The following is a 72089-nucleotide window of genomic DNA, read 5'->3' as shown; positions in this document are numbered from 1 at the left end:
TTAATGAAAATTTGTTGTGAATTATGATAATAAATGTGTAAAAATATGATGCATTCATAAAATGATCGATATGTATGTTACACTCGAATGTAATATGTCTAAATAGTTAGATAATTTCCAATTATTTTTCCAAACAAAACAATACGAACAGTAAAAAGATACTATACGATCAGGATCTGTATACAACTTAACGATCAGTTTCCTATAGAAATTTTATGAACAGTTTTATATAGCAAAACTTACGATCAGTTTTCTATAGGAACACATAACGATCTATCAGTTTCCAATAGAAAAACTTAATGATTGCTCAGTTTTCTATACAACACGTTATGATCGATCAGTTTTCTATGGGAAATATAACGATCGATCAGTGTTTTTTTGGAAAAACTAACGAACATTTAACGAACATTCAGTTTTCTATAGGAACTTTGCTATCGATCAGTTTTTTATAGGAATATTTAACGATTGATCAGTTTTTTAGGCAAATCTATATTTCCTATAGAAAACTTTACGATCGATCAACATTCTATAGAAATACTTAAAGATCGATCACTTTTTTATAGGCAAACCTCAGTTTTCTTAAGAAACCTTAACGATCGATCATTTTTTTATAGAAAAACTTAACAAACGATCAGTTTGCTATAGGAAAACTAATCGATCGGTCAATTTTCTATAGGAAAACATAACGATCTATCAGTTTTCTATAGAAAAACTTTATGATTGCTCAGTTTTCTATACAACACGTTATGATCGATCAGTTTTCTATGGAAAATATATCGATCGATCAGAGTTTTATAGGAAAACCTAACGACCACTCAACGAACGATCAGTTTCCTATAGGAAAACTTTACTATCGATCAGTTTTCTATAAGAATACTCAAAGATCGATCAGTTTTTTATAGGAATAATTAACGATCGATCAGTTGTTTAGGCAAATCTATGTTTTCTATAGAAAATTTTACGATCGATCAACATTCTATAGGAATACTTAAGGATCGATCACTTTTTTTATATGAAAACGAACAGTTTGCTACAGGAAAACGAATCCATCGGTCAATTTTCTGTAGGAACACATAACGATCTATCAGTTCTCTATAGAAAAACTTTATGATTGCTCAGTTTTCTATACAACACGTTATGATCGATCAGTTTTCTATGGGAAATATAACGATCGATCAGTGTTTTTTAGGAAAACCTAACGAACATTCAGTTTTCTATATGAACTTTGCTATCGATCAGTTTTCTATAAGAATACTCAAAGATCGATCAGTTTTTTATAGGAATATTTAACGATTTATCAGTTTTTTAGGCAAATCTATATTTCCTATAGAAAACTTTACGATCCATCAACATTCTATAGGAATACTTAAAGATCGATAACTTTTTTATAGGCAAACCTCAGTTTTCTTAAGAACCCTTAACGATCGATCAGTTGTTTATAGAAAACCTTACCAAGCGATCAGTTTGCTATAGGAAAACGAATCGATCAGTTTTATATAGAAAAACTTAATGATTGTTCAGTTTTCAATGCAACACGTAACGATCGATCAGTTTTCTATGGGAAATATATCGATCGATCAGAGTTTTATAGTAAAACCTAACGACCACTCAACGAACGATGAGTTTCCTATAGAAAAACTTTACTATCGATCAGTTTTCTATAAGAATACTCAAAGATCGATCAGTTTTTTATAGGAATATTTAACGATTTATCAGTTTTTTAGGCAAACCTATGTTTTCTATAGAAAACTTTACGATCGATCAACATTCTATAGGAATACTTAAGGATCGATCACTTTTTTTATATGAAAACGTACAGTTTGCTACAGGAAAACGAATCCATCGGTCAATTTTCTGTAGGAACACATAACGATCTATCAGTTCTCTATAGAAAAACTTTATGATTGCTCAGTTTTCTATACAACACGTTATGATCGATCAGTTTTCTATGGGAAATATAACGATCGATCAGTGTTTTTTAGGAAAACCTAACGAACATTCAGTTTTCTATATGAACTTTACTATCGATCAGTTTTCTATAAGAATACTCAAAGATCAATCAGTTTTTTATAGGAATATTTAACGATTGATAAATTTTTTAGGCAAATCAATATTTCCTATAGAAAACTTTACGATCGATCAACATTCTATAGGAACACTTAAAGATCGATCACTTTTTTATAGGCAAACCTCAGTTTTCTTAAGAAACCTTAATGATCGATCAGTTTTTTATATAAAAACTTAAAAAGCGATCAGTTTGCTATGGGAAAACGAATCGATCGGTCAATTTTCCATAGGAAAACATAACGTTCTATCAGTTTTATATAGAAAAACTTAATGATTGCCCTGTTTTCAATGCAACACGTAACGATCGATCAGTTTTCTATGGGAAATATGATGATCGATCAGTGCTTTATGGAAAACCTGTGATCGCTCAGTTTTCTATGAAACAAGTAACGATCGATCATTTTCTTTATAGGAAAACCTAATGACTAATCAATGTTCTATAGGAATACTTAACGATCGAGTCGTTTTTTATAGGAAAACTTAAAAATCGTTCAGTTTTCTATATGAAAACTTAACGCTCGATCGAAGCTTCTATATCAAAGCTTAAATAAAGATGGATCAGTTTTCAATAGGAAATCTTAAGGATAGATAAATTGTCTATAGGAAAACATAACGATCGATCAAAATTTAATGATAAATCAGTTTTCTATAGGAAGATATAACGATTTTCCGATTTCTATAACAAAAACTGTTCTTTAAAAATATTAATGATCAGTTTACTTTGGAAAACTTTTCGATCAGTTTTCTCTAGAAAACTTCACGATCAGTTTTCTTTATAAAATTTCAAGAGCTGTTTTTTTTCTTAAAATACTTCATGATCATTTTTCTATCCATCGATCATGTTTCTATAGGAAAAACTAATGTACTGTTTTCTACAGGTAAAACTGATCTTTAAAAATATTAACGATCAGTTTACTTTGGAAAACTTCATGAACAGTTTTCTTTAGAAAATCTCATGATAATTTTTTTTCTTAAAATACTTCATGATCAGTTTTCTATCGATCGATCAGGTTTCCATATTAAAAACTAAGGAACCGTTTTCTACAGGAAAAACTGATCTTTAAAAATATTAACGATCAGTTGAGTTTGGAAAACCTTGCGATCAGTTTTCTCTATATAACTTCATAATCAGTTTACCAACATTTTATTATATAGGACCTTCCGAACAATATTCTTTAGAAAACTTGAAAAAATCGGTTTTCTATGAAACACTTCCTTGCTAGTTTTATTAAATTACAAAAATTTACTAACATTTCTCCACCAGTGTTTAAAGTTTCACAAAACACCATTCATAAATAACAGTTATTTTCGCATCAAATACTTTTGATATAAACAAATTTATTAAAATGTTCATGAAAAAAAAACAACAACCCAAACAGACTACTGTATAAAAAGGATTTATTCAAACTAAAATACCGTGGACATAAAATTCATTTATATTCTACATAAATTTCAATATTTAAAATTCTTTATGATTTACAAGGTATTTTAGCATTTCAACTGACAAATACCGGTTACTTTTAAGGTTTTTTTTTGTTTTCGTTTTCGATTTATTTTTTTTTAAACAAAAGTTAAGTGTTGTTAAATGATAAGAGAGCCAGTATTTGTGGAGCCATCAACATCATCATCACCATCGACATCGTCATCATTATTATTATGCTTTATTTTATATTTTTCATATTTTTATGAATAGTTGCTGGCTTCATCATCTTCCTGGGCCTTTAGTTATGAAAGGTCTGTCTGTCTGTTTGTACAATTATTTTATTGGGTGTTTTATATTCATTCGTACATAAGTTTGTATATTTTTGTTCATTCTTCTGTTGCATTTTGTTGGTTTTATTAGTCAGTCTTATTCGTAGAGGCTGTTTGATTAGGTCTGGTTGTTTGTTTGCTTACTTGCTTGTATCTCATCATTTTGTGGTACTAATTAACTTTAACTTGTCATAATTGTCAAAAAATTATCGGCAGACTCAATCGCTTCAGTTGGTGCTCTTATCAGTAAAATATTTTGTTGCATATTTTTTTTAGTTTTTTTATAATTTTCATTCATTTCATCTGCATTTAGTTACAACAACAACATAGTACGCCATTCTCATTAATAATTCATTTTTCACACCTTATTTCATTTGGTTAACATAAACTAGTTTAAGGGAACAAATATTTCGTAATAATTGTCTAATGGATCGTTTATTCTTATAAGTAAAAGTTTGTTTTTTAAAGTTTGTTAATTGCTTTATGTTAGAAATTTCTAATGACTTCCTTAAAGGTATTTTTATCATAAATCATTATTTTTGTAATTGATAACAAATGTTGATTTGCAACTGCTAGAAAAATGTATTGAAATTCCTTTCATTTAAGGCTATATATAGATTAATCTAGCTAAAAACGGTTCAATAAAATTCCAGTGAATGATTCAAACACCATGTTCATAAACCATTTTTAAGTTTATCTAACAAACTAATTTTGTATAGAAAATTTATTTTATAAACCTTTGATAAATTTAAAAATTCGTCCAAAAATGGAAGAACGAATGTAGTGTATATACGAAGTAAATAGGAAGGGGGTAGTATGCCCGACAACGTTTCAAGAAACCCAAGGATCTTCGCAACATCAAATACATGATGATTCCAACACATATCACACTGTATTCTCGTACTTAGAATTAAAAGTTTATATTATTCAGAGATGTTCGCTCAGGAATTATAACCTACACCACCATAGTGGGGAGGGTATAATGCGTTTGTACAGATGTTTCTAACGCCCAAAAATATTAGTCTAACACCCACCTTAAAGTATACCGATCGACTTAGAATCACTTTCTGAGTCGATTAAACGATGTCCGCCTGTCCGTCCGTCTGGCTGGCTGTTCATGTAAACCTTGTGCGCAGAGTACAGGTCGCAATTTTGAAGATATTTCGATCAAATTTGGTGCATATTATTTGTTCGGCTCAAGGACCAAGCCTGTTGAAACTGGCTGAAATCGTTCCATTATTTCACATAGCCCCCATACAAATGTCCTTCCGAAATTAGACTTTATCTGTCATAAATGTTTTATTTATAAATGTATATCCACAAATTTGGCTCCAAATAAGTTTTATATATACAAAATTCATGTCACCAAATTTTGTTACGATCGGTCCATAATTAGTCATAGCTCCCATATAGACCCGCTTCCGAAAATCACTTTAACGTGCATAAATCGCTTAAAAATTTTGGTATACACACAAAATTCAACATAGTTCACTTTAATATTAAATCGCACGACCTAATTTCATGGTGATCGGTCCATAATTGGTCATAGCTCCCATATAAGGCCCACTTCCGAAAATCACTCAAAAATATAAATTATTGAAATTTTAAAAGATGTTTTTGCTTTTTACTTAGTGTAGGGTATTATATGGTCGGGCTTGACCGACCATACTTTCTTACTTGTTTTTTGTCCGACTTTAACGAGTTTGGAAAGAAAACTGATAACGCTTTAAAATGACGTGCAGTTTTTGATACAGTTGTAAGTTCTAAGTATTGTTTTTGTTAAGAATATCTAAAGGAAAAACAATATTTATCAACTTTTTTAATATGAAAGTTTATAAAAATTTATACCAATGTATAAAGGAAATTTAGTTCTCAAAAAAACAAAACATTTAAATAATTAAATCGGATGAAAAATGTAAAAGTTTTTCAACTTTTCATTAAAACCTTTTTTAGTATTTTCACGCCCAGCGCATACGATTAAAAAAGAAACAGAAAACTGTACAAAAAAAAACAATATTTGTACAATTTTTAATTTACAAGGTAAATTTTTTTGAATTTTTTTTTCGAAAATATAAACCGTTTTTAACAAACTAATGTTTCGTTTTTTTATGCAAAAAAATAGAGTTTGATAGAAAAAAATTTAAATTACTAATGTTGAATTTGAAAAATTACGAAAAAAAATTATTAAAAATTCTAAACTTTTTATGAAAACTTACATAATTTCTTGGAGTACATGAACGCTCTTCGTAATTGTTTACAGTTTTTAAATCAGTCTAAAAATGTGTGGGTGAGAGGTACTAAAGTACTACTACCTACCCTAACTGTGTTTTCAAAATAACTAAAAATTTTGAGGGTGGTTCAGAATCTTTGAAAACTGTTTTAGTTTGTCCTCACTTAGACCTATCCCCATTAGGTCGCTTTTCCAGTTCTGACGAAAATTAATAGTATTAAAAAAAATACCATTTTGAACTTCCATCAAGTTTGAATTTTAAAAATACTCCATTTTACAGAAATATTTGTGAACAGATATGTCTTAAACGATTCAAATCTGTATTTATATTTTAAAAAAAGTACCAAACTATTTACCCGGATTTGTCTTCAAGATATTTGAGTTTTTATACTAAAAATCAATTTTTGATTAATTTCCCTGAAATCACAATACGAAGAAATCACAATATAAGATACACAGAAAAAAGTTTCAACATAAATATTATGATTCGAATTCATTGATTTCAATTCATAACATTTATAAATAATTTCTTAAATAGAATGATTTTTTTAATATTTTATGTTTTGAAATAAAATCTAGAAGGCTTGAAAAATATAATTTCAATTACATTTTTATTTTTATGTTGTTCAAAAATGTTTGAAATTTTTCATGGAAAATTTTTAGTTTTTTGTATGATTTTCAGCTACAAAATTATATAAAAAGCGCGAAAATGATTAAATTGATTTAAGAGGATGAAATGCTTTTATATTTATGAACGTTTTATTATGTTTAATGATAATTTTTAAGTTTCAGATATTCTCCTTTTTATCTTAAAATATTGGCCAATATATGGCTATTATGCAAATATTCTTGCACTAATTCATTATATAATACAATTATAATGCAATTTATTAAAAAAATTAAGTAAAAAAAGCAAAAATTTCCGTCATGTAAAATTTTATAATATTTATGAACATGTTCTTATTTTGAATGAAATAAGTTTGGGAAAAAAAAGTCAAGTTCGATTAATAATATTTATTACAAAATTCATTCCAATTATGAATTTCTTTTTTCAGTGTATCTATATTAGAGTGTCCCTTAGAATTAAATTTTTTGAAATGTTGAGACGGTACCCCCTGAAAACTTTCGTAATGACATAAAATACCACCAAAAATATTTTTAGCCTGTTCTAAGAAGGGCAACCCGTGCCGACTTAGCGATTTAGTTTTGAGGGAAAAAATGCATTTTTTTTCGGTTAGTGTAAAAATTTTGCCATTAAATAATTACTTTTGCAATTTAGTTTAAAAGAATCGAAATTTGTACGTAATTGTCGTTCCAATAAGATATAAAAGACAAAAATTGGTTAAAAAATGTTGAAGTTATTAAAAAATCGCCAGGCCATTAACGTGTCTCAGGCCACTAGAACATGAAATGTAGGAACAAAATTAACATATTTTGAGAAATATTAAAATAAAAGCTTATTTTTACTTAGAATATATCCATATTTACTTGTATATGAGTTTTTGTCTTCTTAGGATACCGTTAACCTATTCGCAGATATAACTGAACAAAAATATTTTTTTTAACGGCAGTTTCAAAACTCCATTTAAAATTTTTAAAAATTTTGTTAAACAAATTTCAGAATTTTTTGATCATCACATGGGGATTTATTGACAACATAATAGGGAATAAATTATGAAAAAAAGTGACAATACCTCCTATAGTTTTTCCGTACCAACGAGTTAAATTTCGAAATTTTCGAGAAAAACTAATATTTTGGCCATATTTTGGCGAATGAGCCGAATTTCCTTACTGTTATGATTTTTAAGTAAACGCTATTCAGAATAATATAGTCCAGGTAATTTAAAATATAGTCTGAAAGTTTTACTAAAATTGGAAATGTCAAAATCCTGAATGTCAAAGGTCAAATTTTTCAATATTTCAAATTTCACATGGAAAGATAGCGAAATGTTATATATTTTTGGGCCTAGAAATATTGAAAAATTTGACCTTTGACTCGTTCGCTATAAAAAAAACAGCACATAAGATATTTAAGATTTTTTGTACAAAAAATCGATTTTTGGTATAAAATATGAGTGATCACAGATTGAACTTATTTTCTCTAAAACCGCAATATTAACGAAATTATTAACGATTTAATTAAAACTAGATTTTTGGTATAGAATATGAATGATCACAGATTGTGCTTAGTTTCCTTAAATCGCAGTATTTACGAAGTTTTTACGATTTAAGATATTTGAGTTTTTATACCCTTCACGGACTTTGTCATTCCGTTTGTAATTTCCACAATATGATTTTTCGACCCCTATAAGGTATATATATTCTGGATCCTTATAGATAGCGGAGTCGATTAAGCCATGTCCGTCTGTCTGTCCGTCTGTCTGTCCGTCTTTCTGTTGAAATTAATTTTCTGAAGACCCCAGATATCTTCGGAATCCAAATCTTCAATAATTCTGTTAGACATGCTTTTGAGAAGTTTCAGCAAAATCGGTCCACAAATGGCTTAGATATGAGGAAAAAAACACGACAACCTCGATTTTTGACCTATATCTGGATTACTAAGTCACTAATATAGACGATATGGATATCTAATGATATATATTTCAAAGACCTTTGCAACGACGTATATAAGACCATAGTAAGTTGGACCTACAATGAATTTTTAGCCAGAATTTTTTTTTCCACCAAAAAAAAAACAAAAAAAAATTTTAAAATTTAAAATAACAATTCGAAAAAAATTTTTTTAAAAAAATTTAAAAAACAACTTTGGAAAAAAATAAATTTTGTTAACCTAAAAATATTTAAAATTTGTATTTTTAAGTATAATAGATTTAAGTATATAAGATTCGGCACAGCCGAATATAGCTCTCTTACTTGTTTTATACTAAAAATCGATTCATGGCATTGGTGTATGACGTTGAAGCATCATTTCAATTCATATGGTACCCAATTGCACTGCTTTTGGATGAATCCTGTTGCTTGTAAACGTTTTGAAATTGCTTATTGATTAGATCCTAATGATTTTGTAAGCTCTTGCTGAGTTTGACAATAATCTTCATGGTGTAATGTCTCCAATTCTTGGTCTTCAAACTTTTTTTGCTGACCTTGGCGATCTTTGTCTTCCGTGGCAAAGTCGCCACTTCTGAACCGCACAATCCATCTCTCGCTCTTTTTTTCAAATTAAAGAAGTTAGGTTTTGTTGGTACAAAATTCTACATTTTCAAAGCAAAAAAAAAAGTTGTTGTTTACACTATAATGTTCAATTACTAAGTGAGAATATAATACAGTTTATGAATTCAAAATGACACGCCATCTATTTCAAATCCCGCATTTTCAAGTCATACACCCAATATTATTTAAATTTGCAGCACATGTAAAGTATCTTTATTTAAAAAAAAATCGTGAATAAATTCGAGAATTTTTCGAAATTTAAAAGAATAAAATTGGAAATGTCCAGAGTACGAATCTGGTCAAAATTCATGAATCATGATTAGGGTTTGGGGTTTCCCGGATATTTTTATTTCCCGGGAAACGGGAATGAAAAATTTCATTTCCCGGGATTCCCGGGAACATCTTTTCAACTAGAAAAGTAAGTGAAAGAGAATATTATTTTACAAAATTGTTTCATTTTATTAAAAGAAAATGAAAAACAGTACTTTACAATTCAATTCTACTAACATAAAACAAAAAAAAAAAGTTGGATAAAATATTTGGAGATCATTTGTTACTATAATGATGTAGAGCTCTAGTTCTTGTAATAGAGCAAAAGAGCAATTAAGTGTCAATTTTATAAATTGTGAATGATTGTGAACACCGCTATTATTTCATATAAATTATGTTATATGTTCGTCATAGAACTATTTTTTTTTTTTAAAAAATTGAGTTTTCAAAATGCATTCAGCATTTCTTGACGATTTCTTATTTTAGTGGCAAAGTTTCCAGACACCGAGAAAACTCTTTCGCTTTAAACAGGTGGTGGCTTTATCATTATTAAAGCATTATAAAGACAATCTAAATTTTTTCTCCGATTGCTACTTGCTTCAAATAATTCCAGCTTAAAACGACTTTCAGCATTTGATTTTAAATGTTTAAGATTTTCTTTTTCAATATTGATTGAATTATCTAATTCGTTTTTAAAATTTTGCTCTGATGAGGGAACATTGCGGTCAAATAGGCGTATGTATGAACAATGTCTTTTTGTATTATAATTTAGCTTATTATGTTGTGAAGTTATTAGGAAATTTACATAAGTCTGCTGTTATATTTTTAGATAACAGCTGTTCATAAAGAGTGTTCATCATAGCAAAATGTCGGCTTAATGCTTTTACTGTATTTTTAATGGGGTTTAAAACCTCCACTAATATTTGGAACAAGCCATTCATCAAAGAGATGTTATATTTAAATGTATTAAAGTATTTTTAATTAATTTTAAATTTCCCGTTTTTTTAATAAAATTGTTTCCCATGATTTCCTACAAATAGTGCCGAATTTGTACTTGCCGATTAATAACTAAAACAGTTTTTTTCAAATAAAACCACACTTTAATTTCTTTGTCAATTTGATATTTTTGTTTGAATACATTTATTTTTTATCTTTATATGATATTATTTTAGGTTTTTTTTTTGTAATTTTATTTTATTATTTTTTTCTCATTTTTGCATACAAATATTTTATATTGTTAAATACTAATTTGCTATCAGTCTACTTTAAAAAATGTGATTATTAATTTTTGTTTGTTGTTCTCTATTACAATTATATGTTGGTTTAAACGGTTGTTTTTGTCTTAATAACACATAGAAACTTTATTAATTTGGTTTGTTTTTAGGTTTTTTTTTTTAAATAATTTATGTGGTTTCTAACTGATTTGAAAGCAAAATTAATTATTTTTTAAATGAAAAATTGTTATATGAAAAACTCTATAATTAAAACTTATAATAAGAAACTAAACTAAAAGAATTAAATTCTTTAGTTACAACCCCTTTAAAAGATTGTTTTTATATTTTGTTTTTGGTTTGTGGTATTTTATGTAAAAAAAAACATTTTTGTTTAACTTATGTATAAAATGAAATAAAAATTTATACATAAAAATATTAATAAGGAAAATTAAACTTTTTACAATTTTATTTTTAGTACATTTGAGAAACATAATTAAGACTTATAAAATAAATTAGTTTGAATAGAATTAAATAAAAGAAAGTGATAGAGTGTAAGTTATAGTTATTTGAAAAATATTTGCAGAGTTAGAGTGTTTGGTATCTAAATTGTTGTAGTTAAAACATCACAAATTTCACTTAAAATATAAAAAGTGTTAAAATTTTTGGGTTTTTTTTATTTTTTTGATTCAAAACGGAGTTCTTTTTTTAATAATTTTTTAAAGTTTTAGTATAAGTATAGATTTTGGTGGGTTATTGATATAATTTAATAAAATTGTTTTTATAAATCTATTTTAATTTTGGAATATTGTTTAATATTTGTTTGTTTTTTGGTTAAAATAACAGTCTGGCTTTAAGAATTTGTTTATTTTTTTTACAATTTTTTTGTTAGAAAAGGATATGGGAATAAAAATTGTTCAAGTCTTTTTTCCAACAAGCCAATAATCTCTTAATATTGTATAATAATGCATTTTATTGTTTTCGAATTAAATGGCGGAATTTTTTATGTTTGTGGGTGTGTGTTGTGTTTGATTATTTAGAAATTGACAGTTTAAATATTGTATTTGAATTATTTTTCATTGGAACACTACCATCTTTACTAAATCTTAATACTTATAATGTGTAATTAGTTATTATCTTTTCTTTTCTTTTCATGTTAAAATATTAATTATTAGTTTTGCCTTAATACAAAATATTGTTAATTTTCTTTTTTTCTGCTTCTAATATTTCTGCCATCTTCTTAAAATTGTATCGCTTTTAAATTTTATTATTTGCATGACCATTGTGATGATGTTGCTGCTGTTGCTGTTGCTGATGCACTTTGTTAATAACCACATTCATATCAACGATAACAGCATCCGGTATAGTACAATTACTATCCAATTCAGTTTGTCCTTCTAAACTGACATGACCATTTGGTGTACTAATGGGAATTTCCTGTTCCTCACCCAAACGAAAAATGTCAAATGCGAAAAAAAAAATACAAACAAAAATCGTTATTAGTTAATTAAACATTTCCCAGGGGATTACAGATTATTAATAATAATAATTAGAAATACTGTTGATTCTAAGGCGCCTCTAGCTTTAATCGTTTATCTGTAAGCGGTATACGAGTTTAGTGAATAACAGAATGTTATTTCTGTTCAATATTTATTTTCAATTTCTTTTTATTTCATAAAATATACTTCACCTTCTTTTGCTCTTTGTTTTAACTCAGAGTTTTTTTTTTTTGGTTTTTGTAAAACTTTAAAAATCACTTCATTTATTACCTGATAGAGTACAGCAGCATCGAGAGCCATTAATTCTTTGCGTGATAACTCCTCAACTACGGCAGCTGTGTAGCAATCCCCCAACATGTTATTCGTAGTGCGTATGCGATCGCTAAAAGGAGAGAAATATATTATAAATTAGGAAATAAATTTTAAAAAAGGATTAAAGTGTCCTCGAATGGTCTATAACCACTATTATAATATAGATATTGACCATAAACTTAGACGTCCCTAAAAAGTCGTTTAAAATAATACTCGGCTGTATGTTGAGTTCTATAACATTTAACGTGCTCATCAAATATGCTCGATCAAGGATAAAAAGTCTATACGATCTTACTAGAGTGTCCAAAAAACCGGTAAATTTAAAAAACCGGTTAACAGGTTTCGGTGTTTGTCTTCAAAAAATCCGGTTAACCGGTTTATATTAAATTTGTATTCAATATGAAAATTTTTTAAATTTTTATGGCTCTATTTTTATGCAATTACTTTATACCTTTTATGAAATATTGTCATATGCTAAATTTTCTATAAAATAAAACAATATTTTTAAAAATGGTATCAATGTTTTTCAAAAATATGTTTAAATGAGCTTTTGAAAATATATTTCATTAAAATCGGTTAACCGTCTTACAAAAACCGGTTTCTCAAAAAACCGAAAAGTTAAAGAAAACCGAAACCGGTCGAGTTTACAAAGATGATAAAACCGGTTGGCCGGTTAAATTTAATATTTCTATAGACAAGTCAAATTAAACTAATATGAAAATAATTAAAGGCTAAATTTTGAAATGTAAAAATTACTATTTGAATATTATTTTGTTATCCAACAAAACTTAAATTTTCCAACATTGTGCTCGATATATGAAGGTCATGCCGAACGCAAATAAAACAAGTTAGAACGGTATATTCGGCTTTGCCGAATCTTACCTCCACCTGCTTACATATTTTTTAGGTTGATATATATGGGAGCTATAACCAATTATAGGCCGATCATCATAGAATTAGGTATAGCGATTTTGGTATATATGGGGATTATTTATGACAAATTTCAACATAATAGCGATATTTATGCTAGTTTAAGTGATTTTCGGAAGTGAACTTTATATGGGGGCTACGGTCAAATATGGGCCGATCCACAAAAAATTTTGTGTTGTTATTTCTTTTAGCACGAAACTTATTTTTGCTGAATTTTGTATGGATACTGCAATTCTGAAGGCATTTATAGACCATAGAACCATATTTCGGGAAGAAATTTGTATGGGGGCTAGGAGAAATCATGAACCGATTCTTATAATTTTCACCAGAGTTAGTCCTTTTATTACAAAAATAACGCGTGTAAAGTTTTATGGTATTATCTGCAATATATTTACACAAATAAACAAAAAATGTGAAAATTGTCAATTTTTTTTTAGATTGTCTCACATTTTGTTTCATAGCTCTGGTTCTACTGAACCGATTTTGCTGATTTTCAATACCAAACTGCTTAGGACAACAATAAACACATTTTTTGCAAGTCTACCAATTTTGTTTGTGTATTTTGGACGTGAGCGTGTTTTACACAGACGGACAGACAGACGGACATGGCTCATTCGACTTAGAATTTCATAAGGATCAAGAAAATATATACTTTGTTGGGTCTCAGATGAATATTTCTTTTACATTTCTATTACACACGGAATGACAAACTTATATATACCCTAGGGTATAACAAGTAAGAGAGCTATATTCGGCTGTGCCAAATTTTATATACTTCACTAAATTATGCTTAAAAATAAACATTTTAAATGTTTTTAAGTAAACCATATTAAAAGTTGTGTTTTAATTTTTTCAAATTTTTTTTTTAATTTTTTTCAAAATTTTTTTTTTAACTTTTTAAAAAATTTTTGTAATATTTAGTGGAACAAATTTTGGATTTATTAGTGAAACAAATTTTGGTACAAACATTTTTTTTGTGAATAAAAATTCGGCCTAAAATTTGACCCATTGTAGGTCTGACTTAATATCTTTGAAATGTCTATCATTAGATATCCATATTATCTATATTTATGACTAAGTAATCTAAATATAGATACAAAATAACTTAAAAATCGGTTTTCCTTATATGTCAGCCATTTATAAGCAGATTTTCTTGATTTCAAATAGCAACCAAACTGGGTGAATTAGTCAGTATATGTTATAGTTCTTTGGGGTCTACTGAAAGTTGATTTCTAAATACAGACGGACATCACTATATCGACTCCGCTATCTACAACGATTCCAAATATATACACTATTATTTTTATATTGCATAACTGATTCTATATATGGTCAAAATTTGGTGAAATTCTACTTCCACAAAGTGGGTCAAAAGATCAATTGAAATATTACTTTTGTTCTAGATGTCTACTAACACAAAAATTTTAAACTCAATTATTTTGAAATGGTAAAAAAATTATACACTATTGTTTTATTAAGGAGACGATATATGAGGGTTTCGATTTGATTTCCAAAATCAAACACTTTTTTGATTTTTTTTCAAAATGAGCCTTTTTTCTCAAAAGAAAGCTTATGTCTTTTCCTTGAAGAGCCTTTTGGTCGTTTAGTGGGATGCTATGATAGATTCGATGTCTAGTTACTCAAACGTAGATCAAGCAAAATCCTATATAATGTACGGTCTTATTTCGGATTTGCAAAACTGTTTACCCCTAGAACTAGATATTAATCGGTTTACTTTTCCTCCTATTCGAAATGTACCGATTAAACTTTCTTTCCGTTATAGATTATGAAATTCAAAATCAAGCCCTTAAATCGTGCAACCGTCATATTTACACATGAAAATATCGATGCATACGCGAAAGTAGAATCCAGAACATGACAATCAAATAAAAGCAAATTCGAATATTGCAGAATATTGAAAACAATTTTTGTGAAAAAAAAAATTTTGGGGAAAAAATTGTATGAAGAGAAATGCTGATGGAAAAAATTTTTAAAAAAATAAAACAAAAGCTAAAACGGTCAGGAGTCTAATAAAGTTATATGTTTTCCGCTTGATTTAAAAATAATTGCATTTATTTTATTCTAAATGAATCGATAAATTTCCATGATATTTTGAATGGACCGCTTCATTTTTCATTTTATTCTAAATGAACTACTTCAGTTTTCATGCTATTCTAGTGGAACTAGTTCAGTTATTAGGTTATTCTTAATGAACAGTTTCTGTTCTCATACTTTTCGGAAAAGACAGGTTAATTTTTCTGAGAAACCGGTTCACTTTCCTAAATTTTTCATGCTATTCGGAATGAACTGATTAGTTTTTTATAATATTTTAAATGTTCTAGTCCAGCGTTCATGGTATTCTAAATGAAATACTTCAGTATTCATGTTATTCTAAACGAATTAGTTCAATTGTTGAACAGTTTTTGTTTTCACACGCTTCGGAAAGGACAGGCTCATTTTCATTCCATTCTAAATAAACCGGTTCACTTCTTTACTAGTACTTTCCTAAAAAATTTTAAACTCTAAAACATATTCCCATAAATTTAGAATGCTTCTTTCTCTGTAACAAATTTTGTGTGTAACAGTTTTTTCTTTAGAGAATTTGTTGTGTAAAAGTTGAATCTATAGAAAATTGTATTTTTAACCATTTTTTTATATTATTTTCTGTATAACAGTTTCTTCTATAGAAAATTTTGTGTATAACAGTTTTTTCCATAGAAAATTTTATGTATAACAGTTTTTTCTATAAAAAATTGTTTGTATAACAGTTTTTCTCTAGCAAATTGATTGCATGACAGTTTGTTATTTGAAAATTGTTTGTATAACAGGTTTTCTATAGAAAAAAGTTATATAACAGTTTCATCTATAACGAAAAATTTGAGTATAACAGTTTTTTCTATAGAAAATTGTTTGTTTTCTGCAGCAAATTCCTTGCATAGCAGTTTTTCATTAGAACATTTTTTGTATAAAAATTTTGTTCATTGAAAATTATTTATATAACAGTTTTCCTATAAAGAAAAAATATTGCATATCATGCATTAAACACATTCAAGACAGCAGGCTACCAACTTCAATCAGTCAAAAATAAAATGCACACGTTTATATGGAGACGATTATTTTAACGAGATCACAGCCACACGGCCACACGACTACTCATGCCGATGTAGCCGAATTAGGCTAATTTCTATTTTTGTCAACTACAAAACAGAAATAGTGTTGCTAATATAATAAAAAAATTTAAATCAAATTAGTACTTAAAGAAATATATTTTTTTACTTAATTAAGAGAAGTTTCTGATAATCATATTGAAATAAATTAATAACAGGTACATAATTAATTATAACCATATATATATTTTTACTCAAAATAATTATTTCAATCTTAATTACTTTGGAATTTTGTACGGTTATTTTTTTATTAAAGTGGCACCACTGAATTATAAATCAGCTGTTTACTTTGTAGCTGTCGTCTTTAAAAAAATTCAGTAGCTGCCGCACGACTACAACTGTAACCAGCAGAATTTGTGTTCGTGTATTCGTGTAGCCTGTTGTCTTGAATGTGTTTAATGCATCAGGTTTTTTTCTATAAAAAATTTGTAACCAAATTTTATAAAAAAAAAAATATTTTTTTATTGAAAAATTTTTAGCATACGGTTTTTTCTATAGAAAGTTTTTTTATTGTACACAATTTTGTGTATAACAGTTTTATCTGTCGAAAATTTAGTGTGTAGCAGTTTATTCTATAGAAAATATTATGTATAACAGTTTCTTCTGGAGAACAATTTGTGTATTACAGATTAATCTATAGAAAATGGTTTGTATAACAGTTTTTTCTGTTCTAAAAATGTTGCTTTAATACCAGTTTATTCTACGAAATGCTTCGTATAACAGAGATATGACAATCGGAAGGTAACTATTTATATTGTGAGCCTTGTCAATTCCAAAAGTACATTTATATTGCTCAAATATTTGACCTTTGTCCTGATGTAATGTTGTTGATCTCACATAATTGGTGGGACGAGCTAAGTGTCTCTGGATGATCTTAGATCAAAAGCATCTAAAGCAATAAAATTAGCAATTGCAAACAAAAAAAATAATTTTTTAACACCCCCTCATGCTTTAAAATCAAACTCAAATCATAATAAAATGTATAGATAGACAAAAATACAAAATCAACAGCAAATTAATACTTACACAAACCAATCAACGGCAAATAGTAGTGTAACATCCTGAACCGGTGCATCGATAGCTGTCAAAACCACCAACAATAAAACCAAAGCAGCACTGGGAACGCTGGCCGAACTCATGGAAGCAGCTGTCGATGTCAAGAGTACCGTGACAAGTTCACCAAAACCCAAAGTCATGCCACTCATTTGAGCAATAAATATCGAAGCAATTGAGATGAATAGAGCAGTACCATCCATATTGACATTACAGCCAATGGGTAAAACGAAACGTGTTATACGTTGATCCACACGTAACTTATCATTCATGCAACGGAATGTTACAGGAAGTGCAGCAGCACTGTACGTTCATACATCCAAACATACATACGAGTATATGAGTGGATTTTATTGGATGGGATGGATGGTTGTTGGTTGATCATTTAATAAATTGTATTATCACCCGATATTGAAGTATCACAGATTGTTGTTGTTGTTTGTTGTATATTAAGATGTCAATCAGTCATTTTGAATCACAGTCAAGTCATTAGTTTTTAATGTTAAAATTTTTTTATAGTTTTTTGTTACAATTAGTTGATTTGTGTTTTGTTTTTTTTAGTAATATTTTTTTGGATTTTTTAAGTTTTAGGTTGGGAATATTGTTAAACAATTTTCACAGGTTTAATTTGGTAGTTTGTTTTAGGTTGTTTTGTGAAAATTTTTAGAAAAAAAAATCGGAATCAAATCAAAATGTTGCATAAATACATATAAAAGTAAAAACCAAAAAGAAGGAAAGAAATATTTGTAGCAAATGAACAGTGTTTTTTTGTTTTTGTTTTTAGATTTAAGATAAAATGATATTTTTTTTTTTGTCAAAATGAAATAAACGAATTAGTAGGAGGCATCGCTAGGATTGAAATTAACGATGCAACCTTGTAACTATTTCTTTTCAAATATTTATAGTATAAGAGATTGAGAGATCATATATAGAGAGAGATAAAATATAATATGGCTTACGTTGAAGCTGTCGCAAATGCAGTTAGCATGGCTTGTATTAATCCTGCATAGAATTTGAAGGGATTGCGACGCACGATAACATAGTAAATGGCCTGCATGATGACCAACTGATACAAGACGACACCGACCGCCACCGTTAGTATGAACCACATCAATTGGGCCATCACCAAATGTAGATCGTTAACACTCAATATTTTGCCCGCTATCACCGAACTGATGCCCACCGGTGTCAGCCACATGACGCAGGTCACCATTTTCATGACAACTTCAAAGATGGCTGCAAAAAAATCGACCACTACTTGTCCTTTTTGACCAATAGTGCCAAGGAATGTGCCAAAAACTAAACAAAAGAATACAATGCCCAGGGTATTGGTGCCGCTGCGATACTGGATAACACGTATCAGTTGTGGTTCTTCGCCATCCACATCGTCTGTAGTGTCATCGATACCATCACCACTACCGCCACCACCACCGGCACTGCTGCCAATTAGAGCGGTATCATTGACAGTTTCATTAAATGTATGGACTATTGAAGGTTTAGGCAGATAAACAGTGTGCGCTTGTTGAAATGAGGCTTGGAATAAGTTATCCGGAAAGACGTTTCTGGAAAGGGAGAAAATATTAAAATATTTGAATGGTTTTAAAATAAATTTTAGTAAAGGAATTAAAGTATTTTTTTAAATTTAGTTTAATGCGCCATAAAATTAGTATAATATGAAATAGTTCACTATAGCAACCAATTTAGTTTAATTTTCAATGGTCTGCATTAAGCATTTCTTGCATAGTAACACAGATATTTTAAATACTGTAACGTGTAGTTACAAAAGTCGATCTATCAACTTAACATAATTAATAATAATTCCCAAATAGTTTATGTTCATTTTAATATAAGATATCTATGAAAAACATGAACAAGAATCGAAGTCCAGATCTACTTATACTTAGATTTTTATTTTTTAGACGAGGCCATAATTCTTACTTCGTACTAATACCCTAGTTAGCAGACCGAGAGCCGAAGTATTTATCTCGTCGGATTATACTCATTAGCTAGCTAGTTTATCTTGACGAATCCTCGATCAGAAGCTTGACCCATTAACAAACATATCCCAAAGATACAAGACAGATCTGTGGTAAATAAGATTTCAAAGGAAGCAAACCTTTGAAGAACCTGGACAGACTAAGCATATCCCAGATAGAAACAAAAACTGCATCACAATACACATTGGTCATTCTGTATCAATTTTCTAAATGTAAATTGAAATGATATGAGTTCTTCCTAGAACAAAAACTTTTGGAAATAAAATACTAATCCGAATTGCTTAGAACTTTGATCCGTTTGAGCTTCAAGAAAATATGAGATTATTGCCAATTCAGAAACTCTTAATGATAGCAAACACATGATCCTGTGATCTTATTTGATAAAGGCAACAAGGCAGTCCTGTCCAGTATAGGTCGTTTCATCTTTTACTTATCAGCTTTTTTATGTGCCCACAGGTGAGAGAAAATCCTTTAATATCCGACAATTTCAAATGTCAGACTAATCCTTGATAATAGTCTATTTGGTTCTTCTTGTTGACTAAGCAATAACTGATGCAGTTTTCGATTAAAGTTTTAAGATATGTAGATAAGACTATGACAATGGCTTCCACCTTCCGGAAAATGTCATGCTAATTTTTACTGACGCATCAAGATCATATGTAAAATTCTTTATCACGAACTATCGGGTGGATATTCCTCCACATTTAAGATCGCCATATAATATCGAAAAACTTCAAACTGTCGGCTACCCTTTTATGGTTTCCACAACATGACAATGTTAATGGAAATTGCAGATGGAAAGATGGAAGAAAGTGCCCATTTAAAAAGAGACCATAAAACTCTGGCCTAAAATGAATATGTAGAGGGTGCAATTGTGTTAAATCTGCTTAGATTGCAACTGGAACTCCATAGTTTTTATTATTAGTTGTGCATACGCTGAAATGCAGCGACTTCTTTATAAAAACTTCCTTAGAAGTTTTCAGATGAGACGAATGAGAAAAGCAGACAATTGATTATCTGTCATTGACCGACATTTAGGGAATAGAGATAAGGAGATTTAGGCCAACATATACTAATTGATAAAGTTTGTCTCTCTAGGGCGGAATTGGGTAGAATCCACAATTTAAATCAAACAATAGGATGGTTTGAGGACACGAATCAAAGGACGAATGATATGATAAGTACAAATATCACAATGGTACATATTTTTGGATCCAACTATGCTATACATCGGGCAGCTGCGAAATAAACCTAACACAACCTACTAGGAAGAAAGAGCCAACTAACATGGAGATAAAAAATGTAGTTGCAACGACAAAGAAAAAGAACAGACAACTCAGTCAACTTCTCTGGCATTTGTGAGCTTAACCCCCATTAACACGAAGTCTGGTTAAGCCTTAACCAATAGTTATACAGTCGGTTAAAATTATTTTTGTATGAAAACTGTCAGTATAACTATTAGTTAAAACATAACCAGACTTCGTGTTACTGGGGGTAAGAGGAATAATGTTTGGTCAACAATACTTTATTTAGGTAGAATCCAAATGATGGACCTGTGGGACCTATGTTTAAACCCAACTACGCTACTTCTAACGGCTGGTAATTAAATCTAACCTATCAGCCTTTTTAATTTCACTTGTAAATTCGAATTATTCTGCTGGTGTCGAAAAACTTTTTTTTACATAGCTGCAGTATAAGGAGGAAAAATCTTCAAAATTCTATAATTCTTAAATTCTCTCAAAATTTTATTCAAATAAATTTAAGAAAACACCTAAAATAAAAGCTCCCTGAGTTCTTTTTACAACAACCACGAAAACTTACAAATTCCTTAGCTCTTAATACAACTTAAACCATAGAATAAATATATAGAACGGAAGGAGAAATGTCAATGAAAAAAAATTAAACAAAATTACTCCCTTATTATATATGAATTAGGTTTTTGACAACAGACTTAGGTTTTTGTTACCTATATAGTTGTCATCTATGACATAAATTTTCCATAGGGGCCTTGCCAATTATTGGTATAATTCTTAAACCCTGAAAATATATTGAAATTTTGTTTTGGAAAAGACAACTTTTAAATTTAATTGTCTGCTGGACACTCTTCTCCTCATATCCCATAGAAAAACTAACCGCATTCATGCATGAAACAAACAAAAAATCAAAGTCACTAAAGTATCAACCGATTTCCATATTACAAATCTTGATGAAACTATGGAATATTGCCAAATATAACAAAATGGACTTTTGTTAGGTTATGGAAATTGAAAGCTGATTTATTAAAGTTGGCAATGCCTTTTGGTAATTAAGATGTATGTCTCTACTAACTATAGATAAGATTAACATATTAGAATCACCCTGTCATTGTGTTTACACATTTTTAGTAAAGACCTAAACTTTTAACATAATTTATAGCACAAAATTGTTAATGATACCATAATTTACCTTATATCATTACAACACTTTCTCACACTCACCTTCCCAAATCCAATAAACTATCCAATAAATTCACAGCCCTTTTATCCGTGGAACGATCTGTAGTATTATGTAAATCCGGGTCACCAGGATGTATAAGCATGACCAATGCTATGCCCAATGCAGCATTCAACAATGATGTGCTGGCAAAATACACCAACGTTCTCAAAGCAATTTTGCCATTCATGCGGGCATTCAGACTGGCCGAGCCGGCAATAAGACTTGAGATGACCAGCGGTAAAATCATTAATTTGAGGACACGCATAAACAATTCACCCGGATACGAGATCAACATTATCGAGTCTTCATGCAGGTGAAGCGGGCGTAGAGAGAAGCCTGTGGTAAGAGAATAGAGGAAAAAAAAGTGATTAGATAAATATTTATTTATAAATATTACAAATTATGTAGGTACTTATAATTTTTCAACTACATTAATTTAAGTGCTAATGATGCTAGATGAGTAGATTAGTTAAACCAACTGTTTATAATTTGTTACAATAAATGAACAGTGATTAAAAGGAATGAATTTAATAATAATGAAAGAAATTAATTACAAAAATACATAAATGTAGTGAAATTGATTTAATTTGAAAAGTGTAACTCCCAGTTCCGCGATGTCGTAAGAAAATTGAGTCGAAATATTTTGTATGAAAACCATTTATAAAGCTGTTATGACTCGATATAAGTAAAAATATTTTTCTTTTAAAATATCAATAATTTATATTCGTGAGTGATTTTCGGAAGTGGGCCTTATATGGGAGCGATGACCAATTATGGACCGATCACCATAAAATTAGGTCGTTTGATTTATGTCTATATGAAAGTTATTTATGTTGAATTTTGTGTATATACCAACATTTTTAAGTGATTTAAGCACGTTAAAGTGATTTTCGGAAGCGGGTCTATATGGGAGCTATGACTAATTATGGACGGATCGTAACAAAATTTGGTGACATGAATTTTGTATATATAAAACTTATTTGGAGCGAAATTTGTGTAGATACATATGTATATAAATTAAACATTTATGACCGATAATATCCAATTTCGAGAGGACATTTATATGGGGTCTATGTGAAATAATATACCGATTTCAGCCAGTTTCAAAAGGCTTCGTCCTTGTGCCGAAAAAATTATATGTACCAAATTTTATAGAAATATCTTCAAAATTGCGACCTGTACTCTGCGCACAAGGTTTACATGGACAGCCAGCCAGACGGACATCGTTTAATCGACTCAGAAAGTGATTCTAAGTCGATCGGTTTTCTTTAAGGTGGGTGTTAGACTAATATTTTTGGGCGTTACACACATCTGCACAAACGCATTATACCCTCCCCACTATGGTGGTGTAGGGTATAAAAATCAAATGAATTAAAACCAATACAAATATACGAATATATTCTCTAACTGTTCTACTAAGCTACACCATCATTTAAAAGATTCGAAATAATTAATTCTTAATTCCATTTTCGAAATCAAAAGAAATTTTATTTCTTAACCATTCCGTTAATGAATTCATTATGAATTAATTCATAGGCTTAATTCCTACTTCAAATGCAATGAATACATTCCTTTAGGAATTCATCCTTTATAAGACTAATTCTTTATTAAATCATTTAAATTTTCTTGAATTCAAATACATTACAAAATAGCTTTAAAATTGTATTGAATGATTAAATGTTTCTTCAATTCAAATCTATTACAAAAAGACTTTAAACAATTAATTCAATGATGAGTGAATTCTATTTAAATAAAAACCTTTGAATGAAGCTAAAGATTTAGATGTTGGGAATGGATTTATGGAATGAATAGCTGACATTTTTAATTCCGAATTAAGATTTAAGTGAACTAAGCTCATTAATTAATTAATTCAAAGCTCTGCATCATTTCAGTATTGCTTTTTTTGTTTTCATTTTACGAGCACTTGGTAAACATGAGATACATACTTGAAAATGTATTTGTATGTACAGCAGAGTATTTGAAAGCATTATTAAAAAGGCAAACAGCCCAGCAGTTAAGCAAGTACTCAATGCATCCCATATAGTAATTGTCACTAATGTCTGATCACTTGGCTGACTTTAATTTATATATTTTAGGTCATTTGACATGTATGTGCTCTTTGTAGTGCCGAGATAAATCAATTGGTTACTTTATACATCCCATGGAATCTAGCTTGGAGTCAATTGTCAATTAAGTGTCTCTAAGTAATCTAGAATGTAATGACTTTAAGTGTTTATTTTGTAATATGAAGGGAAACGGATCCCATGCAGTTAGGCAAGTAGTCAATGTATCCCTTTTAGTCAGTAATTGTCTGTACTCTTTGTAGTGCCGAGAGAAGTCAAATGGTTACTTTATATATCCCAAGTAATCTAGCATGAAGCCAATTGTCACTTAAGTGTCTCTAAGTAATCTAGAGTGTAGCCACTTTAAATGTTTATTTTGTAATAACAAAGGAAACAGATCCCAGCAGTTAGGCAAGTAGTCAATGTGTCCCTTATAGTCAGTAATTGTCTGTACTCTTCGTAGTGACGAGAGAAATCAAATGGTTACTTTATAGATCCCAGGTAATCTCAATTGATCCCAGGTAAGTCAATTGTCACTTAAGTGTCTCTAAGTAATCTAGAGTATAATCACTTTTAACGTTTCTTTTTTGTAATAAGAAGGTAAACGAAACCCAGCAGTTAGGCAAGTAGCCAATGTATCGCCTATATACAGTTGGCTGACTTAAATTGATATATTTTGGGTCATTTGACAAGTATGTGCTCTTTTTAGTGCAGAGAGATGTCAAATGGTTACTTTATAGATCCCTGGTAATCTTGCATGAAGTCAATTGTCACTTAAGTGTCTCTAAATAACCAGTTAAATAGGGTCAATGGACTCCCCGATTAGGACATGTACGTGTTAAAATAACTAGTATAAATAGCTATTTACAGTATAATAAATAACTAGTTATTTAACTAGTTGTCACCCAAAATGATAGGTAAATTCACTAGTTCGCGACAGTCTCCTAGAACTGCAGGGATGATAGATATGAATACTTAGTATATATTTTCTAGTGTTTGATACATACTGATACCATGACTATGTGAGCTTTAAACGTGCTGGATAAGTTCATAAGTTTTCCTCTAGTTTTATTTAACATGACCCATTTCGTTTGTCGCTTTTATCCCTCTAGCTTATGTATGTTTAAGAAAATCACATGTGTAGAACGAAAGTAAGGATGGCTGTCTGCTGCTGGTATGAGCAAAACTACTATATTGTAATTGTATTAAGAAGGATACTCGTGTCATATGTTATTATTTACATTGAACTTGAATAGTCTTCCCAGTTTTATTGCAATTTCTTGTAGTTATTTTTTAGTATATTTTCTTTACTTGTATTTGAAATAGCTGCAAGTGCACTCCACATGTGCAATCGAGTGTCATTTAATAAAAACACATTGGCTGAAGGAAAGTGGGTGTGCTTCTAGGCGATGCCGTGTTAACACTATTGCAACGTTAGACAACATACAATTATATAAATATACAGATGTATGTAGGTATGTATGGATGTTTATATGTTAGCATATGTAAGATATATAAGTTAGAAAGTACATGTATTTAAGTGTCAATAAATCATGCGTTTAATAATGATTACACTTTAATCTCCTATGGCGGGTTTCCCCTTTACTCTTATTACTCTATATATAAACTAGAAACAATTTATTTTTAATAACTATTGCAATTAATGACACTTAGGATAATAATAACTTTTAAATACCCTTTAGCATACCTATATACTACAATATAAGTACTTCATTTCCCTAAAGATTCCGTAATGAATATAATTATACTTTTATGTTCTATAAACTTTAAAAAAATGGTTTTACTTTTACAATTTAGAGCATTATTGGATTTGACGGAGCTGGAATTAATATAGAGAATTTTCCAGAAAAACTATTATGAAAGTATAATTGGTGAAACCCGAACATACGATACCCTACACCGAGAACAGGATTATAAACAGTTTTCTTTTTAATTTATATGGCAGCTATGAATAATTATGGACAGATCGCCATATACGAAACTTGTTTGTGTTGAATTTAGTTTGGTTACCAACATTTTTAAGAGATTTAGTTAAAGTGATTTTCGGAAATTGGCATTATATGGGAGATATGACTAATTATGAACCGATCGCCACAAAATTAGATAGTGCGAGTTCGGTTAATATAAAAACAATTTGTGCTGAATTTGGTTTGGATAACTGAGATATTTATGGAAGCATAAATATTTTTAGCGAGGGCAGTTGTTTTGGGTCCAGAAGTAATAATCGAACGATTCTAACCAAATTTAATAGGCTTCGTCCTTAGGGTAATAAAAAAGATTGTGCCAAATTTTACATGGACGGATGGACATCTCTTAATCGACAAAAAAAGTGATCCTGGGCAGATTGGTATACTTTAAGTTGGATGACTAAATGTCTGTACTAACCCAATATTCCCTCCCCACTATGGTGGTGTAGACTATTTTTAGAAGTTTGTTTATTTTTGTACAGATTGCATATGACTCATAGTACAGTTTAAGCGTATTTGGCTATTACACTCGAATTGATAACATATTGTATGAACACATTTGGCAATCAACAAGTAAGAGAGTTCTATATACTAGTGTGTCCCAAAAAAAGTTTTTTTTTATTTTCATGGGTGCTCAAACATAATTTAAAATGTTGAAAACTCAAAAAAAGGCCGAGAAACCCGATTTTTGGCAAAAACTTGACTTGAGCGACCTCTAAACCTCTTCCGAAAAATCTGAAAAAAATCTCAAAACTACTTTACCCTAAGCTTTCAAATTATGCTTGAGCCCCAACAACATTTTTTTTTGGGCTATCCCCTTACCTAATTATCTATATATATAAACATGAAATGGTCCATGTATGTAATGTCGTGAGAATGGCTGGAGCGATTTGGCTGATTTTATAAAATTACTGCTAAAACCGGCTTTTTTGAGTCCAGTCAACTCTAATAGAAAAGCCCCTAAGGTATGCAGTACAAATTTAGATATTTTATTTGCAAATAAATAAGAACAGGCAGGGTTGGAGAAACTTGACGAACTAACTAGTAAATGCTACCGGGCGAAGCTGGGGTAGTACTAGTACTTTAATAAAATACAAATTTAAAATATTTTTAAGTAAACAAAATTAATTTTTTTTTTCAAAATTATTAAATTTTTTTTTTTAATTTTGTTCCAATTTTTATACCCTTCATCTTTGTGAGAAGGGTATATATAAGTTTGTCATTCCGTTTGTAATTTCCACAATATAATTTTCCGACCCTATAAAGTATATATATTGTGGAGCGGAGTCAATTAAGCCATGTCCGTCTGTCTGTCCGTCTATCTGTTGAAATCAATTTTTTGAAGACCCCAGATATATTCGGGATCCATATCTTCAATAATTCTGTCAGACATGCTTTCGAGAAGTTTCCTATTTAAAATCAGCAAATCGTTCCAGATCACAGTAATTTGGACCTACAATGGGTAAAATCGGCAAAAATATTTTTTAACCGGAATTTTTTTTTCACCAAAAAAAAAATTAAATAAACAAAAAAAAATTTTTTAAATTTAAAAAAAAAATTTAATTTAAATTTAAAAAAAAATAAAAATTCAAAAAATAAAATTTCCCAAAATATTAAAAAAACTACTTTGTGAAAAAAAAATTTGTTTACCTAAAAATATTTAAAATTTGCATTTTGAAGTATAATTAGGTGAAGGGTATATAAGATTCACAGCCGAATATAGCACTCTTACTTGTTTTTTTTTAAATTAAATTTTTTTTTAATCTATTAGTGAAGCAAAATTTGACAAAAAAAAATTTTTGATTTTGACCCTTCAATGTGTCCAACTAACTATAGCCTTATGTTCATCGTTGCAATGGACTTTCAATATCTATCATTAGATATCCATATTGTCTATATTTATGACCAGATATAAATCAAAAATCTAGGTTTTCCCGGTTTTTTTTTCTTTACATCTCAGCCATTTGTGAGTCGATTTTCTCGATTTTAAACAACAACCGAGCCGGGAGAATTCCCGATATATTGGTGCATCAATCATGTTTGTAAGTTATTTAGGGGCTACGGAAAGTTAATTCCAACACACCGACGGACTATTAAAATTTCAATTGTTACAAATGCTTTAACAAACATATAACTATTTACATTTACTACACACCAGGATATAAAACTTATTTTTTATTATAACAGCTTAATCTATATTTTAATAGTTGCCATACCTTTGAAATTACAGTTATTGTTATATTAAATTATTTGCTAATTTTTTTCGCAAAAAAAAAGAAATAGAACTCAGGCATTGTGTGCGTGCAAGTGCATGTTTGTCATTTAAATTGGTACTGGTATTTATAAATAGTAATTTAAATTACAAATGTTTAAGTTTTGTATATTTTATTATCCGATTGCGTGTTGTTATTTATTGTTACAAAACAAAAATCCAAATAACAAAATACCTTAAACTTTTACACACGAGTATGAAGTAAAAATGTCTATGTAGCACCAATTAATTATGAGAAGAATATTTTTTAAAAAGAAAAAAAAAATGTCATTATTGAAATTGATTGGATTCTGAGATAAAAAGGATGAATTTCCAAATATATTTAAATTAGCTATAGTAGGAAAAAATATTATTTGTTTTTTAATTATTTTAAGCAGAATATTAAATATTAAGGTTTAAAGAAAGCGGCAAATTTTAATGTTAATTACGTTTTTCTTTTAATGATTATATAACCCTGAATATTATATTGAATATAAGAGGTCATTCGTGATCTCTTTTCCATGACAACAAATTATAACAATAATATGGTTGAAAATGGCGAATTAAAATTTGGTTTTGTTTTCAAACTTTTGGATAATTATTATTTCAAAACTTTTGTTGTCTCGAAAACCATTTATATTATTTATTTATTTAATTTGCTTCAATATGTTTATCTCAGGTTTGGGTTTTTATGCAAAAAATACTTAATTGTTTGTAACCAAAAAACGATAAAATTATCTCTATCTCCATTGTTATCATTCAAATGACACATTTTAATTAATGACAATTTAGTGATTTATTTGTATAATATATTGATTGGCCTTTTTGTCTGGTTATTATCTAACATATTTATCACTGCAATGACAGAATTACTAAAACGAGTGAACAATAATAGTAAAATTATTAATGATTGAAAAGGTCGCCTCTGTTCAATAGATTGTTTTGCAGTGAAAAGTATAAAAAGGGGGATTTAAATACAAGAAAAAACTAAGTTATGAATGTTGTAATGGCGTATTATATTATAGAAATGGAAAAGTTCATAAGAAATGTGCATTCATGCCACCAGGAAATCTGTATTCATTTAACTCTTTGTGGTTTAGTGGTCACTTTACTAACCATGGTCTTATGAACATAGTTTATTGGCATCTATTCATTCTACATATTTTTAAGTCATCGTTTATGTTTTTTTGCAAAACTTTACCATCAGGGTGCTCTGCTTAGATAAATAAATTAATTTGAAAATATTGTAAACTGCAGTTTTTCTAAGAGACTTTCAAGCATTTAATAAAAATGCACTGAGTGTTTATTATTCATCGAATTCAGTGCTACTTTGATAATTCGTTTGTTTGGTCAGAAAATTTAGCACAAATTATTAGGTTTCAAACAAATTTATTACTATTAATGCCACGGTGGTTAATAAACTAACCACCTCATTCCACAAAAACCTTGGAATGGGGTGGTTTTTTATGTTTTGCTTTATTTTTTCTTATTTTTTAATAATAAACTAACCTTAAAGTAAAAATTTAATTGTTTAGATCTTAAACTTATACATATAAAATTGTGGCTGGAAGGGTTAAAGCCTGCTGACACCTCCAGAACTACTCCAGCAAACTTTGCATTTGTTGCAAATCTAGGATAAGTGCTTTATTATGCAATACCACAACAACAAAATTTAGCACCTATCCTAGGTTTGCAGGGTAGTTTGCAACGAAGAGTGATTTCCGCTACTATTTCCAATTATATTTTAGAAGTCTCTACTTTTACTCATATTAGCCATAAATGTATACCTAAACTTAATATAAATTCCTTTATAAGCACGTTTCACTTATAAATGTTTGAAGCTAAATTTTTTAAGTTAAGTTTTTGTGACAAATAATAGTTATTCATTTAAATAGGGTGAATAAGTATTTGTTTCACTAAGGCACGTTTTCGCAATAACTAAAACTAATAAATAATAATCCGTGATTTCAGTAGTTATCGATCATCTCTTGTAATAAATATTTTGACTTGACAGATATTTCAGATATAAATACACTGTGCTACAAAATAAAAAAAATAGTGATTCACAGAAAATCAGATCATTAGCACGAATCTTTTGGACTGCAAAATATTATATTTGTATTAAAAATTGTGAAAAAAATGCTTATTAATATGCACTTTGAAGACAAATATAACAAAATATGCATTATCAATCAAATATGCAAAAATATGCCCTAACAAGCAAAATGTGAGATTCTGATAAATAATTAGTCTACATGGTATAAAGACATTCGAGAAAAAATCCGCCACCTAATATATTCAGTTGAGAACGGCCTGACCGATTTAGACCACTTTTTTCGATTTATCTAAAATCGGAAAACGGCTATTTGGCTAATTTGTTTTTAAATGTTCGTAACTCGATCTGTAATCATATTTCTGAACAAAAATCGATTTTTTATATAAAAACTCAAAATATCTACATTCGCTAATAACTTGGCCAATAAGCGTTTAATCAAAAAAAGAAACTCAAAATATGTACATTGATTCACATGTCTTCTGTTGTTTCAAGACTTAGGTTTTTGACAACAAACTTGGGTTCTTTGTCTATATTTTATTCTATGTTCTATGCCATTAGGTTTTTTTTCTTTTTAACTATTTTTATCATTTTCAAACCGCTTCTCACAAATCGAAAACAAGCTTTTTTATTAACTTGGACAGGACAACGTCTGTTGGGTCAGCTAGTAATAACATAAATGAAATAAAAAAATCCATCCAAATTATATTGTCTGCTTATATTGGTAATTGACAAGTAATTTACATAATTCTTAACTATAATTAATAATACCAATGAATCAATGACTTTTTTAATGAAACACTAGTTTTTGGGCAAAAAATCGTTTTATTTTTCAACGTATGTAGTCTTCTTTGAGCTCATTACACTTTGCCTAACGTTTTTTTTGGAAAAAAACGGACTAAGAAGTTTGCCATGGAAAGTGCACCCTTGCGTTTGTAGTTGATTGTGAGCAAACGCGGCGAAAAGCTTTCCCATACTTCAGTGCTCATTCAAAATTAAAACCACAGAGCCATGCACAGTGAGGCAGAATCATTTTTTTTGGAAATAAATCTGACGTGCCAGGAAGTATTCGAGCTTAAGTTATTAAAATGTTCCCTATAAAGTAGAATACTTTCGAAAAATTTGTGCTATTTTTTTATTTTCCATCCAATTTCAACGATTTTTATATTTTTGGAAAGCGCAGGACCGCATTGACTACAATTTTGTTTGTTAGTTAGACAACTAAATTACCAATAATATATGAACGATTTCAGAGCAATAACAAATTATGGATAAAAAAATAAACGATTTTCAATTTTTCAAATTCAAAAAATAGTATATTTTAACTCTTTTGTATTAAAAAAAAACTTTCTTTAAGAACATATAACAATTTTATGTTTTTCTGTAAGTTATCTTTACGAAAACATGTCCTATAAACAAATTTCAAGACAATAACTCAATTAGATTCAAAAATATGCCTATTTAATACTCCGTATTTCAAAAATATTGAACAAATGGGCCCCTGGGACATTTGTAGGGTAATAACTTGAATTCGAATACTACCTGGCTACTCCCACGTCAAATTTTATGCAGATCGGACCAGCCTATGACTTTCACAATCTCTTGCATTTTCAATCTCCGATCGGAAATAAAAAAAAGTCACGGATTTTACTTAATAATGACTTATTTATTAGCTGATATTTATTAGACAATTGCGACATGTCATACAAAGAATCAATATATTTCTATTTTGAAAAGGTAACTCAGAGTAATAATGAGCTAAAAGAAAGTAAAAGAAAGAACTTCTGAGTCGTAGACGTCCCGGGGTTAATTGAATTGTCCATCCCATCCTTAAAATTCTAGTGTGTAAGTGGTGAAAAGTGGTCTTTATATAAGCAATAAATATTGTAAAATTGTGTCTTTTTTGAATTCTACTATGTTATCTTCATTTTCTATTCTTCTAAAATGTACTATTTTTAAAAATTCTACTGCCGTTATAAATGCTACTAATTGACCGCACCGGCTTCGCCCGGTAGCATTTACTAATGTTAGATCTTCAAGTTTCTCTAACCCACATACACCTGCCTGTTCTTATTTATTTGCAATTAAAAAATCTAAATTTGTACTGCATACTTTAGGGAGCTTTTTTATTACAGTTGACTGGACTCAAAAAAAAAAATTTCAGAGTTTTACCCGGAATTTCTGAATTTTTTTTCTTTACAAACCATCTCCTGAAAATTTCGAATCGAATAAAAATAAATCATCCAAATCGCTCCAGCCGTTCTCACATGATGCCATTACATGGACCATTTAATTTGTATATATATTGATGACATAAGGTAGGTACAAAGGCTCATCGCGATTCTTGTTCTACGGTTCATTTCAAGAATCTTTGTCGAAGAAACCATAGCTCAGAAATGAATTACGAGCCCCCGGATTTCATTATGAGAAAATCAAATATACTAAGACCCCGGTTATCGTCGCTTCGGTCTGCATCGTTTCGAAGTTGGGTATTTTGAAAATTTTTGTGATTTCGAAGTTGCGTCCATTTTATTTCAGTTTACGTCACATGGCTTCGAAGTTGCGTTGTTAATATGAAAATTTTTATATCGAAAAATTATAATTATGAATTTCGATACCAATTAAATGAAAATCAGTACAAATATATGGAAAATCGTGCCTCGATTTGCGTCTCGTTTCTCCGGTACCAATTAGCAACGCAGGTATTTGTAAATTTTTCCAAAAAAAATACACATCTAGAGGAAATAAAATGTTCTTTTGCCTCGATTCTTGAATATTTTGAAAAAATTTTTTTTTTGAAAATTCGGGGCTAGAAATTTATTTGTGGTTTCTTCGCAAAAAGTGTTTTGGAATGACCCATAGAACAAGAATCTATTAGACGGGCGTTTACTTATTCTAAAGTTTAAAATTTCGTTGTTAAAATTAAATAAGGAATTATTTTAGTTAAATATTACACTAATAGATGGCGCTCTGTTTATATCGTAGTATATTTTCAGTAAAAATCCTACATTTAAAAAAATAATTCAGTATTTGATTTCAGAACATCATCTAAAAAACGATTTCAGTTTTCTTTTTATAAAACACATTTCCTAACTCATGTCATTTAATCTATTTTTAGACTTTTGTTATTATTTTTCGGTGAAGAGGAAATCAATAAAAAGACTTAAAGTGTTTGTCAAACAAAACAAAAACCCAACATCCAACTTTATGGTTCACTAAGCCACTCAATGTTCAGATTTGAATTCCCATTAAGACAAACAACAAAAGAATACAAAAAAATCAATACTGAAATATTCATTTCAATACACAAAATAAAAGGGAACTGAAAAAAAGAAAGAAAAAAAAAATCATGTTTCCACAGGCCTTATGAAGAGCAAACATGAAGAGAATACATAAATCAATTAAAGCTAAATAATAAAAGAAAATAATAAATAAATAAATATAAAAATGAGACTTACCTAGAATGACACCCAACATGACACCAGACAATGTGACCAGCAGCATAAGGTTTTCACTCAACCACTTGCGGTAGCCTTTGAGCTCACGAGGAGCCTCACAGTGTTCGGTAGTTTTGGGTGGCAGCTCCGAACCATTGACTGCGGTAGAGTGTGGGGGACCCATTTTAGCAAAAAGATAATCTGAAAATTGTTCAGATTTTTCCATTTCCAACAATTAGAATCGTTCAAAGAATGTATGAGAATCACACACACACACAAAAGGTGTAACACAATTAAGCAACAAATACGCACGCAGCAAATAAAAGAGTGTAAAAAGTATTCAAAACAAACGATTTAAAACGAAGGAGAGGAAACGTGGAGAGTAAAATGAAATCTCAGTGTTTCCGTATATAAATTTTAGGGGTTGCAGGTGGTCAGTAAAGTAATATAACAACACGTGAAGAGAACGAGAACGAGATATTGGTGATGTTGAAGTTGTGCCTGGGGTGGTGGTGGCTGTGTATTTTTTTGCTTTTTCCTTTGGAGTGTTTGAGTAAAGGATTTTTTTATCCTGCTTTTTGCTTTTCTTCTTTTATACTCCTTTACAATTTAAGAGGATTATTTTGGTTTTATTTTTATTTTTTGTTATATTTAAACGATTTTATTTTATAAATTTCTTTGTTTTGTTTTTTGAATTGTTAATTACTACAACGTTTGGTTTTTAAAAGGACTTCATTTTTTTGCTTTACGTTTTGTTAAGGGGATTTATTTAGTACGTTTTCTTTTTATTTGTTTTAATTACTTTGGTTTATGTTATGTTTGTTTTTTTTAATTAAAAGTTTTTTCCTTCCTTTTACGATTTTATATAATAATAAAGGAATTATACTAATTGATTTTTATGGTATTATTGATTTTTTAAATATTTTATATTAAATTTCAATATATTTATTAAGTACTCCATTGATGTGGGCTGTTTTTTGTTTAACATTGATGATTTTCCTTAACAAAAACCGCTTTGAGAGATGTTTGTAACGAATCGAATTTCAGATTTCGAGACTCCTTTGTCTGCTACCGATGAGGCGTGGTCTTCTTTTTGTTTTCTAAAATTTTGTCATGAATGCGGGGATTATTTTTATCCTTTAGAAACTTGTATAGAATTAAAGGCTCCGTTGTTGGGATTTTTGTTGAAACTTGTTCCGTAAAGAGAATTGTTTGTTTAAAACTGAACGATGTTCGCAAAATAAAAGTTTTCAAAAGTTCACTTTGAGTCGGTGTTTGTTTAGTTTATAAAAATATTTAAATTCGTTTAAACAGTCTTTTTGCTTGAAATTTTCTTTAATATATACAAAAAAATGCTGTTGCTATTATTAAGTTTTCTTTATAATTTGTGTATAATTATTATTTTACTGTTGTTTTACTAATGTCTGTGGTTGCACTTATAAAATCTGTGTCAAGTCCTTGCAGCTAGATGAGTGTTTGTTGGCTTATTGTCTATATATGCACTTTGGTCTTTGACTTTTTTTTTTTCTTTCTATGGCTGTTGTATATTTTTTTTCTTTTAGAGGAAAAAAGGGCGTTGTACCCTAATTTCTATGATTAAACACCAACTTTTCTAATTTCTGTTTTTAAATTTAGCTTAATTAGTTGAAATATCCTTTTTTTAAATCCTTAGATGTTAAGAAATTCTTTTATTTCCTTGAACATAGTTGTGTTAATCCTTTTTTTCCAACTTTTTTCACTTTTTTCTAGTTTTCTATTTTCCGGTTTAATTATTTCCGCTTAACTACTCGTTTCAAATTCACGTAACTTTATGTCTCTGTGAGTTTCTTGTCAGCTGTATTTATACTACAATTTGTGTTAGCAGGATTTGGTTCTCTGTTTGCTTTACGTGTTATTCAAGAGTAAAGCTTGCGCTCTCTTCTCCCTGCTCTTTTTTATAAATTATAGTTGTGTCTATAATTTATTTACTTTTGCTATACTTTTTTGTTTATTTATAGTAAATAAAATATACAACTACAAATGAAAACTGTTAGAACTCTGTTAAATTATATTAAACAAATCAAAATCTATTTTTGGCAAACTGTATAATTAGTTTGAATAAATCAAATAAAGAAACTATCAATAATTGTCATTAGGTTTAACTTATGCTAGAGCTGTAATCATCAAAATTACATGAAATCGAAAGTACGTAAATGTATATTTATAGTAGGGAACAATTCCAAAAATTCCACCCAATTCCCTTAACAAAATGCTTAATGTATATGAGAAAGTTTTATATAGAAAGTCAAACAGTCGATTTCAACATGTTCATCATAATTAAAACCTAATCGCTTCTTCCCCAACTACACTTGTAAGGTTTCTTTCAACTCTACTTTATCAAAAGTCAACTCATTTAGCCGATATATTGTTAGCTTAGCGAGCAAACGTGTCAAGTCCACTTTTTAAGAGTATTTAAATATGAATAGAAAACGTTAGAATAAGTAACAAGTAACATATCCTTCACCAAAGTATATTTTAAAATAGAGATTGAAAACTATTTTTGTTATAAAAATTTTAATGAAAAAATTTTAAGGTGAAAAAAATTCGGGTCGTCTCCGAGTTTCTATGGTTACTATATGTCGTTGGAAATGTCAACAATTAGATATCCATATTGTCTATGTTACAAAACTTAGTAATCCAGATACAGATAAAAAATATGTAAAAAATCTCAACCATTTGTGTGCCGATTTTCTCTAACTTAAATAGCATGTATGTTAGTTATTTGGGGGCCTCGGAAAGTTGATTTCAACACATGGCTATATTAGAACGAAAATGAAAAATTTAGAAATTACAAACGGAATGATAAACTTATTTGAATACCCTTACAAATTATGCTTAAAATTTTTTTTTTTTTTTAAATTGTTTAAATTTTCTTTTTAAATTGTTTTTAAAATTTTTTTTTTTCCAAATTGCTTTTTATTTTTAAAAGTTTTTTGGAATTTTTTTTTAATTCTTAAAAAAAAGAATTGTAAAAAGAATTTAAGACAAAAAAAAATTTTTTCGATGAAATAAAAATTAGGGTTAAAAATATATTTTCCCCGATTTTGACCAAACTTACTATAACTTATATACATCGTTGCCGATTTTGTCGATTTAAATAGCAACCGAGCCGGAAGAATTCCCGATATATTGATTTATGATTCATGTATGTAAGTTATATTGGGCCTACGGAATGTTGATTTCAACATACAGACGGACATGGCTATATCCACTTCGCTATATATAACGATCCAGAATATATATACTTTTTGGGTTCGAAAATGAAAAATGTAGAAAATACAAGCAGAATGACAAAGTATAAAAAAGGTCCTGCTGAAGCACTCCGATTGCTCACTAAAGTTTATGGTGAATGTGTTTCATCGGTTTCAACGTACGAGAGATAGTTTGTGCAGTTCAGAAGTGCGGATTTTGACACGAAAGACAAAGATCGCCCAGGCCAGCTAAATAAGATTTTATTGTGTGAAATGATGCTTGAACGCTATAAAAGAAAATCATTACTTAGATTAAGAGATCGTACATTATGCCTGGCCTGCCAGCCGAATCGACACCAAAGCCAAATAAATATCCATGGCGTTAAGGTAATTACCTGTATTTGGAGGGAGCAAAGAAGCTCGTAATAATGAGACTATCGCAGGGAGCCTGCACCGAATGTAACTGATTCGTTTGAAGCCAACATTGGCCGAAAAACATCCAGAATATGCGGCCAGACATGAAACCGTAATATTCCATCATGACAATGCTCGGCCACATGTTGCAGTATCTGTTAAAAAGTATTTAGAATGAATTGGTTGCGAAGTTTTGCAGAACGCTCTCTCTGGGATACGCTTCACTTTCGAACAGAGTATACGAAATTGACTTGATTCGTTATTGGTCTCAAAAGGTAGATAGTTCGTTTGGCTCGGAATCCATATGTTATTAGAAAGATGGAAAAGGTCATTGATAAAAAACAGAACTTAAAAGTCACACATTTTCCAACTTTTCAAATAAGTAAAAGAGTTCATTAAAAGATTCCAAAAATATCTATAAAAAATTCTTTGAAATGTTTAAAAAGGGACTTAACACATATGCAAACTAAGCTAGCGATATTAAGTCTATGTTTATAATTTATGGTAGACAATCTCAAAGTACGTTTGGTACGGCATTCCTTTTATAGTGAGTGGCAGCATTTTTTTTGGTAAAGTACTGTAAGTTGTTTGAAATCAACTTTCCATAAGTCTCATATATGTATCTGGCGGGCACAAATATGTAATCAATATATCAGGAATACTTTCAAGAATTTTGTTATTGAACATTTTGATATGAATATTGTTTATGTGCAAAACCTAGTACACGATGTAAGTAAATCCAAAAATATCTCCGATATACAATACCAAATTATCGAACGTATAACTGAAATATTGATATATAATTCAGATATTTTACATATCTGAGGCCTTTCTAAAGTTTATTTCACCCAACATACGGATTTCGATATATCTATGTAACTATCTATAATCCAGAGTATATAATAGGGTGATCGGCCCGGTTTTTAATAACCGGTTTTTTTGATAAGCTCACATTTCGAATATCGAAGAAACCGGGTTTTTCTCCTCGAATAGCAGGTTTTCTCTAAACGTATGTTTTCATGATTTTTAGTGTATTAACTTTTTATATTTTGACAAATGTCACAAGCGATCTGGAAACCTTGAAAACTTACTCAATGCTTTGTTAACTATATGTCCTGCAAGTAGACTGAGTGAAAGATCATTTTCAATGTTTAGCTTTATAAAACCAAAAGCATTTAAACTGTGTTTTATTCCTAAGAGATTATTTTAACCTTCATAAGGTTAACGATGTCCGGGTCAAATTTAACTCAAATAGAAAATATATATTTTTTTGCCAATTTTTTTTTTAAAAACCTAACGTAGTTGTTGAAATTTGAAATTATATAAAATTCATAAAATATCGAAAATATCAACCACTCACTTTTAGAAAAAATTAAATTTTAATTTCAAAATGGGTCAAATTTGACTCGAAGACCTTGTGAATGTTAAAAGAAGTAATCAAAATTAGAATTAAAAAATATTTAAGCGTTTTAAAAAGGCTTATTTTTTATTATTAAAATACATGTATATTCTTTATCATAATTGTATGATCTCTTTTTTGTTATGTTATGTTTTTTAATGAACTATTTTTGTTTTAATAACTATTATTTTAATAAATAAAACTTTTATTCTTCTTATTTTTAGGCGTTTTAATAGTTTGCCAAAAAAACCGGTTAACCGGTTATTATTAAAAAAACCGAAACCGGTTTTCGAAGAAACCGAAAACCGGTTTCTAAAAAATGTCGAAGAATCGATCACCTTAGTATATATGTATCGTCATCTGAAAAAAGGGTGTAACAACCAAAAAAAAATAGTTTTTAATGGATATTGGTACAGCGCACCAAGGCACACGTCTTCACAGATTTTTAGCTTACTATTTAAAAAAAAAAACGACTTTATTAAAGAAAGAGAATCATATTTACAACCACAACACTTTAATTTAGTTTCTGTCTCTCCTGTAAAATTTTGAAAAGTGATGATATGTCCTTTTCCATTTTAGGTGACTATATATTTATTTGAAAATTTTAAAAATTACAAATGGAATAACAAACTTATACATATCCTACCTACTAGGATATACGCCTCTTATACATTACCATATGAAAGTCGTCTGATTTTTTAATAATTCATGTAGAAATATTCATTTGCCCAATTCACAATTGGTGTTGTAGCGTTGTATCGTTGTATGTCGTAATTTTTTTATTAATGTTTTGTTTTTGTTTCGAAAAATTTGTTTGAAAAATATTTACGACATACAACGCTACAACACTACAACATCAATTGTGAATTGGGCAATTATTATCATGTAAATACAATTTAAAAATTTGTATAAAACTATTTCTAATCAAATTAACTCAAATTAGTTTTTATTGAATTCAATTTATTTCCTCTAGCTCCTTTCACTTTCTCTTTAACCCAGAAGAAAATAAAATAATTCCTATAACAACAATTTAAAACAGTTTTCACCTCTCTTTGTCCTTTATTTTTCTCCCTTACTCTTTTTGAAAATGTTTATATTCTCTTTCTGCAGTTAGCTGCCTGTTAGTCTTGTTCATTTCTTTAATTGCCATGCAGTTTGTTTATCATAATAAATTTTTTGTGAATCATAAATATGACTTCAATTACTTTGGAATTTTTAATTTAACAGGAACAACACGTGCTGTTGAAATTTAAAGCTAATTTTTCAAGGATTTTGTATTAAATTATTGCAAAATTTACTTAAAAATCTCAGAGTTGTTATGTGGAAACATTTCTCAAGACACCGAAAGCATTGTATAAATTACATTACAAAAGCTTGGTAAAAATGTTTTTTTTATTCTATTTATTTATTGAATCTGCTTTTAATTCCTTGAGCTTACTATAAGCATTCAAATACATAGCCCAATGTCATTGGTAAAATTAAGTCTTAATTATGCAGCAGAGCTATGGCAAATTTGACATTCCGGGTGCTCTGAGAGGCGAATCGATGGCTTTTCAATTGAATAACAAATTTAAAGATAGGAAGAGCTTAATGAAAGATACTTTATAAAATAAATATTGGTATTAGTTGCTGATCATCATAATTAAATTCAGTATGTCCAAATTGGTTTTAAAGCGGTCGCACTTTTCAGTAAATTATTTTGATTATACAGCGAAGATTATAAGTTTGTAGTCTCATATGGAGCCTTCTATATGACCATGCACAGTGGTTTAAAAACTTTTTTTTTGGAAATAATTCGGTATCTTGGGAACTATTGTAGATATTGTTACGAAATTTCACATGGTTTGAAAAAACGTACAAATTTTTCAAAGGGGCCATGGTTTGTGAAACTTCTGAGGAGTAAATAAAGGCTTTTTGTATAAGTATTTAATATTGTTGACAACATTATGACCTGTGGATTGATATTTTAGTAAAACTAAATAATTTTATAAAATTTTGGGACTTCATTTACCTTAAAAATTAAAAAAAATTCATATGGTGATTTTCCACGAATAAAAATATAAAATTTGAATTAATATAAAATTTTAACAATTAAAGATAACATAACAAAATTTGGAACCAATATAGACTCAAATGTCCTTAAATCAATGCCATTACAATTTTTGAAATTTTTTATTTTCAAATACTGAAATTCCTAAAACGGGGAAAATGTGTTCCAAAAACTGAGTTTTTTTAGAAAAGTGCCTACTGTGAAGTTATTTACTGTATGATAGTAAAAATACTTAGTAAGTATTTAAGAAACATATGGGGTTATACAAATATAGAGCGCTTTCGTGGATCGGTGCTTTGCCTTTTTAGACTTTTTTACTCAAACCAAAATTTTTCTTTTAAAATTGGCCAAGTTTGGATAGGACTGGGTATGTGGTATGTCCGCTTTAGTGAGCCAAGTTTTTCTTTACACGCTTTTGCATTAAGTTATCTTTCCGGATCATATAAAAATTATATATAGGCCCGAAGACATTTTTTTTCTACAAAAGAAAAAAATATAAGGGCTTTTTTGGGGAAAAACGTAAAAAATGCGTTCCTTTTTACAAGTTTAAACTTTGGATGCGTATAACTTTTTATAGGGAAGAGATAACTGTTAAAAAGTTGTTTTTATTTTATTTAGAATTTTATCGCTCCGTAGGCCCGCCATATCTATAAAACCATAAAAAGATCGATCAAAATTAAAAAAAAATAAATCAATAAACCTGAATATCTCTTCAACTAATAGAAATAACCTACACTTGTAAGCATAGTTTTTGTAGATCTTCTCAAGGACCATTTAAATTCAAAATTTCAGCACATTCGGGTCATAAATGGATTTTTGCCGATTTTTTTAATAAATTTGAGACCCGAGGTGACCAACTTAGAGGAGCTACGTACTGGTCCCCATTGGCCCAAGGAAGCTGAACAAATGTAAATCAATTCGAAAATTCCTCAGCTCATAGCATGTGAAATTTCGTAACAATATCTCCAATAGTTCCCAAGATACCGAATTATTTCCAAAAGAAAAAGTTTCTAAACCACTGCGCCACGGCAAGTAAGGCGTTAATGCAAGGTTTCAAACATGATCGTGACAGCGATATTTACCGATCATATTTATTCAATTATTAAAATACAGATCTAGTCTTCTCGAATTATCATATATTTAAAATCTACATAATGTCCAACTGGATTCTTCATTCCGTCCATATAGTTGGCAAACTCTTTATTCTATTAAGTAAATCTATTTTAAAATGTCTTAGAAATTATTTAAAACTATTATTTTTAATGCATACATACTGTTCGGTAAATTATTATTGACATCAAGATTTACAAAATACGTATTAGTATTTAGGTGGCAGTATTTATAAATAATAATGAAATGAGCCTTTTTGAATTTGCTCAATATATAAGGCTTCAGCAAAATCGACAACTATTTAATATTTATTAAGACAAGAGCTAAATTCAGTTTAGACGAATCTTAAATAAACTACATAAAGCAAAAATACAGTAAATGTTTAACAGGTTGTCATGCCAGTTAAATGTTTCTCTAAAAATGTATTTATTAAAAAATGTATTATTTGAAATTTTAATATTTTAAATTCTTATTTGTATAAAAATCACTGAAGCCCCATATATCTAATTAGAATATACCGAAGTATATATAAAATTCGGCTTATATTTTACTTTTCTTAAACCTTCATTGTACTAACACCCAATAAAGTTCAAAATTTTCCATAGTTTCCACACTAAAACTTAACTAAGTACATGACTTATATATTTAATTTATTTATTTCATAGTCTTCGTTTTTTTTAGTCTCTCCCTCTCTCTCTTCCATAAAAATACAAATCTACGTCATTATTAATAATTACCATTCGAATTGAATTGAACTGAATTCAAAATAACAATGTTAATAAAGGCTTTTTTTTTTTGTACTTGCCAAAGTAATTGATGCCTCCCAATATGTAATGTCAGTCCGTACAATGTTTTATAACAAAAGGGAGATACAAACAACAGAAGAAAAAAATACATTACAGCCATAATGCGTGTTTAACTGACACAATAATAGCAAAAATAACAATAGCAAGTAATAGTAACATGAAAACTATAGTTATTTTTATTCGATTTATTATAATGTGAAAACAACTGAATAGAGAACGTGTACTCGTAAGAGTTCTTGAGTGGTTAATAGAGGAATAAAATAGGCCCTACACTTCACCTGATATTATATCCATATAAATATATGTAAACATTTTTCAAATTAAGGACAAGTGATTTACAATTAAAATCAATTAAATCAAATTGCAGAAGGAATTTATTTACATAAAACAATAAGATCATCGAATTGATTTCGAAAATTCGAACATTGGTCCAAAGAACGAAAGATGAATTAATGTACAAAACAAACATTTTTGGAGATTCGAAAATATTTTTGGTGTACTTTATTATGAAAAAAGGCAACATTTTAGGATTTAGAAATATTTTAAGAAAACAAATTTTTTTTAAATCAAACTTTTATAAATTTTATTAATAGATTTAATATTTTATTCACACAAATATACAATATTACATTTCCAGAGATTTTAGAAAATTCAAAATTAATTTCTAAAAATCGAATTTATATCTTTTATAAAAGTGTTAAATTAGGAAAAAAGCTAAATTTAAAAGTTTTTAAAATATATTTTAAGCAAGTTAAGATTTTTGAAAAAATTAATAATAAAAAATAATAAATGTTCTTAAAGAAGAAAATTATTATTTCCATAAACAAAAAAATAAGTATCACTTTTTTAAAAAAATTTCGAAAATTCAAAATTTTAAAATTAAGTTTGGAACCAGGAAAATCCATTTAGAGGTTATTATATACATAATAATTCTAAAATTTTGGATTTTCAGATATTTAAAGCCAGTTAAGATTTTTGAACTTCTTTTCTCACCATAGGAAAACTATAATTTACCATAGTACTTTGCTACCGTTTGGCACACGCTATAAGAAAACAAATTTTTTTTAATCACACTTTTATAAATTTTATTAATAGATTTAATATTTCATTCACACAAATATACAATATTACTTTTTCAGAGATTTTTAAAAATTCAAAATTAATTTCTAAAAATCGAATTTTAGTTCGAATATTCCATTATATCCTATATAATAGTAGTAACTTAGGAAAAAGCTAAATTTAAAATATATTTTAAGCAAGTTAGGATTTTCGAAATAATGAAAAATAATAAATGTTCTTTAAAGAAGAAAATTATTATTTCCATAAAACAAAAAAATAAATTTAATTTTTTTAAAAAAAATTCAAAAATTCGAAATTAATTTCGAAATTTTAAAATTAAGTTTGGAACCAGGAAAACCCAGTTAGAGGTAATTATATACATAATAAATCTAAAATTTGGGATTTTCGCCAGTTAAGATTTTCGAACTTCTTTTCTCACCATAGGAAAATTATAATTTACCATAGTACTTTGCTACCGTTTGGCACACGCTCTAAGAAAATAATTTTTTTTTTAAATCAAAGTTTTATAAATTTTATTAAGATACTTAATATTTCATTCATATAAATATACTATATTACTTTTTCAGAGATTTTAGAAATTCAAAATTAATTTCTAAAAATCGAATCTAAGTTCAGATATTCCGTTATATCTTTTATAAAGTATTAAATTAGGAAAAAATCTAAATTTAACTCATTTTAAAATATATTTTAAGCAAGTTAGGATTTTCGAAAAAATGAAAAATAATAAATGTTCTTTAAAGAAGAAAATTATTATTTCCAAAAAAAAAAATAATTTTTTTAAAAAAATTTCGAAAATTCGAAATTAATTTCGAAATTTTAAAATTAAGTTTGGAACCAGGAAAATCCATTTACAGGTAATTATATACATAATAAATCTAAAATTTGGGATTTTCGCCAGTTAAGATTTTCGAACTTCTTTTCTCACCATAGGAAAATTATAATTTACCAAGTACTTTGCTACCGTTTGGCACACGCTCTAAGAAAATAATTTTTTTTTAAATCAAAGTTTTATAAATTTTATTAAGATACTTAATATTTCATTCACACAAATATACAATATTACTTTTTCAGAGATTTTTAAAAATTCAAAATTAATTTTTAAAAATCGAATTTAAGTTCAGATATTCCGTTATATCTTTTATAAAGTATTAAATTAGGAAAAAAGCTAAATTTAACTCATTTTTAAATATATTTTAAGCAAGTTAGGATTTTCGAAAAAATTAATAATGAAAAATAATAAATGTTCTTTTAAGAAGAAATTTATTATTTCCATAAAACAAACAAATAACTTTTTTTTTTAAATGTTCGAGAATTCGAAATTTTAAAATTAAATTTGGAACCAGGAAAATCCATTTAGAGGTATTTTTATACAAAATAAATCAAAAATTTCGAACTTCTTAAAAATCAAAAATAAGAATCTTTTTTATATTTTTTATTTGAACTAATATTTAGAAATTATTAGTTCAAATATTTAGAATTTCATTATATTTTTAAGAAAATATTAAAATTTTACTTCTACAGAAATTTTTTAAAATTCGAAATTTCGACCTTAAGCAAAATTTTAAGATTTTAGAACTTCTAAAAATCAAAAATAAAAACTGTTTTTTTTATAAATTTTCAAATATAATGACGAAATTTATATATTCCATGACAAAAAGAGATTTTCGAAAATTCGAAATTTTTATAAAAAATTCGAAATTTAATTTTCCAATATTGTAGCAAATTTTGAACATCTTAAAAATGTAAAATAAAAATCATTTAATATAAATTTTCAAATATACTGAAGAAATTTATTATTTCCATGACTCGAGCCAATAAGAGAGATTATCGGAAATTCGTAATTAATTTCGAAAACTTAAGCTTTAGTTTGAAATCAAAAAGAAATATCAAAGAATTTTCATATACTAAAATAAATTAAGATTTTGGAACTTCTGCAAAATCAAAGAGAAAAGCTTTTTTATAAAATTTAAAATATTAACATTATTACAATATTAATAATGTTATATTATTATTTTAAGTCTTATTCTGAGATTTTTGAAAATTCAAAATTAATTTGGAAAATTTGTAGTTGAAATTGTTGAATTGAAAAAAGATAATATTAAGATTTTCCAATTTATTTAAAGTCAAAAATAACAACAGTTATTTCAAATATATGCCAGAAATTTATTACTTCCATGAAAAAACACTGTTATTAAGGTTTACGAATTTATGTTCGAAAAGCGTAAAATAGATTTTAGAGACAGTAAAGTTAAAAAGAAGACAATATTTTGAGATTTTCAAGTATTTTAAGTAAATTAGTATTTTTAAACCTCATTAAATTCAGAAATAACAACTGTATTTTATTAATTTTTAAATTTGATGACGAAATTTAATTCATAACAAACAGAAAAAATTTAATTCTTTTTGGAAATTTTCGAAATTAATTTCGAAAATTTGAATTTTAGTTCGAAAAGCTTTAAATAAATTTTATAGAAAGTTATGCTAATAAGGCAAAATTATATGCTTTTATTATAACTTTTACTTTTATATCGAAAATTGATTTCAAAATTCGAATATAATTTCGAAAGATAGAAAATCAATTATAGGTAATGTTAATATGAAAAAGGCCAAAATATTTTCAAGAAATTAAGGATTCGAACTTTTTGAAAATCAAAAATATAAATTTTTTTTAGGAAATATTTAAGTATTAGCTTTACAATTTGTTCAACAAAAATTTTAAAAATATAATTTTTTCAGATAATTCGAAATTACATAATTTCAAAAACTTGAACTTTATTTGGAAAACCAGAAAATAAATTAACGACTCAATTAAGTTAAAAAGAAAACACAATTTTAACACAGCCACTATGTTCGAATTTCTAAAAGGTCTAAAATAACAACTGTTATATTGAAATGAAAATAATATTTCCCTGAAACAAACAAATAAATTTAACTTTTTTTAGAGAATTTTGAAAATTTTTAAATTATTTTAAGAACTTCGAACATAAGTTTAAAGAACGATCAATCAATATAGAGGCAGTGAAATACTAAAAAAATTCCAAAGTTTTGAGTTTTAAGATATTTCGAACATCATTAAAATTAAAAATATTTTTTTTTTAATTTTAAATATTATTCTAAAATTTCCAAATATTTTTTGAAAATTCGAACTTAAGTGCCAAAACCCGAAATTCAGTTGTTGTGATACGAAAAAATTTAAAATTTAAAGTTGTTCACATTTTCGAAGCAAGTTTTTTCTTCAAACTGAAAATCAAAAAGTAACCAAAATGAAGTATAAAATAATGGAATGTATTTCGAAAATTTATATTTCAAACTGTCACAAACCTAACAATATAGTTAGCATACATTCTACATACTTAACCATAATACCGGTTCTACTACAATACAGTACATAACAAAACTTAATTTATTAGTTTCGTAGTGGAAAATTTTCTTTTTAGATTCGCCTGTTACTATTAAATGTCAAGTCATTAAGTAGTTGAAAAATTACCAAGGATAATCCTTGGTTATAGAAAGAAGAAACCTAAAAGCATTTAATTTCTTAAACATAAAAAATTAATTGATTTTTATACAATTAGTTTAACCAAAATGATCATTTAGCATTTATGGAAATAAAGAAAATATATATGCACCCATAAGTAGTAATTAAGCTAAAGTTCATTAGACTTAAAAGCTATTACAATCTTAATCTTTCCACTACTTGTTGTAATAACTTTATTATCTTTACACATAAATGTCCTTGAATGTGACCTTGTCACCTTTTATCATGTGCTAATTATCTAAGAAGGACTAACACCAAAAACACTACTCCGTCTCCTAATAACAGCAAAATTGTGTTAAGGTAAAGTGTAAAGGGAAAATCATTAATCATTAACGTTGACATTTTTGATAAGTTGTAGATAGCAGCTCATATTTATTTGGCCGCACAAATGCCTTTTATTGATTAAAAATTAATAAACCAGAAGAAGATTTCAGAAATAACCATAAAATAACAATGAAAACTATTAACAACATATTTTGGCCGGAATGTTTATTTCATTGATTTTATTAATACAATTGTACATTAAGTTAAAAGAGAATAATAAAGCAATATGACAAGCTATTACTGGCACATGTCTTGGTATCTGCTATTAAATCTAAAGTTGTTTTACGTACTCGTATTAAAGGCACAAATGGCTAGTTGTGGTCTATAAACACGGACAATACATAGTATTCATGTTAAAATATTACTTAATAGTTTAAATAATTTCTAAACGGTTTATATTGGGGTATTCAGTCGATTAACCGTTAATCGGTTAACCTATTAATTTTGGACGGTTAACTGTTCGAATAATTTAAAATTGCCGATTTTCAAATAACAAATAAACCGATTAAATTGTGTCGATTAACCGATTAACCGAAATTCCTTTTTTTTTGCACTTTAAACAATTTTTTTTTTATTTATTTTCCCCTTTCCATTCAAATACAAATTTCAAATTAAAATTAGATATTTTTTGAACATCCAATAAACATGATTAGTGTGTATGTTTAACAACTGACATATTTAATTTACATGTCTTTCAAACTTTGCTTGTATTTACATGTATAGACGAAACTTTTTTATGAAATGAGTCTTTTGTCATAACTAAACGAAACTATGTATTAAATTAATCAAAATCTAAAACAATCCAAAAATTTGATTTCTGAAACATATACAATCAGCAAGAGAGTTGTTTTCCCAAGAAAAGTTTTATTAAATCTAAATCAAAAAATCGTTTAAATTATTTTCTTTTTATAAAGGATTATTTATAAAGATCTCACTAAAACCCTAAAACACTCACATATTCGCTCATTTGCTGCAACAACGTCATAATTCAAAAAAGGCGTTTTGAGAAAAACGTCATTGAATTTTTGTATTTTGTTGCTGTATTTTCAATTTAAAATTAATCGAATAATTTTAAATTAACCGATTATTAACCGAATAAATCTAAATCTCGATTAATTCTTTGTTCGATTAACCGATTAAACCAGAAACCCGATTAATATAATAACCTACTTTATATACAATATATTTACTATTTATAGACATCAAAAAAAATATTTTTTTTTTCATATTTGAAATTTTTTTTTTTTTGATTTTTAAAAAAAAAAATTCTTTTAAATTTTTAAAAATTTTGTTTTTTGAAATTAATCAGTGAAAAAATATTTTTTGTTGAAAAAAAAAATTCGGGTTAAAAAATATTTTTCCCGATTTTGACCCATTGCAGGTCCGACTTACTATTGCCTTATATACACCGTTGCAAAGGACTTTGAAATATCTATCATTAGGTATCCCTGTTGTCTATATTGATGACTCAGTAATCCAGATATAGATCTCAGGCATTTATGGGCCGATTTTAAATAGCAACCGAACCGCGTCTTATGGTGTTTTCTTTTCTGACACAAAATGTTGCCTATATATTGTGTACCATTTATAAAATGTTACCCATACCCTCATTATGTGTTGCATTTTTAACGATCACAATAGAACAAAATCATTACCATTTGTGCAATTTTTATGTAGCTACTAAATATTAAAAAACTATACTTTTTGCTTACAAAAAAAGTGCTGCATTTCTAACCCATGTAGCATATATTCAGGGTTTTAGGGCAACATTATTAGAAAAGAACACGACCAAACTAAATTTTTTTCAGAAAAGAACACAAAGAAGGGTAAAAGGCAGAATAAATGCAGCATTTATGCCAGAAAAGAAAACACCATTAGCGGATATATTAATGTCTGAATCATATATGTAAGTTATTTGACGGCTACGGAAAGTTGATTTCAACATACAAACGGACATGGCTACATCGACTCCGCTATCTATAACGATCCAAAATATATATACTTTGTGGGGTCGATAATGAAAAATGTAGAAATTACAAATAAAATGACATAAATGCGGTATTTTCAATCGATGGTGTATCTTTGAAGGCGGTTTTTGTTTTTAATAACTTATCTCTCATTTTGAAAGGTACATATCTGTTATTTATTCTCACTTAGTTATTGAATATTATTATTTTTTTGCTTCTAAAATGTCGAATTTTGTGCCAACAAAGCATCATATTCGGTAAGTTTTGCTTTACTTCTTTAATTTGCAAAGCAAAAGGTGTTCCATCAGATTCAACGTTTGAGAGATGGTTTGTTCGGTTCAAAAGTGGTGCTTTTGAAACGAAAGACAAAGATCGCCCAGGAAAGCTAAAAAATTTTAAGGACCAAGAATTGGAGACATTACTGCATGAAGATTGTTGTCAAACTCAACAAGAGCTCTTAAAATTATTGGGAGCTACTCAAGTTGAATACACTCAAAAGCAGGGAAATGTGGTACCATACGAATTGAAGCTGAGAGACCTTGAAAGACGATTTTGTATGTCTGAAATGCTGCTTGAACGTTATAAAACAAAATCATTTTTGCACGGAATCATTACTGGTGATGAAAAATGGATAAACTGCAATAACCAGATGCGTAGATTTTGTATGCGAAGCCCGGCCAACCAGCCGAATTGATACCAAAGCCAAATACTCATGGCGCTAAAGTAATGCTCTGTATTTAGTGGGACCCAAAGGGTTCTATCTATTATGAGCTGCTGAAATCCGGCGCCACACCATCACACTATGGTCCCAAATCGATTTTTTTTTTGCAAAAATTAAAAATTTTTTTTTATTCAAATTGTTAAAAATTAATTTATTTTCCTAAGCAACACTCCAAGCAATCAAGAAATTATATTTAAAAACAGTTGGCAACACTGCTAGTCTGCTAGACTTTCAAAGTTGAAACTTTAATCACGTGTAGCCCAAGGTAAGTAGTTTGGATATCTTCCCATTTAGTGGGCGTAGGGTGTGGGCGTGGTACAACTGATTACTTTTTGTGTAAATTTATTTATATACCATGGACATTAAATGTGCTGAAATTAAAAGCGCTGTCATGATTATTTTAATTTATGCCATAAAAATGCGATTTGGAACCATAGTGCATCATAGGGAACAGACAGACATGAAACCGTAATATTTCACCATGACAAGGCACAGTGGTTTAGAAACGATTTTTTTGGAAATATTTCGGAAACTATTAGAGAAATGGTTACGAAATTTCACATGGTTGGAGCTGAAGTGTTTTCGACTTGATTTACTTTTGTTCAGCTTCCTAGCGCTAATAGGGGACAGTGAGTAGCCTCAAATTTGGTCACCTTGGTTCTCTAGTTTTTAAAAACAAATCGCCAAAAATCCATTTATGTTGCGAATGAGTTGCAATATATGAAAAAACGTACAAATTTTTCAAAGGTGGAGCTTTTTTAGAGTAAATATAAGCATTTTATACAAGTATTTGATATTGGTGAAAATCCTAGGACTCTTAAAAACTACAAAAATTATAATAGGGTGGTTTTCATGAAGAAAAATTTAAAATTTTAACGCTTAAAGATATCATAATAAAATTTATAACTAACATAGAATTAAATATTATTAAAACATTGGCATTATAACATTTGACATTTATTATTTTGAAATACCGAAATTCCTAAAATGGGGAAAATGTGTTACAAAAGCTGATTTTTTTTTTAGAAAAGTGCCTACTGTAACGTTATTTACCGTGCGATAGTATACAAAATTTGCAAGTATTTAAGAAACATATAGGGTAATACAAATATGGACTTCTATGAGGATGGTTGCTTTGAATTTTCAGAATTTTTTACTCAAATCCAATTTTTTTTTTAATTGACAAATTTTGGAAAAATTTTAATTTACACGCTTCTGAATTAAGTTATATTTCCGGATCATATGCAAATTTTATATGCATAGTGATATTTGATTATTTCCAAATGTCATTACAAAAGGTCACATTAACATTCAAACAACTCAATCCATTTCATTACAAAGTACACACTTTCGCCAAAAAAATAAACTACCACAAAACAAAACTTTTACAAACAAATTCCACATTTATTTTCGTTTAGAAACATCTTGATTTCATCATGATTGATAGATTTTTACATTAATCAAACCAACGAAAAATTGGCATTAACCTTAAACAAAATTAGGAATAGGAAAAAACCCAAACACCATAAAATAATGCCTCAAACGCCAACTAAATAGAACAAAACTTATATGTCATCGTACATAATATATGTTGGCATAAATTCATAAATTTGTTTAAAATAATTACAAGAAACTGCAAAAAATTTCGGTTTAAGCAAAAAACCAAAAAAATTAATTGTTGCACATATTTTTAATTTTAAACTAAAAATATAAATATTTTGCCATGTAACACGTTGTCGCAAATAAAATTCTTATTTGTATTGTATCTAATTGATTTATGACGATTTTATCGTGAAAATTAAAAATTATTTTTTGGGGACAAGTTTCATTTTCGACCAAATATTCTTTTGTTAATTTGAGAGACAGATTTCTTGCAGCAATTTATCTTAATTAGATAATTTAGACAAAAATATACAGAATAGCAGATATTACCAAAAGACACAACAAAGAAATCACGCAAATTTTGTTGTTGTATATTGTTTGTAGTTGTAGATTTTAGTATGATTGCTGAAGGGAATATTGTGGTCAAAAAAAAAAGAAAAATTGGCACAACTTGTGGCAACAGTCTGGGTAGGAAAATAGCATGAAAATATGTCCATTAATTAATTTGTTTAATGCAATCCAATTACCAAATATGAAAACTAAAGTAGCTCATTAAAGAACTTAATTTATTTTTAGGAATTCAAAATTCATTTATCGTTTTTATGAATTTGACTAGTAGTTTAGCTGCTTATTATTTAATTTATTGAAGTATTTATTACTACTATATTTTCTCTCTTGATTGTCTGTTAATATAAAAGCTTTGCAAACAAAAATACCCATAGGAAAACCCTTTTCTCTAAACTACTGTATAAAAATGACATATTGTTCATGTTAAATTTCTATGAAAAAATCCACAGCAGTGTTATGCATTGTTATGATAGTTTTTTTTAACATTTAAGTTTCTTTTTTTTATTACGAAACACTCAAACTGTTTCTAGCCAATCATTAACAATGGCTTTTGATTTCCGTTTACACAAAAGGCAAGAAATATAAACACGAAACATTTAATAAACAGCATGATATAACCGACATCATCGTCATCATCGTCATCAGCACCAGCAACATCGACGCCATCGCCACCACCACCACCACCACCAACCACAATCTTATTGTTATTGACAAACCCTTTTCTATTTTTATAAATCTAATGTTGACAAAAAAATAAAATAATAAATAAAATAACATGAGTAAAATAAATATAAATGACCAATGTCAAGGTTATTTTTAAATCGAAATAAATTAAAGAGATTTAGTGAAATGTTTTAAATGCGTTGCTCTTTTGTTTTAATAGTTGTTGCTTAATTTATGTTTCCTTTTTAGTTTATTTTGCTATTATAATCAACATCATATGTTTAAAATGTTTAAATTAGATTTATTGTTAAATTACCACAATGATTTAAGAAGGCTTACTGAGAGCAAATATCCTAAGTCTGCTGTCAAAAACCTAACACATGCTACGAAAAAAGTCTTGTTAATCAATGTAAATATTTGTAGTATTTAATTCTCTTATATTTTCTTCTAGTTATTATCTATGGTATATACTTGGTTTTTATTAAAAATTGTAAAATGTTGTCAAACTACTAATAAATGCCTCTACCTTTACTACGTAATACGAACCCTTGAACGTATGATTAATATTTAATTAAAACATAATTAATAATACTCATACGTATTTTGTTTAGAACACGAATGGAATTTTTCTTCGGTATTAAATTTATGTTTGAATAGTACTTGTTTTTCTTTATCAGAGTACTAAAATCGTTATATGGTGCAAAACGTTTATAGAAAATACTGGTATACACAACATGCACAAGAATATTACAAATATTCCAAACTGACTGTCTGATTAATCATCACTCAGCCCCAACACCTCAAGCTAGAAACAAGGAATTTCAGATGGAACATAAAATTCCTAGTCTTCTAGATAAGTTAATAATTTTGGAGATTAGAATGTTTATGCAGTAAAACGATATAACTACAAACTTATTTAACCTAAAATTCGGCTGTGCAGAATCTTATATACACTTCACCAATTTTTTTTTTAATTTTCAATTTAATTTTTTTATTTAAAAATTTTTTTTTTTAATTCATTAAAGAATTTTATGACAAAAAAAATTTTTTGGTGAAAAAAAATTTGGGTTAAAAAATATTTTTCCCGATATTGACCCATTTTAGGTCCGACTTAATATAGTGTTATATAACCGTTACAAAAGTCTTTGAAATATCTTTCGTTAGGTATCCATATTATCTATATTAATGAAAAAAATCGAGGTTGTCCTGGTTTTTTCCTTACATCTCAGCCATATGTGGGCTGATGCATGATGTATGAATCATACTGTCTCTACTGTATGTATACTACGAATTTGACACTTTTTCTTAGTCAACCGGGGCACCCGGCGGGTTAACCTAATTCGAGTACGCAGTGCTGCTAACATTTTTTTTATGTTATCTCTTCTTTTCGCGATATACCGTTATTTCGAAAATGAAGGATGTTGCACAACATATATTCGCGTAACTCAAAAACGGTTTAGTTTATTGAATAAAATGAAAAAAAAACGAAATACCACAATAAAAAAAAAATTTCGAAATTTTTCTAAAATATATTTCTAAAACGACTGCGACGATTTTTTGTCTTGGTTAAAGGTAATTATATTGCCGAATTTCGGTTTTTTGAGTTTATTCAATAATCTAAACCGTTTTTGAGTTTCGCGAATATATGTTGTGCAACATCCTTCATTTTCGAAATAACGGTATATCTCGAAAATAAGAGATAACCTAAAAAAAATGTTAGCACCACTGCACGCAGAGAAAAAATATAATTGGGCATGTTTACTGTAACCATTAAATAGTGTTATAAGATTTTTAACAATATTATAGTCACAGTAACGATTTACATGATTGTGGTAACCATAATATGGTTAATTTACGATTCACGTGATTGTATCAACCATATATATGGTTACAGTAAACAAATATATATTTGTGGCAACCATATTTATGATGAATAATTTTATCATAATATGTTGTTCTCAGATTATGATAAGCCTTAAGCCGAGAGCGCCATAATATGATAAGTCCTTCACCATATGAATGGTTGTCACAAACATATATTTGTTTACTGTAACCATATATATGTTGATACAATGTTTTTTTTGGGGGGTCATTGGGGTCATTTTTAAATTGATTATTATTTCATTATGAAATAACTCCCAAATGAAGTAAATTCAAAAAGAAAAAAAATTGGAGTTTACTTCATATAAAATATTTTTGGGCTTTATTTCATTTTATTTGGGCCTAATTTCATTTTCATAAAAATGATTTGTTGACAAATTTTTAAGAGTTTTAAAACTTGTGTTATAACTAGAAACCGTTAGGATCGACTTAAAATATTCTTGATGCAGCCCAGCAAAAAATATTCTGGATTTGGAAGCTGGGTCTGTAAGATTTTATTGCTTCTCAGCAGCTTTAAAATCTATGTGCACAATTGTTTGCACATATTTAATTCGATTAAGTCAGATTAATTTTAAAGCTGTGAAATATGCTTATTTTGGATTCCTTATGCAGAGCCTCTACGCGAGGAATCCCATATAAAAATCATGTAATCTTTCATGCGAAGTGGTAGCAGTATACAAGTGCTCTCTGCCTTACAAACCTACTTCCGAGGAAGCACCATTTTTTGCTGGGAGCTTAATAGTATTAGAATTTGACTACTAGAGGGATTGCCGCCAGAGACTCTTTTGTTTGTTTTTTTTTTAAAAAAAAAAACCTTTGAACTCGTGACATCAAACTAATTTTTATTAATGTAATACGAAATTATGAGTAGTCGCCGTAGAAATAGAAAATTGTTGTATTTTATTACTTAACAACAATTATACTTAAAAAATCATTATACAAAAATACAGTGCTCTACATGTACTACGTAAAGAAGCTTTACTACTTTACAGAGACAAGTTTTGTAATGGAAAAAAGAATAGCGCAGCAGGCGAGAAATAGTTTGTATGCGTCATATGCGGAAAGTTTAGCTTTACTTCATTAATTTTGAGAAAAAGTGCATACTAAAGCACACCGATTGATCACCAAATCCAATGGATTTGAAATACGATTTTGCTTGTCCGAAATAACGTTTGAACGCTATAAAAGGAAATCATTTTTGTATCGAATAGTTACTTGCGATGAAAAATGGATACGATAACCAGAAGAGTAAGAGATCGTAGCCAAATATCCATGCCGCTAAGGTAATTCTCTGTATTTGGTGGCAGCAAAGGGAGCTATTATGAGCTGCTGAACTTCGGTCAGACCATCACAGTTAAGCTGCTCTGAACATAAATGCTTCATTTGATAAACACTGGCTGAAAAATGCCCACAATATGCGGCCAGATATCACACCGTAATATTCCATCATGACAACGCTAGGATCATGATGCAATACTTGTTAAAAAGTATATAGAATGAAGAGGTAGGGAAGTTTTGTCTCAATCGCCTTATAATCCAAACCTTGCCCCGTCCGAGTACTATTTGTTTCGGTCGTTTCAGAATTATCTCTCTGGAATACACTTCACTTTGGAACAGAGTAGCCCACATTGCATTGATTCATTCTTGGCCTCAAAAGTTGATTATTTCTTCTGGCTCGGAATGCATATGTTGCCAGAAATATAATAAAAGCTTATAGCTAACAAGGGCGCCTATACTTTGAATAAATGTATCTTGTACAAATGTTTCAAACTTAAAGCTAAACATTGTCCGAATTTTTAAGTCGGACACCCAATAATTTCTATATTTGTGAAATAAGGGAAACCTAAGGGATTCATGATATAAATATGGCAATGATCAATACTTTAAACAATAAAAAATTAGGAAAATTCTAAAGTTTTAGAAAATCAAATTGAATTCCAAAAAAAAATAGGAAAATAGTTCTTGAATCACCTCCCATTGCTGATAAAAATATCCCAATAAGAATCATTTTTCATAAGTAAAAATAAAGGTAGAATTTTCTAAAAAATATTTAATGAAATGATGTTATAAGGATAATATTTTTTTTTATAAAATGTTTGCTTAATTACCCGATGTGAAGCATAGACTCTTGTTAGAATCTATGGAATTGTGACAAAAAATTACTTTTGCATTATACAACAGAAATGTTCATGAATTCTAGACAAAAATAGTGGGGAATTTGAAATACCAATACGTATAAGTATTTATTATCATTTCATTGTAATTAATTATTACTCATACGCAGCCTCTTCGCAATTTACTATCTTATGAATTTAAAAAATAATATCACTTAAAGCTTCATAAAAACAATAATTTAAACTTCATATGATGTTGATTATAATCTGCATAAAAATATAATAAAATAATAAAAAATAAAAATGTTAACATACCTTTAAAGATTAACCTTAATATACCCAGATTTACTATAATTTGTTTCAATTAAAACTAAAATTTCAGGTACTTCTTTCTGTTAATGATGTGTAAAGTTGATTTGTTGTAGTATTTAATGTAAATATTGCTTTTAACTAAATTTAAATAATTAAATAATTTTTTTTATAAAAAATAAATTATTTTCTTTAGGTTTAACGTGTAGATGAGGTATTTATTTGGTTTAGTTTACAATTTAGTATAATTTTTTAGTAGAAGATTTTTGAAAACGTTGCCTTAAAAACTGAGTTTTTTTGTTTGTTTAGAGCTGCTGTATGTATTTGCTAATGCAGTTGAGTTGACTACGCAGCAATTTGTGCTGCAATTGCATTAACAGTTTTAAAATTCTTTGCACTGCTGTAGCCGTTGTAGTAAATTTAGCTGGAAACCAAGAAATTATATTTTTATTTTTGTATGATTAAATTAACATAACAAAAATGCACAGTGTTTTGTAAATATTTTCAGTGTTAGAATCTAAATACTATTTTGTTTTACTCTTTCTCAACAACTAAACAAATTATGGTTGTTTCTTAAACTTTTACTTAAATTTTTCATTTTATATTTTGCTTTAAGCTTTAAATACTACAATTTAATTTAAAACTTGTGTTTATTTTTTAGCTGGCCTTGCTTGTCAAATGGTTTTATCCGTGCGTTTCTTGTATTTTCTTGCAATTATTATTGTTGTTGCTATTGCATTCTCCTTACAGTTTAAATTATAACAAGTATTACGTTTCCGTTTAAATGACACAGAAAAAAGGTAAACAAATTAGAGAAAAACTCAACAAAATACTATTACTACTTGTTTAGAAATAGTTAAACAACAAGAGCTGCTCATAAGGTTGCACTAATTATGACGCTCCCAAGAATTGTAATGAACCCACCCCTTTTTCATAGCGAAATTAAATATTGCTTAAATTAAATTGAAATTGATATTTTAAAGCAGTACCAGTTATTTTAAAAAGTAACTTCTTTAAATAATATGCCTTCTTATTAAACTACTGTTTAACATAATTTTTTTAATATCCACAATTAAAAAAATGCAATTCCGTTTGTAAAACATTAAACTATTTGTTGCAGACCCAATTTTTTTTATTAAAATACCTTTTTAGAGTACATTTTTAATAAAGTTGCTTTTAGTTAATATACTTTTTTACGGCCTTTTAAAAGTACATAAATAAAGCGCCTTTTTAATAAAGTACCTTTTGAATAAAGTAGATTTTTAATAAAGTAACTTTTTAATGGAGCCCCTTTTTAATGAAGTACCTTTTTAATAGAGTCCCTTTTTAATGAAGTGCCTTCTTAAATAAAGTACATTTTAAATAAAGTACCTTCTCAATAAAGTATATGTATTTTTAATAAAGTACCTTTTTAATAAAGTACATTTTTAATAAAGTACCTTTTTAATAAAGTACCTTTTAATGAAGTATCTTCTTAATAAAGTACCATTTTAATAAAGTACCTTTTAATGAAGTATCTTCTTAATAAAGTACCATTTTAATAAAGTACCTTTTTAATAATGTACCTTTTTTATAAAGTGCCTTTTCAACAAAGTACCTTTTTAATAAAGTACATTATTAATAGAGCACCTTTTCAATAAAGTACATTTTTAATAAAGTACCTTTTTAATAAAGTACCTTTTAATGAAGTATCTTCTTAATAAAGTACCATTTTAATAAAGTACCTTTTAATGAAGTATCTTCTTAATAAAGTACCATTTTAATAAAGTACCTTTTTAATAATGTACCTTTTTTATAAAGTGCCTTTTCAACAAAGTACCTTTTTAATAAAGTACATTATTAATAGAGCACCTTTTCAATAAAGTACCATTTTAATAAAGTACCTTTTTAATAATGTACCTTTTTTATAAAGTACATTTTTAATAAAGTACCTTTTTAATAAAGTACCTATTTTAATAAAGTACCTTTTTAATAGTGTACATTTTTAATAAAGTACCTTTTTAATAAATTAGTTTTTTAATAAAGTACTATTTTAATAAAATACCTTTTTAATAAAGTACCTTTTTAATAAAGTACCTTTTTAATAAAGTACCTTTTCAATAAAGTACCTTTTCAATAAAGTACGGTTTTAATAAAGTAGCTTTTTAGTAAAGTACTTTTTTAATAATGTACCATTTTAATAAAGTACATTTTTAATAAAGTACCATTTTAATAAAGTACATTTTTAATAAAGTACTTTTTAATAAAGTACATTTTTAATAAAGTACTTTTTTAATAAAGAACTTTTTTAATAAAGTACGTTTTTAATAAAGTACCTATTTTATAAAGTACCTTTTTAACAAAGTACATTTTTAATAAAGTACCTTTTCAATAAAGTACCTTTTTAATAAATTAGCTTTCTAATAAAGTACCATTTTAATAAAGTACATTTTTAATAAAGTACTTTTTTAATAAAGTACTTTTCAATAAAGTACCTTTTTAATAAAGTACAGTTTTAATAAAGTTCCTTTTAAATAAAGTACATTTTTAATAAAGTACCTTTTAAATAAAGTACCTTTTCAATAAAGTACTCTTTTAATAAAGTACCTTTTTAATAAAGTACCTTTTAAATGAAGAAACTTTTTAATGAAGTACATTTTAAATGAAGTACCTTTATAATAAAGTACCTTTTTTAATAAAGTTATTTTTTTAATATTTTGGCCTTAATTTCTAGATAATGAAAAATTGTCTATAAGCTTAAAAAATGTAGACTTTTATATTTTCGATACCATAGAAATTTCTCATTCTGTTTAATTCTTTGCGACATTATTATAAATACAAAATGTCATCAGTTTTTACACATAAACATGTACCTACGCTCACTTCAACACATTAAATAATGAATCATTTCGAATAAAAAAATTTCACTTCGTCATTCAAATTTATTGTCAAATAATTTAAATAAATATTTCTGTAGGTATATAAGTAGTAAATGCATTTATACCTTATGTATGTTTATACAAATAAATTAAAAGCATCTTTGTAACATTTGTGCAATATTTATTAATTTACGTGTAATTAAATATTAATCATACGTACATAGAGTATATCGAATATTTATGTACTGCTCTATAGTCGGCAGGTTTAAATGCTTTGTGAATCAATATTTTTTAAATTCAAATAAATATGCATCGACTTTTCACTAGTATCAGAAAAAATCTAACGGCTGAAGAACAAATTTTAATCAAGGCTCTATATGTGCTTTGATGTTGAACATAGTGGAAAAGCTTCCGTGATTTTGGATTGCGATTAATTTTGGAACCTAATTTATTCGTAGTAATTTAAGTGATCAAAATTTCACACATTCAATGTATTCAGGGGGGACATTTGTATGGTGGTCATATCATGGTCCGATATTGCCCATTTTCAGAATCTTTTCAACAAAGAGTATTAGTGGAAAATGTCAGCCATCTACCTCCTTTCGTTTGGGACCTATCGTGTTTTCAACAGACAGGTGGTCAAATCATCTTAAAATCTTATGAGGATTCAGGATATATATACTTTTTGGTTCTATGACTTATTATCCGAAATATAACCAAACAATATTTTTACAAAATCGAGGTAGTTTTGGTTTTTACTTTCTATACCAAAATACTTATCAATGTTTCTGATTAACACAAACGTAGGACAAAATTAATATTATTAAGGGTATTATTTAACCATTTTATGAACCTTTAAGGCAAATATTTTAAGGTAATTATGGTCTCTAGTATCAAAATAAAATTTAAAGTATTACTTATTTCAAAAACCTATTTCAACCAATACACGGACAGATGGACAACTCTGCCAATCTTTAAGTATCCTGATATTATAGGAAAAAATATCTTATTAAAAATTTGGAAAAAAAATAGTTCAAAGTTATTCACTTATATTACTTTTAATATGCTATAAATGTATTTAATTCTTCATAAAAATCTTTACTAAAAAACATACAAATATCAAAATATTTAAGTTGGTCTTAAGTTATCGCATTGAACCAAACAAAAGCCGAAACCGTTTTTTTCAAATAGAAGATTTTTCTTTGTATCACTTAACCGGTATTTACAATTAAACAATTTTTCACACTTGTGTTATTTATGTACCAATAATCTGCATGTAAAATGTTGTGAAAACTAACAAATAATCCAACAGAGCCTTTTTGTGAAAGAAACTAAAAAGTTTTTGGATCCAAAACCGCTTACAGGAGATTAATACCATTGATACGAAAAAGAATGAATGAGAAATACCTGGGAAGTGATAATATTTTTCTGATTACAACAAGAATCGGTTTTTGAAATTTTTCAAACTTCTCAATACTAAACAAATCATATCAACAACATCATATCAATTCTGCAAATGTTTAAGCCAGCTAAGATATTTTGTACGATTTATTAAAGGCTACTCACACCTTCATAATGTGTTACATTTTTAAAGATCACAAAAGAACAAACATCATTGAAATTTATGCAATTTTCTTTTGCGTAGCTTCTAGATATTATTTTTGCTTCCATTTTAACACTTTTAATCAAAAACAAGTAAGAAAGTATATAATATTGAGTGATTTTCGGAAGTGGGCCTTATATGGGGGCTATGACCAATTATGGACCGATCACCATGAAATTAGGTCGTGTGATTTATGTCTATATAAAAGTTTACTATGTTGAATTTTGTAAGTATACCAACATTTTTAAGCGATTTATGCACGTTAAAGTGATTTTCGGAAGCGGGTCTATATGGGAGCTATGGACTAATTATGGACCGATCGTAACAAAATTTGGTGACATGAATTTTGTATATACATAACTTATTTGGAGCGTAATTTGTGGAGATATATAAATTAAACATTTAAGACCGATAAAGTCCAATTTCGGAAGGACATTTGTATGGGGGCTAGGTGAAATAATGGACCGATTTCAGCCAGTTTCAATAGGCTTGGTCCTTGGGCCTAAAAAATAATATGTACCAAATTTGATAGAAATATCTTCAAAATTGCGACCTGTACTCTGCGCACAAGGTTTACATGGATAGCCAGCCAACCAGACGGACGGACGGACGGACATCATTTAATCGACTCAGATAGTGATTCTAAATCGATCGGTATACTTTAAGATGGGTGTTGGACTAATATTTTTCAGCGTTACAAACATCTGCACAAACGCATAATACCCTCCCCACTATGGCGGTGTAGGGTATAAATATATAAACTATTTCATCAAACGAACTTCGAAAACAATAACGAAAACAGCTGTTTAAATAGGGCTGCTTTTTTAACCCTTTGATACTTTCTATTTTTTAGGGCAACATTATTTGAAATGAAAATATTATACGTTTACCAAACTACATTTTTTAGAAAAGAAAACAAGAAGGGTAAAACACAGAAAGGCATCATATATGCCAAAGAGATAGTACCATTAAAATATATCGCATTTGATCAACAAGAGGGTATTAACTCAAAATTTTGAAAATTTCACTTTTTTCAAGAAATCAACGAACAACATCAATATCTATCTACTGTAAAAATTTCAACGAATTCTGATTACTCTTTCATCTCGAAAACAACATTTGAGACCATTTTCGTGATTATGTAGTGACTACTTTTATACAACAAAAAGGTATTATTTTGAGTTGAGCCTTTATTCCAGTTAAAAATAATCAAATTGTTTTATTTATATTTGGTTGTATTTTGAGTTGATACTGTTTTGTTGATAAAATTTGTTTTACTTTATGATTTTAATTCGAAATGTGACTCTTTTTATAATAAAATTGTTCACATTTTTTCAGAAAAATGGTATTAACTCAAAAAAAAGATTTTTTTTGCAATAATTGGAAAAATTTAAAAGAAAAGCAATGTAATTATATTTTTAAATGGAATTTATATACTATTATGTATTCAGATTTTCAAATTCTCTTAAAATGTAACAAACAGTTTTTATCATCTACTGAAAATTTTAAAATTTTGAGTTAATACCCTCTTGTTGATCAAGTGCGATATATAACTTATGTGTGCAATGTGTATTTCGATGTATGTATTTCAAATTAAATAACAAAGTATACCCCCAATAATTTTTAATGCAGCCGAAATCGTTAGAGGATTATTTAAACATTTGATGAAATTTTGGTAACAGTTATCAGAAAATAATTATTATCGTCTCTAGTACCAAAATAAAATTTTACGTATTAATTTGTTGATGTTTTGTAAAAATCCACCTGTAATTGCATTAATTTCATTACACATATTACTATGAAAAATCCGAAGTATTAACAAATGTTAATTTGGCTTTATTTATTCCCAATACAAAATTCATAAATACTCGCCGTTAAAAATTCTTAATCAATTAAGAAAAATCATATTTGTTTTATGATCGCATTTCCTTAACTATAGAGATCATAATTTGTAACCATTTTTAACAATATTATGGCCACTGTAAATATTTATATGATTGTGGTAACCATAATATGTTAACTTTTCGATTCACATGATTGTAGCATTCATATATATGATTGTTGTAAATAAGTATATGTTTGTGACAACAATATTTGTTGTGAAGGATTTACCACATTATGTTGTTCTCGTCTTATGGTTATCATAATCTGAGAGCAATATATTATGATAAAATGATTCATCATGAATGCATGATTGCGATAATTATGTGGATGGTTATTTCACAATATTATTATTTACCATTTTACCATATTATTATTGCTAATGCCTTCATATACATAATAGCAGTGACCACAGCATTGTTAAAAATAGTTACAGATCATAATCTGATCATGATCTTGTCGTATCAGCTCTAAATTCAAGGAAATGCGATTATAAAACATAATGTTTCTCAATTTTTTTAAGAATTTTTAATAGAAAATATTTATAAACAACACTCTAGTCTAGTGTTTATAATAATAATAATAAAATTTAACCGAAATTATTTTTTAGCAACCTGTACCAGTATGTACAGGTTTACAGATCCTTTTAAGTTAAAAACATTGTTTTACTTTCATATAATACAAGTACTTTCAAATATTTATGTAATACAAAACACTGTGCATTTTAATATATATATTTTTTAACAAACAGTTGTTAGTTATTTTTTTATATTTTTCAGATTTGATATTTATTTTTCACACCTTAAAAATATTCCCAAAGAAGAAACAAAATTACAAAACACTATTTGTATATTTTATGTTATTTTTAATTTTTTTTTTTTTGTAAAATTCACTATTAATTTCCGTTAAATTTTTCTTCACACAACTACAAACCACGAACGTCTGAATTGAAATAATTTTAAAAAATATTTTTTCTTCACCACATTAAGCGCAAATAACTCAAAATTACATTGACTCATTTATCTTTTAATTTTTTTTGTCAGAATTTATTTTCGAATATATTTTTGTTTAATTTAGCTGCAAACAAAACGCGGTAATCATGCGCTTTTTTTTATAACAGGAACTTAAAAACACGTACTATGTAAAAAATTTAATGATTTGAATTTATTTTCTCACTATTAAACGCCTTTAAAAAGTTGTTGTATTTGTTCTAAGAAACCAAAACGATTTGACCGCATTTGTGAGCATGATGTGTGTTTAAGTAAAAGTTAAATTTGAAAATGAGAACTAAATTCAATTAGGCCCATGTTTTTATGAATTTTTTTTGTTTTTGTATTTGTATTTATTTCTTGAAGAAGGCAAATGTATGTACGTACAAACATATGCTACAAAATGCGAGAAAATACAAAAACAAAAGCACTAGAAATACAACAACAACACTAATAAACAAATAAATATAAATAAAACTAAATAAATAACGAATCAATTTGAGGAAAAGTAGACAAAATAACATGTATGGATGCAATATTGCCAGATCTCTGTATACAACTGTTTTACGAGCAAACGAATTTAAAACACCATCTACCCTTTTGAAATTAGTTCAATATTTTGCACTATTTTAGTTTAAGCTTCTAATTATAAACAAAATATATTTTTTACAATAAATGTCAGAAAAACTCCTTATTCCAGCAGTTCTACAATATAGTCCCGAACATATATAACTAGTTACGTGACCTGCATGTCCTAAGCAGGGTGGCAAATGACCCTTTTGGATTACAATGAGACTGTCTTATAGCTGGTCCAAAGTAGTCAACGCATACTAGCTATGCGGGATTTGAAATAGATGGCGTATCTTTTGAATGCAGTTTTGGTTTTTATTAACTTATATGTTCGTTTTGAAGGGTACATATCTGTTATTTATTCCCACTTAGTTACTGAACATTTGCGGGTAGTTTTGCTTTACTTCCTTAATTTGGAAAAAGTGTCGCTGAAGCAAACCGATTGCCCACCGAAGCTTATGGTGAATGTGTTTCATCGGTTTCAACATGCGAGATAAGGTTTATGCGGTTTAGAAGTGGTGCTTTTGACACGGAAGACAAGAATCGCCCAGGCCATCCAAAAAAGTTTGAAGACCAAGAACTGGTGGCACTACTCCATGAGGATTGTTGTAAAAGTCAAGACAATTTTGTAAAATCATTGGGAGCTACTCAAGCAGCTATAGAATTCACAAGCAGGGAAATTGGGTATCATACGAATTGAAGCCGAGATACATTTAAAACAGAAAACAGAAAATAATTTATTCAACATACGATGGGAGTAGATCCACTATAATAACCCGAAGTTGTTGGGAATAAAAGGGTCATATTTATTAAGAGCTGGTGAATTCTGCTCAGACCATCACAGGGAACCTGTACCAAACGCATCTGATTCGTTTGAATATACGACCGGACATGAAACCGTAATATACCATCTTGACAACGCTCGGCCACATGTTGCAATACCTATTAAAAAGTATTTAGAACGAAGTGATTGGAAAGTTTTGCTCACCCGCTTTATAGTCCAGACCGTGCCCCGTCCGAATACTATTTTCGGCCTCAAAACATGAGCAGTTCTTTTGGATTGGAATCCATTTATTGCCAGAGAAATGAGAAAAGGCCATAACTTTGGATTAACACACCGGTTTCATGCAGTCAGCTATCTTACTAGGTACCTCACTGGTTACTTGATCAGCTACATAACTAGTTATTTTAACATGTACCGCTGCAAATTGACCTCAAATAGTCAGTTAAATTGACATCTCATAGACAGTCCAATAACCGATTGCTTATAACCAGGGCAACCAAAAACATGCAATATCATATTTTTTGCTGTGCGTCGTATAAACATATGAGTTAGTTATTTATCCGTTTCAGACAATTTTAAGAATTTTGTCATCGATTTGTTGGTGCATATTTTGACCTTTACTGAATATTTTAGCATATTTTGCGTTTTATATCATATTTTTGCATATTTAACTCATAACTGCATATTTTTGTGGCATATTTTCTTTTATTTTTCATTATTTTATTTTCCTGATATAATTTTATTGTTTGTATTGTAATTTTCATTTCTATATTTTACTATTTTATTAAGGTCCAATGATAATTGTCCTAAGCTACTTAAATAAAAAATAGAGTACCTATAATCGACTTATCTTCATACAGTTTTCGTTGACTTAAGGGAGCTTAGTTTCCATAATTCCAATTAAATTAAAAATATACACACACAAATATTAAAATTTAACAAATAGTAAAAATACGTAAAAAATTAAAAGAAAATTCCAAAATTGTATGTATTATGGGCAACTTCTTCAAATATTTTTGGATACATTTAAAAGAAGGAATTTAAGGCAGCTTGAGACAGTTGTGTTTCGGCATTAATAGTTTACCACTAATGTAAAATTAAACAAGTATTTATATAGAATATTAAGATCTATCGAAAATCTCCCGTTCAACACCCGTTGATATATTTACACAACTTGTAAACAAATTTATTAAGAAATCATTAAAAAAGAATATGCGTGGATATCGATAGACGATACAATGGATGAGAAAGGAAGAAACATAGGAAATGTGACAGTATTTTGGGTCCCAATGATAAAACTTGAACAAAAAGTTTGTTTTAATTTTTTTAATTGCCGCAGTCTTAAAAAGAACTAATCATTCTACTATTGTAAGGCTCTTTTGAAATTCTATTTAAATTTTAGAAGCCGAATTCAGATGTTAATCTAGATACATGATGATTGATCCAAAATCCTTTGCAATTTTTTACCAAAAAATTACACGCTATTCACAGAGTTTTTGAAACACTATTCAAATAATAAAAAATCTTTTAAAGCTTCAATAGAATAGAAACATTTGGAGAAATGTATTTGGTACATCCTCAGTAGGGAACCTATAAACATTGGGACACATGAATTGAGAATGTATAATATTATGCCACTAATTACTAAAAAAAGTTTGAAGTACATATTAGGCAGTTTAAAAGATGAGACAAATCAATTGATTATGATTGTCTAAGAAACTTGGAAATCTAAAACAAAGATTTAGTTTAAAAATTTTAAAACTTTTGTAAACACATAGTAAATTATTGCTAAATATAATAAAATGAATTGAATCTAATTATATTCATGTAGTGCCAAATTCACTAAAATCGAAATTTAATCCTATAATAACCAATTTTTATTTATGAGCTCAATATTTTATTTACTTCATAAATATTTTTTTAATGAAATTTTTGAAATCAAACAATAACAATTAAGTGCATATTTTTTTATATTTTAAGAGCATATTTTTCGGTTTTAAGTGCATATTTTATGCGCATAAAACACTTGTTTAGAGCATATTTTTGGTTTCCCTGCTTATAACAAACCTTCCTCCTACAACTCTTCAATAGATTACATCCGGTGAGTTAAATAACTACATTCTAAAGTGCTGTACAAAATTAACGTTTAAAGAGACTACACTTTGGATTACTTAGAGACACTTAAGTGACAATTGTCTTCACGCTAGATTACATGGGATGTATAAAGTGACCAATTGACTTCTCTCAGTACTACAAAGAGCAAATATGAGTCAATTTATCCAAAATATATCAATTGGAGTCAGCCAAGTGACAATAACTATCTATGCTGAGAGTTGTAAAAAACCTAAGTGGTGAGAATGCATTAGTAAAAATAACTATGTGAAAACAAAACCAACACTCGTATGTGAGCACTACGATTGTCAAGGGCATATATGTATAAGTTTGTCATTTCGTTTGTAATTTCTACATTTTGTATTTGCGACCCCCCAAAGTATAAATATTTTGGATCGTTATAGATAGCGGAGTTGATATAGACATATCCGTCTGTCAGTCTGTATGTTGAAATCAACTTTCCGTAGCCTCCAATCGGCCCACAAATGGCTGAGATATAAGGAATCCAGGTCAACCAATATAGACAATCGGGAAAAATATTTTTTACCCCGAATTTTAGTTTGAACCAAAAAATTTTTTTATATATAAAATTTTAATAGATTTTTTTTAAAAAAAATTTTGAGAAAAAAAATTTTGCTAATAAATGTAATTTTTTTAATTTTGTTACTGAAAAATAATTAAAATTTTTATTTCAAAGTACTATTTGGTGAAGGTTATATAAGAATATATGTATCTCTCTTACTTGTTATGTTTACGTTTTTTTCTCTAGTTTCCACTCTTTGTGTATTTCTCTATGGTTCTTATTTTTATATACAAATTATGAGAAGTTTTTTTAACTATGAAACCAATATGAAAGTATAGTCGTTCAAGCCTGACCATGCAATACACTACACTGAGTAAAGATAAAAAATATGGGAGCTATGACCAATTACGGACTGATCACAAACGCAATATAGCCTCCCCACTAGTGGTGTAGGATATAACTCCCCTGATTATTAGAATATTTTAGATTTCCACTAAAATCATCTGGCATCTCAGCGTAAATGTAGGCATGAGTATGTATGGATGTGTGTGTGATCATATGTAGTTGTATGTAATTGACGTTTACACTTTAGCAGTTGGCTACATATGTCTAGTTAAATATTCACTAATTTAATGTTAATTTTCTAACAACAGCAACAAACACTCAGACAAACCCTTAAACGGGGGAACCTCCATTTACAAATACACAAACATACACATATACATATAGACAAACACACATTTACATTTTCATAGCAAACCAAAACGTACATATGGCATTTGGCTTGTTACGAATAGTGACAAAGAAAAACAATTACCAGAACAATAACGAAACAAAAAATAAACTGCAAGAGATGTTTGTAATTTGTAAACTTGTTCAAGAAGCTTTAGAATGCAGGCAAAGATGAGAAAAAGTAAACAAATAAAAATACAAAAACGAGTAAATTTGTTTTTTTTATTTGTGTTTTACCATAAATAAAATAAAGCTCATTAATGACGTGATCAGAGTGTTTATTTCGTGCTTTCGGTTCTTAAGAGTATTATGGGACATTGTTATAAGGATGGAAACATACACACAGAAAGTTGTAGGGAAATAAATAGCAGTGTTTAGAATTGTAAAATAATATAACAATGGTCACATGTCGACAACACTAGTGAATTCAAAAACCCAACTTTTTAGAAAACCGGTTTTTGGGTATACGGCTTCGAATACGGATTCATCTGAAAACCCGGTTAACCGGTATTTTTATTATTTTTACTTGATAATTTTAATTACATTGCAAATAATGTATATGAGCTCGTGATACATTTTTATAAATTTTTAAAGACGCACAAACAATAATTACATACCAAATCATATTAATAAATATTCAGGTATGTGATGGAAAATGATCGACTTAAAATGGTGTGATCAATTTTGATCAATTTCAAGACTAATTTTTGAACCAGTTTTAACTAATTTATGCCATATTCAAGAACAGGATTCTTGAATACTCAAGACCAACGGGGTGTTACAGGGTGGACGCGATAATAAGTCTGTTCAATAACTAAAAATTTGTTACGAATTGTTACTGGGAAAGCTTTCATTTACTCGAAAAACTTGCAAGAATAATTGAAAACAGGAACGTAAGAATTTGAGAGCGAGAATTTTTTGGAAAATTGTTACCAGTATTTTTTTTAACTTGTAAAAAACATCCAGTAAGAAATATTACAGACATTTTCTACAAAAGTTGATAAAAAATGTAAAATAAAAAAAACTGCAAAAGTTTTTCAAAATTGTATAAATTTAAATTGTAAAAGTGTCTAATGAAAGCGAATCTTTCGAACTGATTGGAAGATTCAGCTTATGTTCTTGATGTTGGATAACATTTCAATACACAGTGCCATTTACTCATTACTCTGTTCCAAAGTCACACAATTTTCAAATGTATGCAACATTTTTACTTCTTATAAATAAAAGTAAACAAAAGCAGCTGATTTATCAAATGCACAAGAATTCTGTTAAAGTTTGCGAGTCTAAATTGTCGCGCAAACTTATCAGAGTTGGGTAAACGAATTTCCATAAAAATTGTTCTAGTTTATTTGCGAAAGTATAAAAATGCAAAGATTCACAGTTTGATATATTACAAAGTTTTCCCGCTGTTGGCTCTAAAGCAAGTGTAGCAGCTATTAATACATTTTTCATCGACATACATATTCTGAAATGAGAAAATCCAAATTTATATTGAGAAAGAAAATTAATTTTAGGAAAATGCAAATTGAAACTGAGAAATCTAATTTAATATTGATAAAATATGAATTATAATTCAGAAAAGAAAATTAATATTGAGAAATGCCCAATTAAAATGGAGAAATCCATAATAATATTGCGGAAATACAAATTGAAATTAAGAAATCGAATTTTATTTGCAGAAACATGTAAGAAAGTGTGATCCTTGAATGGGAGCTATGACCAATTATGTACCGATCACCTTGAAATTAGATCGCGTGCTTTATTTCTATATGAAACATATTCCTGTTAAATTTTATTTGGATGCCAACATTTTTAATAGAGATTTATGCTCGTTAAAGTGATTTACAAAATTGGGCCTTATCATTATTTTCGAAAGTGGGCCTTATATGGGAGCTATATAAGTTATTTGTGGAACAATTTTTGTTTATATCTACAAGTGTATACATCAAGCATTTACAACCATAAGTCATATTTCGAGAGAACATTTGTATTGGGGTTAGTTGAAATACTGGACTGATTTGAGTCACATTAGATAGGCTTCGTCCTTGGACTGAAACTAGATAGAAATATCTTTAAAATTGTGGACTGGTGGACATCGCACAGTGGTATGAGAAAAAAAAGAGGGAAATAAATATGTAAATTCTAAACCCTTAGTCCGATTTGAATAAAATATCACATGCGCAAAGAGGAAGTGTTGTCGAGATCAATTTTTGAACTTGGACCTCATGAGCCCACCAGGAGCTGGGCCAGGGTCCCCAAAGTAGGACACATCGGGTATGTTCAATTTTAAAAATTATCCTATTTCTTCGTTTGTGTTCCGATTTCAAAAACATTACGCATATAGAATCTTCTTGCCTAGCACTAAATAAAACTTAGCTATCAAAGTAGCTATTAAAAGTAGCTATCAATTATCTCTTATAGTTTAGGAGATATTCGCATTGGAAAATTAAATTTTCAACATTTTTACCCACCCTACTCCAGTTTTTTGATGACCGCGGTTCCAAATATTTCCCGATTTTCTTCATTTTTCTTTTGCAGGATTAACAACAGATGTA

The 72089-nt window shown here is 28.3% G+C and overlaps 1 protein-coding gene across 2 annotated transcripts; it reads right to left on the bottom strand.

The window, feature by feature from the left end:
- Positions 1 to 11375: 11375 nt before the first annotated feature.
- Eaat2 (Excitatory amino acid transporter 2) lies at positions 11376 to 64915 on the bottom strand. 2 transcript variants are annotated; one of them, XM_065501673.1, is made up of 8 exons: positions 64626 to 64915; positions 57489 to 57906; positions 33948 to 34127; positions 22137 to 22470; positions 18622 to 19224; positions 17636 to 17965; positions 12471 to 12582; positions 11376 to 12138 (listed from the first exon to the last, which is right to left on the bottom strand). In XM_065501673.1, exons 3-8 carry the CDS (start codon positions 34108 to 34110, stop codon positions 11959 to 11961), a joined length of 1722 nt encoding a protein of 573 aa, XP_065357745.1. In that variant the 5' UTR covers positions 34111 to 34127; positions 57489 to 57906; positions 64626 to 64915; the 3' UTR covers positions 11376 to 11958. The 2 variants fall into 2 exon arrangements, with proteins under 2 accessions (XP_065357745.1, XP_065357744.1); XM_065501672.1 differs by lacking the exons at positions 57489 to 57906; positions 64626 to 64915 and having other exon boundaries at positions 11377 to 12138; positions 33948 to 34219.
- Between the last annotated feature and the right edge of the window lie 7174 nt (positions 64916 to 72089).

The sequence above is a fragment of the Calliphora vicina genome, chromosome 2 (assembly GCF_958450345.1).
Source record: "Calliphora vicina chromosome 2, idCalVici1.1, whole genome shotgun sequence".
NCBI classification, from domain to species: domain Eukaryota; kingdom Metazoa; phylum Arthropoda; class Insecta; order Diptera; family Calliphoridae; genus Calliphora; species Calliphora vicina.
Note: the sequence above shows the minus strand (reverse complement) of the source record. Positions and strands in the feature narration are given on the sequence as shown.

Bases quoted from the DNA above. Each gene is read 5' to 3' on its own strand.
- Eaat2 (XM_065501672.1), bottom strand. From the start codon at position 34,152: ATGGAAAAATCTGAACAATTTTCAGATTATCTTTTTGCTAAAATGGGT. The intron at 12,583-17,635 runs GTAAGTATTAAT...CTCTCCTTTTAG, and splicing joins TTTGCCGTTGATTGGTTTGT to CGATCGCATACGCACTACGA. The intron at 12,139-12,470 runs GTAATAAATGAA...GGTGAGGAACAG, and splicing joins ATGCTGCTGTACTCTATCAG to GAAATTCCCATTAGTACACC.